The following is a 52,212-nucleotide window of genomic DNA, read 5'->3' as shown; positions in this document are numbered from 1 at the left end:
TGTTACTCATATCTTTCAGGAAATTATAATTAATTCATTTGGATTTTCAAGTATTAGAGGAAAATTTTGGTTCTATTTCTTAGACAAAATATTAATGATGCTAAATATAAACATAGATTTTGGTATAATTGTCACAATGATGGAAACTAAGAAGATGAATATATGTTTGAAATTAAGACCAATAGAAATTGTACACTACCCGTGAGATGTATATTAAAAATGATGCTGTACAATCTAAAATCCAAACAATTAAAACTAAATAAATGCTCCTAAATTCATAAAGTATAGGCAAAAATATTTCCAATAATAAAATAAACAGTTTACAGTTAAACAGAGGAGTGAAAATTATTATTTAATCATTATATTTGGCATGTGTTAGAATGTCCACATGTGTGCATGTGCATGTGATAACATGTAGATGGCACTAGGTGTCTTCTCCAGTTGCTCTCCCCTTCTTCTTTGAGGCAAGGTCTCTCAGTTGAACCTATGCTTGCCAACACTGCTATTCTAGCTGCCCACTTGTTCTGGAAATCAACTGTGTCTTCCTTCTGAGCACTGGAGTTACAGGTGGACGTCTATGTGTATCAGGCATTTATTAGGGTGCTGAGGATCCAGACTCTCATCCTGATATGTGAACTGCCAGCACTTTGTTGACTGGCAACTCCTTGTCTTGAAAGTGTGGTTTTATTTTGAATAGAACCATAACTGTAATCAAAGTATATTGAACTTTTGTTGTTACATTAGGCAAAAAAAGAAACTATTTTATTTTATTATTATTAGTATTAGTATTAGTATTTTCATTATTATGAAGAAGGCAATTCCATTTTGACTACCATTAAACTACAGGGAAGATTCATGTTCATATGTATTGATGAAAGTAAAAACCCGTTAAAAAAATCTTTAGATAGTTTTTAATATGAACTATTTAAAGTATAATTTACAACTCAACCCCAAAGGCAGTACTAACAATGTTCAAATTCTCAATAGAAAAGACTTCTCAGAGCTTAAGAAGATTCTGTAATAGTGTTTTGTGTGGAGAAATATTTCCAAAGTAAAATAGAGTCACACATTAGGACACTACAGTCTGAGGATTCCTTCCACATTTGAATTTTGCAGTATCTTTCTAATTATTCTGACATATCAAAGAAGAAAGTCCTGTTCATTATACTAGCCTCCTTACTTCATTCCATGAGCAAATCCTTGCAGTCTATATCCCCACTTTTCCAAAAGTGAACCTGGAGAAAAGTAGTTGTGCTCACAACTATGTATCTTATTTCTCTAACAAGGATGAATGCCTGAAGGAAGAAAGAGCTTTTATGCAGGAATTTTGATCATTTTCAATATAAGAGCCATTGATAGCAATTCTCATGAAGGGAAAGGTCATTTTTAATAAATGAACAAAGTTTCCAATTCTGGGTAAAGTCCTGTTGTGGCAGATACCATGTTCTCTACATTATACAGAAAGGTCAGCTGTCACTAGCAAATTAGAAGGAGGAAAACTTGGTTGTGGCATAAACAACACACTCACTGGCAAATTCTCACTTACCTCACCTTACACCATGGGGATTCCATCCTAAGGACATACTGTATTTGGCATCTCTGGGTATTGACCATAGTTTAGTTAAATAAGGATGAGATTGCTAATAAAAGGTGGGATTGAAACTTGTGTCACAGAAACTGCTGCTTTTGAGATGTGAGGAAGTAGATTAAGAAGAGAAAAAAAATGAAACAGACTTAAACAGCATTCATGTAATACAGAAGGTTGACTGTAAATGAGGAAGCAAATAATTTTAGGAAATGAAAATTCGTTACCAATTACATATTCTATATTTTTTTTTTGAGGATTTTTGGAATAGCATACATGGCTATAGATGATGGCAGTTTTCGCAGCGATCTAGCCAGAAAAATGAGTGAAGATCTGGTCCCTTCCACATCTGTCCAGCTGTGCTATGAGAACCTGAATGGATCCTGCATCAGGAACCCTTACTCTCCAGGCCCTCGCCTCATCCTCTATGCAGTCTTTGGCTTTGGGGCTGTGCTGGCTGTGTGTGGAAACCTCCTGGTGATGATGTCCATTCTTCATTTCAAACAGCTACACTCTCCTGCCAACTTTCTGGTGGCATCCCTGGCCTGTGCTGACTTCTTGGTGGGACTGACCGTGATGCCCTTCAGTACAGTGAGGTCTGTGGAGAGCTGCTGGTACTTTGGGGACAGTTACTGTAAATTTCATTCTTATTTTGATGGGTCATTCTGTTACTCTTCTATCTTTCACCTGTGTTTCATCTCTGTGGATAGATATATTGCTGTCAGTGACCCCCTGACCTACCCCACCAGGTTCACTGCATCTGTTTCTGGCAAGTGCATCGCCTTCTCCTGGCTCCTGTCCATCATCTACAGCTTTTCCCTCCTTTACACAGGGGCAAATAAAGCTGGACTGGAGGATCTAGTGACTGCCCTCACCTGTGTGGGAGGCTGTCAAGTCCCAGTGAATCAAAGTTGGGTCTTCATCAATTTTCTACTATTTTTCATCCCCACACTTGTCATGATAACTGTCTACACTAAGATTTTCCTCATTGCTAAGCAACAGGCTCAGAGGATTGAGAGAATGAGTGACCAGACGGCCAAGTCTTCAGACAGCTACAAGGACAGGGTGGCCAAGAGGGAGAGGAAAGCAGCCAAAACCCTGGGAATCGCAGTGGCAGCCTTCCTCCTTTCCTGGCTGCCATACTTCATTGACTCCATCATTGATGCCTTCCTGGGCTTCATCACACCCACGTATGTGTATGAAATACTAATTTGGATCGCCTACTACAACTCAGCCATGAACCCTCTGATTTATGCTTTCTTTTATCCTTGGTTTCGAAAAGCCATCAGATTGATTGTGACTGGCAGAATCTGAGGGGGAATTCCTCAGCCACCAACTTGTTTCTTGTGTAGATTCTGGGTTTAGTTGGTGTTTGAAAAGGTAATCAGAACAAAACATCAGCAGGGAACTGAGTGCTACATCTGACATTGAATAGTCATGGATTATGCTTCAGCTCTGAATGAAACACTTACTTCCAGCTTCTGTTTTCTTAAATAAATGTAAAATTAGTTTCTATCTGTAATGGAACTGGATTACCTTGGAACTAACCATTTTCCACTGTGTTTTATGCTGGTTAGTGTTGTTTGGTTCCCTGTCTCCCCTTTTCCCGCCTTTCTAAAATTCTAATTGTTGGCTTTTGTTAATCAGTTTCCAACACACAGTCATTAAATACTTATTAGTATTATTGTAACACAGTGTGAATGAAACAAAGAGACCCTCACGGGCTGTCTCTTCTTCAGAGAAGGATTTTTTGTGGTTCTCTATTCACTGAGGCCCAGATTTGCATTTTTAAAAATGTGATTTTTAAAATTATGAAAAATAAACCAAGAAGTTTATGTATTAACTAATATCTACTCAATTATATACAGAGGAAGGGCCAGGTGGTGGCGGCACATGCCTTTATTCCCAGCACTCAGGAGGCAGAGCCAGGCGGATCTCTGGGAGTTTGAGGCCAGCCTGGGCTACCAAGTGAATTCCAGGAAAGGCTCAAAGCTACACAGAGAAACCCTGTCTCGAAAAAACAAAACAACAACAACAAAAATACAGAGGAAGGAAAAATGCTGTCACAAATAGTCACATCTGTTCAGTCACCTTCTTTCTAGGAACAAGCACCCAGGGGAGAAGTCACAGTCCAAAGGCCTTACAAGTTGTCATTTGTAGAAATCAAGGATTTAAAGAAGGTTATTCTTTTTCAAGGTGATTTATAAATTAGCTGATTCTTCACTTATGTTGTAAAGTTTCTATAGATTTATAGAAGATTTAAAAGAACACACAAGAGTCAAATTAATAATGGGTTCGGAAGAAGAAAACACTAAAATAAAGGGCAAACTGTGCATCATCCTGAATCTGGAAAACACATTTTTATAAGGATCCCTGGATGTGTTTCTAAAGCCCGACAAAAGTCTGATTTAGTCATAAAAATTATCCCAGATAAAGTCAACTAGGTGTTTTACAGACAGTTCTCTCAATAGTAGACAAGAGAGCAGTATACAGTAGTAAAATAAACAAACTCCATACTCTAATCTAGATTACTTTTGTGCAGATAAGACGTTATAAAATTCTAAGCCTTGGGCCTGGAGCGGCAGCTCTGCAGTTAGGAGCACTGGCTGCTCGTTCAGAGGACACTCCGTGGCAGCTCACAGCCCTTTGTAACTCTAGTCCTGTCTATAACTTTGGCTTTTGCAGGCACTGCAAGCTCGTGGTGCACAGACATACATGAAACAAAACACCCTCGCATATAATAGAAAAATAAAGGAAAAATCTGAGCCTTCTGTATTTGCCAGTTACGGATATATACTGAGATGTTCTTGCTTACTATTTTTTCTAATTTCTATGTTGATATACTCCGTGAATATTTATTATTAATGACTGTTACATTTTATTATCAAATCTGTTTTAAACTGGTTAAGTTTTTCCTTAGAGATGATACTATATCTGATTTTTATTTGAGACAGTTTCTCTATTGGTCAGACTAATGTATATTGGATTGTAAATCTAGGCAATCCCCCTGCCTCTGCTTCATGAACATTGTGATTAGAGGCTTAAGCTACCACTCTTGGTAGCCTTATTTCTTATATTAATGTGTTTGAAGAAGTCTGTCTTTGTGATTGGCAGGTGACTAAAGGCTCCTCAGACTCCTTGAAGTCCTCTGCCCGTAGCTCTTCAGTTCAGATATTAAACATCATCAGTTTCTTCTGACTTCAGCTGTTTCAATGAGAGTGACTTATCCTGCAGCCATAGAACAGTGTCCCATCTTCACTTGAGTGACAGCGTACATAAACAAGAGCTTTACAGTAATTGATGCATACTGTAAATGTCTACATTCAAAAGTAACTCTAATATTTACTTCAGTACATTCGAAGAAGCAATTCCTCTTATTTATTTATTACTTTTTTGATTTTAGTAAACCTTTGTGCTATCTACTTTTTACGTCTAGAGTTATCTGTGAGGATGGAACCTCATTGGATAAAATGCTTCTATATGTGCTAGCTGTAGGGCATTTTCTCAATCAGTAATTGCTGGGGGATGGCCCAGCCCATTGTGAGTGGTGCCATCCCTGGGCTGGTGGTCTTGGGTTCTATAAGATAGCAGGCTGAGCAAGCTATGTTGAGCTAGACAGTAAGTATCACTCCTCCATGACTTCTTCATCAGCTGCTGCCTGCAGGTTCCTGGCCTGTTTGAATCCTTGGCCTCACTTCCCTCAGGGATGGGTTGTTGCCTGGTAGTGTAATAAAGGCTGAAATAAACCATTTCCTCCAAATGTTGCTTTGGTCATGGTGTTTTATCACAGCAGAAGGAATCCATGCAGATGTCATAGCAGACAGGAAAATGAAGAGGTAAAATAAAAACTCAGTTCAGACTGACTTTGTCAACCTGGATCAAACTTCAGGAAGTCTAATGCAAGGTGGTTTATTGTAAGCATATTTAAACACAATAGAATTTGGAAACAGTTTTCCAAGCAACAACCATTCCAATTCCACACACACAGTAAAGTTTAAAATTGGACTACATGGAGACTCCTTTGCAAACTCCATGTGACCCTGTAGGTGTATTCAGTGGCTAAAAGGCCTAGAATCTATTGTGATTTCTAAACAAGGTAGCCAGTGAATCCAGCAGCAAACTCACTGATCTGGAACTGGGAGCATGCAACAAGGGGAAACTTAAACCTTCTGAAGCTGGCATGTGAATTCATGGGATGTTTATTCTGTGCTGTGGACCGCCTTAATCACAAGAGTTCAATTCTTCTTCAGCACAATCTGGTAGAACAGGTAAGACTTGGTTATTGAGTGCACTTAGGTCAGAAGAGGTCAAGTCTCATGGCTGTTGTCATCATAGACAGATGTGAACACGCCCCACCTGGACTCAGAGAGTAAGTGCTGCTGCTCCTAATGTGCCTCCCTCCCGTCACGAAGTGGAACTCAGCCAAGTTGCTTAGAGCCTGAATAATGGAACACACAAATTTCACATAATTTTTTCAAGGGAAAATATGATTTCCATCAAGAAAATTCTAATTAAAGATTTGTATTATATGTATGCATGTGTTTCTATGTATATATGTGTATACATATTTGTATATGTTCATGTGTGTGCATTTATATATGTGTGTGGGACATATATGTGCCTATATATGTGTTTGTGTGTGTATGCATGTGCTTTTTTGTTTTTTTCCATCAATTTGACCACCTCTGCTTTTTTTTTTTTAAATGTACTCATTTGTTTTACATCCTGACCAGTTTCCTCTTCCTCCTCTTTTCTAGTTCTCTTCACCTACCTTGCCTCTGCACCCTCTCCAATCAAGTCCCACTGTTTCTGTTCAGAAAAGGGCAGACATCACTTGGGTATGAACAAAGCTTGATCTATCAAGTTGAAGGAGGACCTCAGTTTTAAGGCTGGGGAAGGTAACCCAGTGTGAGGAGTAGGTTCCCCAAAGCCAGCCAGAGCTTTAGAGATAGCCCCTGCTCCCACTGCTAGGCCTCTCACAAGTAGACCAACTACATAACTGTCACTCAAATGTAGACAGCCTATGTTGGTCCCATGCAGATTCCCTGGTTGTCAGTTATGGACTCTGTGAGCTCCTAATGGTCCCAGGTTAGTTGTTTCTGTGAGTTCCCTTGCGATGACATGACCCCCATGACTCTTACAATCCTTCCTCCCTCTCATCATCAGGATTCTCCGAGCTCAGGCAACCTCTGCTTTTCATCTTTCAGATCCATGTATTAAGTCATTTCAGTAAGAATTTGGGAATAATGTATGCAAAACTTTGTATTTAGTTGCTGTGATGTTAAGTGTGTACATTGAATTAACCACTCAATTATTAAAATGTGGAATTGCACCATTACTTATTAAAAAATATCCAGGCCCTGGGGCCCCATGTGATCTGATTCCTTCCTCCATACTTCTAATGCTGCCACATGGTCGAGAGCTGATTTCATCTCAAGGACTTACTCCACTCTCAGAATAACAGATTCTGGTTGGTCACTGCCTGTGTCTTGCTCATGTGGTTTTAGAATATGAAGTCTGAATATGAACTCAGGAATCAAGTGAGTACATCCTGTTGAACGTTTTTCACTACAATAAACTTAAATTTTGAAAATGCAAACCCAAATATAGAAATTTCAGATGTGTCCAAAAATATTAAATCGTCAATTGTTATTTATGTTCAATAACTAAATGAAATATGTCAAAACAAATGGTGTTATACTATGGAATATTGAAATTATTCAGAAAAGGAGCAAGGAACAGAGTTTAACCACCATATTTTTCCATATGTCTTCTTGTACCATGAAGCCTGACCAGTCAAATGTGTCTCTAGTTTTATTTTAATGTAATTTGGTCTACTCTAAACACAAAATAGCTTTATCATTCTCTCTTTCTGCTGTGTTTACTGTCCCTCCATCAATTCACCATGGTAGATAAATCCACTAGGTAGATTCCACAGCCTATTACATACTTTATGAATTTAAAGGTTTATTTAGAGTATAATTTAAAATAAAACTTCAAAATCATGTATAATTTAGCATATCATCTTTCCTGCTCAATCTGTCCAGTTCCAGACCATTGAATGATATCTCTTATTTCTCAGTCTTTCCACTCCCTCTTTATAAACCTACTCACTGGCCAGAATCAAGAAAGATGAAACCAAGAGTATATTGATATCGTATAATAACATTCTCTCTGTGTAGTAGTCATTTAGCCTTGATGGAGAAAGCCCATGAGATGGTCACCAAGTAAATGTAAGCTATGTGATATGGTACACACTGATTCCAGTGGGAGAATCATGCCCTACCAAAACATGTGGGTGAGATTTTTTTTCAATGGATCTCTCTAATCCCTGCTGGCAGTCTGTTCATGACAGGAAACTTTATGGGATTTTCAAAAGAGCATGTTATTTAAGGACTATGACTTTGAAGAAGGTATTGACAAAGGGGTTCAAGTTTTAGTGCCTTCTTAAGTCTCCTTATGTAGTAATATTCCTTAACTTGCCTTGAGTTTATTTAGAGCTGAAGGAAGGTATAATTGGGTAGGTAATTTGAGCAATTGGGAGAAATCTACTCTAGCCCTCTCTACCATGTAACAAAGAAGTGTGAGTTCTACATGACATAGAGCACTCATGGAAGATGATGAGCCTTGACAAAGCTTTCATGGATTCCATACAGGAGATTAATCTGTAGAAGAGGTCATCTTGGTGCAAGCCTTTTGCAACTGGGGATTATTATGATTTCCACAGAGTACTGAAGATGAGGCCATCATGATTAGAGGCCTGAAACACAAAGATGGAGCCCACCAAGTGAAGGCTAAGAGTGGACAAATTTGGTTATAAAATTATTTCATTCATTTTAATCCACCCTTTGCTCCTCCTTATGGGATAGAAACAGAAAAGTCTATAGTATAACGAATATGAAGAAAGATATTTATCTTCCTCCAACCAAACATTATTCACTATTGCTTTTCTACCACTGGAAGAAAAGGTGGCAATACTCAGATATGGACTGAGGTTTTGGAACTGAAGTTGAATGAAATCCAAATTTTCAGTGCTCATGGTGACTGACAATTGAGGGTTTAGCAAAAGAGGAAAAAGGAAGATTGGCTACAGAACACTTATATACTATGGTTGAAGCAAGCATAATTTCATACAGTTTTACACCCAATCTAAAAATTCCATAGGCAATTAACAGGATCTATAAGAAATGTTTGTGGTCAGGCGGTGGTGGTGCACGCTTTTAATCCCAGCACTCAGGAGAGAGAGGCATGTGGATCTCTGTGAGTTTGGAGCCAGACTGAGGTACAGAGTGAGTTCCAGGAAAGGCTCCAAAGGTACACAGAGAAACCCCGTCTCAAAAAGAAAAACAAAAACAAAACAAAAAAAAGAAATGTTTGTGAAATATATGTAGATTATGTAATGAATCAAACTGAACTGGTACAGTTATTCATGAGCTCAAAGTATTGCCTGGACCCCTTAGTAGACAATTTGCTGCATGTGTTCAGTGCTCACAGCTGTTCATATACACCTTAGTTCTTTGATTTTCCTTATGTTTGTTTGCCTCTTATACAGGGGTTCTCACCTGTGGGTCTTGACCCTTCCTTGTAGTTGAACTACTTTTTCACTGGAATCATATATCAGATATCCTGCATATAAGATGATTGCATTATGATTCATGACAGTAGCAAAATTACAATTATGAAGTAGCAATGAAATACTTTTATGGTTGAGGGTCTCAATAACAGGAAGAACTGAATTGAAGGGTCACTGCACTAGGAAGATTGAGAACCATTGTGTTAGAGTTCAACCCACAAAGATAAGGTATAAAACTTTTCTCCTGTTACCTCTCACTAAATGTCTTCTTAATTGTGGCTGTGTTATGACTGCAGACCCTCATTACTACATCCTTCTCTAATGGGGAGTGCTTCACACTCTCTATCACTTGGATGATTACAAGTTAGTGGAATTTTAGTAATGTGTTTCAGGAGCCAACAACCTGTAAACTAATGGTCAAGTGCAGAAATGAGAAGGAAAACTTATGTTCACCAAAGAACCAAAAGTTTGTCTGAGAATCATGCTCTCAGGGTTAGAATCTTAAACCCCAGGGAAGTAAAACTTCTGTCTAACTTTGATCTGACTTTTAGCAAACCAATTTACTAAAAATAAATTTGTAAACTGTGGAAGTAACATTTGTAAAAGCATGTCACAGGCGTTGGAAATATCTTCTAATTATATCTTACATCAGCATTAAGTTTTCATGGAGTTAGCCCAAAAGCAAAGGTCAAATTAACCTGGATGACACTGTTGAGTTTATATTGTCTGATGTAAGTGTAGAATAGTTACAATATAAAAACATTGAAGTGACGTTTTGCTTTACCTGTACCTGACCATCCTGTGTTTACTGCATTATAGGGCATTGCCTTTCCCTTTCTAGTGTTTATAGCAACTCTAGTCACTACCACATGATGCAGTTACATTATTTGTTACAGTGTACTCAAATAAATCAAAGTCAGTATTGTTATATCTATCTATATACTCCTGTTTATGGATGCAGTATTCACCATAGGCTAGTCTGGGATCTGTGGTGATATTGTGTTCCCCAAATATTGTGCACCCTAACAAACTAATCTGGGGTCAGAGAACAGAACAGCCACTAGATAGAGAGGCCAGAAAATGGTGGCACACACACCTTTAATCATAGCATTCCTAAGGCAGAGATCCATTGGATCTCTGTGAGTTTAAAGCCACACTGGAAACAGCCAGGCATGGTGACTCACACCTTTAATCCCAAGAAGTGATCCTTTAATCCCAAGAAGTGATGGCAGAAAGCAAAAAGGTATATAAGGCTGTGAAAACCAGAAACTAGAAGCTTTTGGCTGGTTAAGCTTTTAGGCTTTTGAGCAGCAGTTCAGCTGAGATTCATTTGGATGAAGACTCAGAAGCTTCGAGTCTGAGGAACCAGGATCAGCTGAGGAATTGGCAAGATGAGGTGGCTGTGAATTGTTTTGCTTCTCTGATTCACCCCAATACCTGGCTTCAGGTTTGATTTTACTAATAAGACCTGTTAAGATTCCTGCTACAGGAATCAGTCTGCTTCCCTAACAACAGTGGTGTGTTCTACATAGGGGTCAATGACCCTGGGCTCGAAGAATTATCCAGTGCTGTTAACTACATAGAAGGGTGTCAAGGATGTCAGCCTAAACTAAGGCTGAGTATTCACAGGTTTTCTGTTATTTTTCAGACCTGCCTCTATTATGGCAATACTATATAGTCATATTTTTATAGTGACTAGAAAACAAGCTAAAAAGAAAAGTTAAAAAACATCATTGACAAGGACAGTCATTTGGGGGGAGTGAGGACAGTGTGGCCAAAGGAGAGAGAAAAGCTGCCAAACCACGGGTCAAAGTGATAGCATTTGTGATCATCTATGACTATGTATGGCGATCACTTTCTTCACTGGTTCTTTTAAAGAATTTATAACACCTCCCTCCAGTTATAAGACATTTTGGTGTTTAGCTACTATAACTCAGCTCAAAATCCATTGATTTGTGCTTTTTATTTTTTCTTTCATTCATGAGAACATGAAAATATGCACTAACTCTACAAGTATCAATAATTTATCACCTTTAACTCAGTCCAAATCTGTAACTAAGGAATTTCTTTAGCATGCTAATTTTGTTATCATTATGAGAGTTATTATACTGCCCATAATACATTGCTTTAATTTGATGAGGAGAAATGATATTTATATATCATAGCGTAGCCTTTATTCTAGTAGGCTCTTGGTTTCATGATCATCTTAAATCAGTTGATAGAAATATGGTTTAGTAAATACTAGTTTATGCAATATTTCTTAGGTACCTTAACTCAAATCTGCCTGGATGCCTACTTTGTGGCTAATTATTGTCTTTGAAAAGCATCTCATCCATGTTTTACTAGAGTAACAAATGCAGTTTCTGCAATAGAGACTTCTTGTAAAGTTTTAAAATAATTTTATTAGATGTATTCATTTTATGTGTGAATGTTTTGTCTACCTGTATGTCTGTGTACCACTTGCATATTTGATGCCCATGGATATCAGAAGAAGGTACGAGATCCCCTGGAACTGGCAGTAATGACAGTTATGAACCACCATGTGGGTTATGGGAACTGAATCCAGGTCCTCTGCAAGATCACAAGTGTTCTTAACCACTGAACTATCTCTCCAGTCCCTAGAGATTGTCTTTTGTGGTATTCTTTTACTCTTTATCTGAAATTTTGTATGTTTAAAGTCACAATATACAGTAAGTTTTTCATGATTTTCTGTAAACACTCCTATTTGTATAGTTTTGATAACAAAAAACCCATAATGTAAAATAATACCTGAATAAAATAGATTATTTAAGAAATGGTAATGGAGGGTAGGACTCTTAAAAATGTTAAGTAACTTATTCTTATCCTCAGGAAATTATAATTAATTCATTTGGATTTTCAAGTATTAGAAGAAAACGTTGGTTTTATTTCTTGGACAAAATAATATTATTAAACATAAACATAGATTTTGGTATACTTGTTACAAAAATGGAAACTAAGAAGATGAGTAATTGTTTGAAATTATGACCAATAGAAATTGTACACCACCCTGAAATGTATATCAAAAGATGATTCTGTTCCATCTAAAATCCAAACAATTAAAACTAAATAAATGCTCCTAAATTCATAAAGTATAGGCAAAAAATCTCCAATAATAAAATGAACAGTTTGCAATTAAACAGAGGAGTTAAAAAACATTATCATTATATTTAGCATGTATAGGAATGTCCACATGTGTGCACAGGCATGTGATACCCTGTAGGTGACATTGGAGTCTTCTCCAGTTGCTCTCCCCTTCTTCTTTGAGGCAAGGTTTCTCGGTTGAATCCATACTTGCCAACACTACTATTCTAGCTGGCCCACTTGTTCTGGAATCAACTGTGTCTTCCTTCTGAGCACTGGAGTTACAGGTGGGCGTCTATGTCTATCAGGCATTTATTAGGGTGCTGAGGATCCAGACTCCCATCCCGACATGTGCACTGCCAGCACTTTGTTTACTGGCAACTCCTTGTCTTGAAAGTGTGGTTTTATTTTGAATAGAACCATAACTGTAATCAAAGTATATTGAACTTCTGTTGTTACATTAGGCAAAAAAGAAACTATTTTATTTATTATTATTATTAGTAGTAGTATTAGTATTAGTATTTTCGTTATTATGAAGAAGGAAATTCCATTTTGACTACCATTAAATTACAGGGAATATTCATGTTCATATATATTGATGAAAGTAAAAACCCATTAAAAAAATCTTTAGATAGTTTTTAATGTGACCTATTTAAAGTATAATTTACAACTCAACCACAAAACCAGTACTAACAATGCCCAGATTCTCAATAGAAAAGACTTCTCAGCGCTTAAGAAGATTCTGTAATAGTGTTTTGTGTGGAGAAATATATCCAAAGTAAAATAGAGTCACATATTAGGACACTACAGTCTGAGGATTCCTTCCACATTTGAATTTTGCAGTATCTTTCTAATAATTCTGTTAAATCAAAGAAGAAAGTCCTGTGTGTTATCGTAGCCTCCTTACTTTATTCCATGAGCTAATCCTTGCAGTCCACACCCCCACTTTTCCAAAAGTGAACCTGGAGAAAAGTAGTTGTGCTCACAACTATGTATCTTATTTCTCTAACAAGGATGAATGCCTGAAGGAAGAAAGAACTTTTATGCAGGAATTTTGATCACTTTTGTTATAAGAGCCATTGATAGCAATTCTCATGAAGAGGAAAGGTCATTTTAAATAAATGAACAAAGTTTCCAATTCTGGATAAAGTTCTGTTGTGGCAGATACCATGTTCACCTACATTATACAGAAAGGTCAGCTGTCACTAGCAAATTAGAAGGAGGAAAACTTGGTTGTGGCATAAACAACACACTCACTGGCAAATTCTCACTTACCTCACCTTACACCATGGGGATTCAGTCCTAGGGACACACTGTATTTGGCATCTCTGGGTATTACCATAGGTTAGTTAAATAAGGATGAAAATGCTAATAAAAGGTAGGATTGAAACTTGTGTCACAGAACTGCTACTTTTGAGATGTGAGGAAGTAGATTAAGCAGAGAAAAAAATTGAAACAGACTTAAACAGCATTCATGTAATAAGGAAGGTTGACTATAAATGAGGAAGCAAATAATTTTAGGAAATGAAAATCCATTAGCAATTACATATTCTGTATTTTTTTTGAGGATTTTTTGAATAGCATACATGGCTATAGATGATGGCAGTTTTCTCAGAGATCTAGCCAGAATCATGAGTGAAGATCTGGTCTCTTCCACATCTGTCCAGCTGTGCTATGAGAACCTGAATGGATCCTGCATCAGGAACCCTTACTCCCCAGGCCCTCGCCTCATCCTCTATGCAGTCTTTGGCTTTGGGGCTGTGCTGGCTGTGTGTGGAAACCTCCTAGTGATGATGTCCATTCTTCATTTCAAACATCTGCACTCTCCTGCCAACTTTCTGGTGGCATCCCTGGCCTGTGCTGACTTCTTGGTGGGACTGACCGTGATGCCCTTCAGCACAGTGAGGTCTGTGGAGAGCTGCTGGTACTTTGGGGACAGTTACTGTAAATTTCATTCTTGTTTTGAAGGGTCATTCTGTTTTTCTTCTATCTTTCACCTGTGTTTCATCTCTGTGGATAGATATATTGCTGTCAGTGACCCCCTGACTTACCCAACCAGGTTCACTGCATCTGTTTCTGGCAAGTGTATCGCCTTCTCCTGGCTCCTGTCCATCATCTACAGCTTTTCCCTCTTTTACACAGGGGAAAATAAAGCTGGACTGGAGGATCTAGTGACTGCCCTCACCTGTGTGGGAGGCTGTCAAGTCCCAGTAAATCAAAGCTGGGTCTTCATCAATTTTCTACTATTTTTTATCCCCACACTTGTCATGATAACTGTCTACACTAAGATTTTCCTCATTGCTAAGCAACAGGCTCAGAGGATTGAGAGAATGAGTGACCAGACAGCCAAGTCTTCAGACAGCTACAAGGACAGGGTGGCCAAGAGGGAGAGGAAAGCAGCCAAAACCCTGGGAATCGCAGTGGCAGCCTTCCTCCTTTCCTGGCTGCCATACTTCATTGACTCCATCATTGATGCCTTCCTGGGCTTCATCACACCCACGTATGTGTATGAAATACTAATTTGGATTGCCTACTACAACTCAGCCATGAACCCTCTGATTTATGCTTTTTTTTATCCTTGGTTTCGAAAAGCCATCAGACTGATTGTCACTGGCAGAATCTTGAGAGAGAATTCCTCAGCCACCAACTTGTTTCTTGTGTAGATTCTCAGGTTAGTAGGGATTGAAAAGGGGTCACAGCAGACCATCATCAAGGGAACTGAGTGCCACATCTTATCTTGTAGAGTCATGAATTATGCTTCAGTTCTAAATGAAACACTTAAATCCAGCCTCTGCTTTCTTCAAGAAATATAAAATTAGTTTCTATCTGTAATGGAACTAGATGACCTGCATCTAACCATCTTCCACTGTGTTTTGCACTGGTTAATGTTTGTTGGTTCTCTGTAGCCCCTTTTCCTGCCTTTCTAAAATTCTAATTGTTGGCCATTGTTAACGTTTTTAAGCCTCAATTTTCAATATGTAGTTCAGTGACCTGCTTTCTAGACAATAGGCACACACAGGAATGGTCACTGTCCAAAAGCTTTACAAGTTGTTATTTGTAGAAGTCAAGGATTTAAAGATGTTTATTCCTTATTCAATGGGATTTAAAAATCAGCTGATCTGTCACTAGTTTGTAAAGTTTCTAAAGATGTAAAACAGTTTTCAAAGGTATACACAAAAACCAAATTAATGATGTGTTCAGAAGAAGAAAACACTCAGAAAAAGGACAAAATAAGCAATCACTTCGAGTCTGGAAAATACATTTTTATTAGGGTCCATGATGTGTTTCTAAAGCTCCTCTCAGTAAAGGTCTGAATTTGTTGTACAATTTACCCTGGATAAGACAGCTGTGTGTTGGCCAGGCCCCAGGTGGAGCTCCAGGAGTCCAATTGGTGAGAAAGAGGAGTGTTTGTATGAGTGAGAATTGTTGAGACCAAGATTGGAAAAAGCACAGGGACAAATAGCCAAACGAATGGAAACACATAAACTAGGAACCAATAGCTGAGGAGCCCCCAACTGGATGAGGCTCTCTGGATAAGTGAGACAGTTGATTAGCTTGATCTGTTTGGGAGGCATCCAGGCATTGGGACCTGGACCTGTCCTCAGTGCATGAGCTGGCTGTTTGGAACCTGGGGCTTGTGCAGGGACACTTGGCTCAGTCTGAGAGGAGGGGATTGGACCTGCCTGGACTGAATCTACCAGATTGAACTCAATCCCCAGGGGAGTCTTTGCCCTGGAGGAGATGGGAATGGGGGTGGGCTGGGGGAAAGGCGGGGAGGGGCGAGAACAAGGGAATCTGTGACTGATATGTAAAATTAAATTAAATTATAAAAAAGGACAGCTGTGTGTTTTTAGATGACTAACTTAATAATAAACTAGAATGCATTGTACAGCAGAGGAATAAACAAACTGCATGTACTATTCTTGATTAACGTGTTTAAGACTAGAAACTATAAAACTTCAAGTCTTGGGGCTGGATCAACAGCTCTGCAGTTAAAAGCACTCACTGGCCACTCTTTCAGAGGACACGCCATTACAGTTCACAGCCCTTTGTAACTCCAGCTCCATCTGTAAACTCCAGGCTCTGCACGCACTGCAAGCACATGGGGCATAGACATACATGCAAGAAAAGCACCCATGCCTATAATAGAAAAATAAAGAAAAAAACTGAGCCTTTTTTTTATTTTCCTTTATCTTTATTTTTTTTTCCATCACAGGCAATTTATTTTGTTCTATTCATTCACAATTAATACAGAAAATACTTGGAAACATTTCCATATAATGTTTGACACAGAAATCATCAAATAGAAGTAGTATACAATGTTGACAGGAGACAGTACATTTATAATTTATAACCCCAAATGTATTTATAAATTAGAAATGGAAAGATCTACAAATGAAATTATGAAGGTTCACCAAAGTCATTTAATCTGTCAGTTTCTCATTCATTTTTATGTCTTAATAATATTCTATTGTATGAATAAGCCACATTTTATTTCTCTCCAGTATTTGATAGCTATTTGAGTTGTTTTAACTTTTTTACTATTAGCAACACACTGCTGTAAACCTTCATGTACATGTTTCATAGGTGCACATTTTCAGTAGTTTGAGGATATATTCCTAAGGGTAGAATTGTTGAGTAACAGAGTAACAATGTTTTGCATTTTGACCAACCACCAAACTGTTTTGCCAAAGTGGCACACCATTTTACAGTCTCACCAAATCCTTGTTTTTTAAGGCTCTGATTTTTGTACAAAAGCATTCAATCATTCTGTCAGACCAAACCAGGAAAAGTAAGCTATAGTTCAGAGCTGTTCTATTCCATTTACTATGCAAAGCCATTCTTGGTGTTTGCAACTCTCAGCCCTTTTGAGTATTCTTGCAGTGTTCACTTTTTCCTCCACCACTTTTTTTTTCTTCTTTTTTTCTGGTTTATTTCTATCTATTACAAATGTATAAAAAATCCTCCATCAACGCTGCTGACAGCAGCAGAACCTTGAGAAATATACCTTTGGTTTGCCTCAGAAAAGGAATACATATTGCACGGTAAAGTTTATAAAATTGGCGCAAAACATTGTGATAATGTTACAATACCAGTTTTAAGAGTTCAGTGACTAATGGGGAGCCGGTGTGATACATGCAGAACTGTGAAAGCGATCTCACTTAGCCAGCTGTACGCGTAGACTGTAAATCTACATTCAGATAATTTCTGAACTAAGACTATCATCTCAGTTTATCTGTTGAGGTCAACCAGGAAACCCTAGAATATACCTTGATTTTTGCAAAAAACAAAATAGGGGGAGGGGTTTCTTCAGCATTTCAGTCCACGAGTAACAGTATCCTAACAGGCAAAGTGTTCTCTCACTGTCAACATAGAATGAACTGCTGCTGGAGGTCAACTTGGACTTTAATTTGCATTAGCACTTACATGCATAGTAGTCCAAGTTATTGACCTCATGACTTTAAAAAGTAACTCTAAAAAAGTAAAATGGCCCTTCTTGGAAGACTAAATAAAGACATCCAGCCACAGTTGTAAAAAGTCTCATCAAAACAATATACCCTTTTATGAATTACGCCTCAATTAAAAAAAAAAAGTAGCCCCAAATAAGAAGCAGCTCTGAAAAAAAATATAACTTAAGATATTTTAAAAAACAAGGTGAATACAGGTTCAAAAATAATTAAGATACATTTTCCTAAGGCTACCTAGAATTAGGCTATAAAGAAAAGCACCCATGCCTATAATAGAAAAATAAAGAAAAAAACTGAGCCTTTTAAATGTGACAGAATTATTAAGACATGCTGAAATGTCCTTGCTTCTTATTTTTTCTAATTTCCGTGTGGACATACACCAAGGCTATTTATTATTAATGTATGCTGTCTTTTATTGTCAGATCTATTTAAACTGGTAAAGCTTCCCCCTTAGGTTCTATCCTAGTTCTGATTTTTATTCACGATAGAGCCTTTCTCTGTAGCTCAGACTCTATGTTGGTTTGGAACGTCAGGAAATCCCACCGGCCTGAATTTCTGATTAGAGGCTTAAGCTATCTCCTTTGCCTTATTTCTTAATTTAGTGTGTTTGAGGAAGTCTGTTTTTGTGATGGGCAGATGACTAAAGGCTCCTCAGACTCTTTAATGCCCTCTGCCCATAGCTTTTCAGTTCAAATATTAAACATCATCATTTCCTTTTGACTTCAGCTATTTCAATAAGAGTGACTTATCCTGAAGCCATAGAAGTGTCCCATCTCTAGAGTGACAGTGTTCATAAACAAAAGCTTTGCAGTATTTGATGCATACTGTAAATGTCTGCGTTCAAAAGCATTTACAGAGACGGTAACATCTCCGATGATAAATTAGGTAGGTGATTAACTGAATGACTGCTTTCATGAAACATTTCTAATATTTGCTTTCCTACTATTATTTTCTAATATTATTCCAATGAGTTTTTCTTAATATTTTTATCCTAGGTGGCAGGTTATTTTTCTATTTCAATCTTCAGCAAATTTCTGTGGAAAAAGATTAATATTTATTATCTTCCCCTTGGTAGTTGATTTATGAGCTTTTCTCAAACAGAAAATCCTCTCTGCCAGCTCTAGCTCTTCAGTTTCCTTCTTGAGTTCCCACACTCCTGATAAATTGTCAGTGCATGACTCTAGGTCAGAAAAGGTGCTGATGCTGTAGTGACCTGACTCTCACCTTTCACACCCCTCTGCCTGGCTGCCATGCCATAAAGCACAGTGTAAGTCATTCCTGGCTTCATCATTGAGTTGCTACTACTAAGATATAACAATACACAAAATGAAATAAGAACAGTTGATACGCAGGCTGGCCACCGGAGCAATATCAGAGCCTTGCAATTCAGCTTTGGTTTCTGAAACTGTTGTTTTGAATTTATTTAAAATTTTTTCTTAAAAATAATTTTTGTTCAATTTCCATTAACTGAAAGACTACTTCTGTCTTATATTGTATACAAGATAATACTCCTGTACCATACCCCATCCCCTCACTGCTGATAAGTTCAGTCACCCACCTCTATACTTCTCGAGTTTTTTCAAATTCCTTCTTCCACCATTGCTACCCAGCCACCTTCTTCCCACCTGCATGCATGGACAGAATTGTGTCATGTGTTTCCTTTCAGTCTCAGGACTTGGCATAAGCTGGTGTCAGGAAATTTTTGTTGTGGTATTTAGAAGGGCCGATTCTCCTACTCACTTACTCCCTCTCCAAATCACATTGCTTGTGCTGTAGACATTACAATCCCTTTGGAGTCACACACCTATCTTTGGTTGAACTGGAAGTCCCATGAGAAGGGGACATGTCTGGCTCTACTTCCTTGTTTCCGTCATGGGCATGACATATGGGCTCAACACTGACAGGAAGTGAATTTGGCAGTATCTCTGACACATGAATGCTGAGCTGCTGGGTAGAATGGCATCTCTGAGGCTCTTCATATGACCTGTAAAAACAAACCTCTATACCTAAATGATAGGTTAAGTGAGAATGGCACCCATGGGCTCATATGTTTGAATACATGGTCATCAGTTGGTGGAACTTTTTGGAATGGATTAGTAGACATGGCCTTGAGGTGAACTTTGATGTTCACAAGCCCATGCCAATCTCAGTAGCTCTCTCTCTCTCAGCTACTTCTCCAGGATCATGCTTGTCTGCTTGCTGCCAATGCTCCACACCATGATGGTCATGGGCTCTAACCCTCTGGAGGTGTGAGCCCAAATTAAATGCTTTCTTTATAAGCCTCTTTGGTCTTGGTATTTTGTCATGGCAATGGAAAAGTAACTGTGACACTAATAAAGGGAAGCATTGCAAACACCAAACTCCATGAGAGACCACAGAAGACACAAAAAAGTTGATGTTTTAGACCTTTCATATGCTGCTCCCAAACCCCATTTTTAAGTAAGTAGCCTTTCTTGTGTTCATTTTTGTTTTGTCCTAGGCCATATGAAATTTAAAGGCAGATGAATGAATAAAGAAGCATCATAAAGGAGTTAAATACTGGGCTGGGCTCTGTCAAGATTGTTGAACTGAGACAAACCCAAGGGTGGTGAAAATGAGAATCATCTCTACAAAGTGACACAACACAGAGACCATACTTCAGAGAAGAACTAGTGATTATAATTATCAAAGCTAAGTTCCCTTTATGATTCACACCTCATACCACAGGGACCATGTTAGAGGATTTTATAATGGTTGAAGTGGGTTGGCTGACTGCCTGAAAATTCTAAGAGGGAGAAACTCATTAAAAGGTCCCTTTTCTAATATTTACTTATATATATGTGTGTGTGTGTGTGTGTGTGATTATCTTTTACAGAGAAGAGCAGCACTGGGGTGAACAGGTATTTAAGTAAAAAATTATAAATTATTTAGATAATACGATTCTGGGCTGATGACAATTCATTGGACATCTGCTTAGGGTTATTGATAAAATTTAGAGATAATTATATAATTATTAAGTGATTATAAACTCAGCATAATTTTCAGAATTTTAAATGCCTTTTAATTTTTCATTATGTGTAAATGTTGCAAACTGGGAAAATACTTAAAGTAAGCAATCAAATATGCTGTATGATTTTTTTTAACTTCAGAACTCAAAATTTAATTAAGATTATTTTTTCAACTGTTCAGGTAATAATTTCTGGACTAAAGTAAGGTTTGTATCAGATATACCTAGAGTTAAGAATAAAGCTAAACATGATCACAAAAATGGTTTACTGAGTTTAAATTAGAAATAAAAATAATATTGAGAAGGAATATAATCCTGGGCAATATTTAAAGTCAGTTCTTCAGATATGGCATTCCATTTCTTTAATTTTTAGATCTCAAAATTACTGTTGTCTTCTACCAGGACAGGAATCCCTCAAGCACTGTAAAGCAGACTCATGACCAGCAACTTTTCCCAACCAGCCCTGCAGCTCTGTTATGAGAACATGAATGGATCCTGCATTAAAACTCCCTACTCGCCAGGGGTTAGGGTCATCCTGTACATGGTCTTTGGCTTTGGGGCTGTGCTGGCAGTGTGTGGGAACCTCCTGGTGGTGATTTCAGTTCTCCATTTCAAGCAGCTGCACTCTCCAGCCAATTTCCTCATCGCCTCTCTGGCCAGCGCTGACTTTATGGTGGGTATCTCTGTGATGCCCTTCAGCATGGTCAGGTCCATAGAGAGCTGCTGGTACTTTGGAGACACATTCTGTAGCCTTCACAGTTGCTGGGATGCGGCATTTTGTTACTCTTCTCTTTTCCACCTGTGCTTCATCTCCATCGACAGGTACATCGCTGTCACTGACCCTCTGGTCTATCCCACCAAGTTCACAGTGTCTGTGTCAGGAATTTGCATCAGCATCTCCTGGACTCTGCCCTTGGTGTACAGCAGTGCCGTGTTCTACACAGGCATCAGTGCCAAGGGGATGGAAAGCTTAGTGGGTGCTCTCAACTGTGTAGGGGGCTGCCAAGTTGTTGTCAATCAAGACTGGGTTCTGATAGATTTTCTTTTGTTCTTCATACCTACTCTTGTTATGATCATTCTCTACAGCAAAATTTTTTTGGTAGCTAAACAGCAAGCTGTAAAAATTGAAACTACTATTGGTAGCAACAAAGCAGAGTCATCCTCAGAGAATTACAAAGCCAGAGTAGCCAAGAGAGAGAGGAAGGCTGCAAAAACCTTGGGGGTCACTGTGGTGGCATTTATGTTCTCATGGTTACCATATACAATTGACACATTGATTGATGCTTATATGGGTTTCATCACTCCTGCCTACATCTATGAAATTTGTTGCTGGAGTGCATATTATAACTCAGCCCTGAACCCTTTGATTTATGCTTTGTTTTACCCTTGGTTTAGGAAAGCCATAAAGCTTATTTTAAGTGGGGGGGTGCTAAAGAGTCATTCATCTACCGTGAGTTTGTTTTCAGAATAATTATTAACACTGCGTTAATATGGTTAAAGATATTTTCACAATAGTAAGTGAGGGTGGAATTCAATGTAAGAAGTAAATATACTTTTTCTGAGTTGGGGAAACATAATATTTTTCAGTTGAGTGGGAAAGAAGTCATGGGCAGATTATACTATTGTGAAGATGTTTATTGTATTAAATAACGAATAATAAATGCTTGGTGTGTGTCATCTTCAGCCATGTTTTGTATGAATCCTTGGCATATGCATTTGTGTTTTCCATATTGGAAATCATTTTTGATGTGAAATTTCTAAGGTTATAGCTTATGCCGGACTGTCACACATTCTTATATGGTCATTCTTTTCTTTTGAAATTCTGTGTGCGTGGCTAGGGATGCCATAATGGTCCATGACTGGATAGTTTCTAGAGGCTGGAAGTGCAAGATCATGGGATGTCAGCATTGGTTTCTCTCGAGAGTGCCGGAGACGGCATATGAAAAGCCTGACGTGTTGCCAGTGGAATCTGTGCTGGAGGTCCCCGAGCATGAGGACATCGATCCCTCCGGGCCTGCCCCACTGGATATTCTACTAAGCCTGCCTTCTGTGGGCCAGGGAGAAAACAACCCTTGTGTCCTGAGGGCAGACTTTATGGAGTATTTATGTCATGTTCTCACCCATCCAACTGTTACTGGTTCTTGTAATCCTCCTACTCTATTTGCTCTTTATGATGTTCTCTCTCTCTCCTGCAGTGGTTTCCATGACATTAGAAATGATATTGAGGTTTTGACAATGGCAGGAGTTACAGCTGTGATGCAGGTCATGGGAAAAACCCAGAAGGCTGGTGGCAGAAAACTGTAGATGGAGTGACATTTAGATAGGTTAGAAGACAAGAGTTGTCCAGAACTAGTCAGAAGACAACTTGATGAATTACAAAGTGATGAAGAAGGACTTAAGCTGAGAGGAAGCTGGCAGTCTGGTACCTTAAACATTGCTTGTATGTCTGTGCTTTCTGAGAAACCGCCAGTAGATGGCCTCTGGGGTGATTACCTCAGATGTTCTGATAATTATTAACCTGCCAAATAAGCTGGTATGCTTTGGCTTTCTTCCTGGAAACTTCTATGTGCAATCAAGGGGCATGGGGTACACTTCGCTGATTTACAAAAAGAGCTTTTGAAACTATTGTGAAGAACCCAATCCCCTGTTGAATTTTTTCATTCCCTATTTCCTTGTATTATTTTTTTTACAATTTAATTTAATTTTACTTATCAGCTACAGATTCCCCTGTCCTCCCTCCTCCCCCCTCTCCCCCCAGCCCACTTCCCATTCCCATCTCCTTCAGGGCAATGACTCCCCTGGGGATTCAGCTCAGCCTGGTAGATTCAGTCCAGGTAGGGTCCAGTCCCCTCCTCCCTTAACCCAGGCTGAGCAAAGTGTCCCTGCATAGGCCCCAGGTTCCAAACACCCAGCTCATGCGCTGAGGACAGGTCCCAGTCCCACTGGGGGCCTCCCAAACAGGTCAAGCTAATCAACTGTCTCACTTATCCAGAGGGCCTGATCCAGTTGGGGGCTCCTGAGCTATTGGTTCATAGTTCATGTGTTTCCACTAGTTTGGCTATTTGTCCCTGTGCTTTTCCAATCACGGTCTCAACACCAATTCTCGCTCATATAAACACTCCTCTTTCTCCCGATTGGACTCCCGGAGCTCTACCTGGGGCCTGGCCATGGATCTCTGCATCCACTTCCATCAGTCATGGGATGGTGTTTGGCCATCCAATCACTAGATATAAAGATATCCTTGTATTATTATAACAAAAGAAAAGACTGGGGTTGAGTCAGATTGGGAGAAGGCAGAGAAAACGCACATCTTCAGATCTGACAAAACTCATCAGCTTGCACCAACTCCCGTGTCCCAGTCTTTTCTTGCACCTGCCACACATTCCTGCCCTTCGAGACCCTCAAAACTGCTGAGGCTGGTCCCCAGCACAAGAGTCTCTGTTAAGTCTTTCTGAGATGGTTTTTCTCCCACAGATTCATCATCTGTGTGTCTGTGTCCTTGTCTTCTCTTCTTGCCGGCAATCTGTCATATTGAATTTGATTAGGATGTTAATTATATAATGTAATTATTTCTTCACAACTGGAGTGTTGGGAATGAATACTTTAACATGTATCATTGAGGTGACACAATTCAGCTCATAATAGACCTATCCAAATTTGATGACACCGTGCAAGCAGCTGTCTACTTCTTGTTCCTCCATGACACTCCATTCCCTTTCTTCAGTTGTTTGCACCTAGCAGGAGATTGGGGGAGTGAAGGGAAGGGTCTTGTACTCAGTGTTGAGGAAGAATCTAGGAGCACCTATAATATTATGGAACCAGGAATTTGGCCCTGGGGGTCATATAATTAGTACAGAGATTTCCAGAAAACTGGTAAGGAGAACATCTGCCACATAGGCTTGTCACAATGAACAAGTGCAGTCACCTTAAGCATTGCATAATTCACTTCTGCATGATATCTATATAGTTTTTGTCACCCTAAAATGGTGTGTGTCACACATGTTTGTTCTCAAGACAAAGATACCCAATGGATGACTGAAATGATAGATGACACTATATCCTATTTATACAGTTTCCCCATCTATTTATCTGTCTGTCAGTCTGTCTCTCTATCTAGAGATATAGATGAAGTGTAACTTATAAATTAGGCTCATTAGGAAATTCAATTACTAGTGGCATTTAATGACTTTAAATGCCTTCTCCAACTTTTTTCATTTCTTTGCCTTTTAACTCAGGACCTGAAGGAGCAGGGAGTTTACACACAGGACCCAGTCACATTCTCCTAGCAGGGTTGCAGGGCCATTGGTGGAGATGAGTAACTGCTTATGCCACTGCAGTTATATAGGCACAATTTCTGCTATTATACCAATTAACTAAGACATGTTTTTATTCATTCTTTTAGTAAAATGTCATTTTTGTTTTTCTTTGAATTATATTTTTTTCCTTTTATTGAAGATAGATTTTTTTTTAAATCATCCTGAGTAAGGTAACCCAGACCCAGAAAGACAAACATGGTATGTACTCACTCATAAGTGGATATTAGCTGTAAAGTAAAGAATAACCAGGCTACAATCCATAGCCCCAGAAAAGCTAGGAAATAAGGAGAGCCTAAAGAGAGTCACTTGGATTTCCCTGGGAAGGAGAAATAGAAGAGATCTTCTAGGTAAACTGGGAGTGAGGAGGGGAGATACTGGGGATGGAGGTATGGGAACATGAGGGATTGGGTTGGGTGCATTGGGGGTAGGGTGGATGTGGAGAATAATAAAAGAGATATCTTGATGAGGGGCCATTTGGGGGTTAGGGAGAAACCTGAAGTCAGGGAAACTTCCAGTAGTCCACAAGGATGACGCCAGCTGAGACTCCTTGCAGTGGTGGAGAGAGTGCCTGAACTAGCCTTCTCCTGAAATCAGATTGGTGACTATTCTAATTGTCACTAGAGATATTCTATCCAGGAACTGATGGAAGTAGATGCAGAGATCCACAGCCAAACACTTGGCTGAGCTCCAAGAGTCTTGCTGAGGAAAGGGAGGAGATATTGTATGAGCTGGGGTGGGCATGGGGGTCATGACAGAGAACTCACAGATAGCTGATCTGAGTTCTTGGGAGCTCATGGATTCTGTACCAATAGTTAGGGAGCCTGCATGGGACCGACCTAGGCCCTCTGCATGTGTGTGACAGTTGTGTAGCTTGGTCTGTTTGTGGGGTCCCTAGCAGTGGGACCAGGACTTGTCCTTGGCACTTAGCTGGCTTTTGGGAACCCAATCACCATACTTGATTGCCTTGCCCAACCTTGATCCAGGGGGACTAGCTTGGTCCTGCCTCGAGTTGATATGTTATGCTTTGTTTACTGCAATGGGGCCTTCCCTTTCTGAATGGAAAGGATGAGGAGTGGATGGGTGGGTAGATGGAAGGTGGGGGGAGGGAACAGGAAAAATAGAGAGAGGGGAAACCGTGATTGATATGTAAAATAAATTTTAAAAAATTTAGTAAAAAAAAAAAAAAGATTTTTTTTCATATAATATATCCTGATCATGGTTTCCCAACTCCCTACTCCTCCCAGTTTCTCCCCATCTTCCTATCTGGATCTGCTCCCTTTCAGTCACTCATTAAAATACAAACAGGCTTCTATGGAATAATAATAAAATAAAATGTGATATAGTATGATAATATAACAAAAACTAACACATCGGAACTGAACAAAACAAATAAAAAGAAGGAAAATAACCTAAGAAAAGGTACAAAGAACAGAGTTTCTTGTTTTCAGGAATCATATAAAAACAACAAACTGGAAGCCATTATATATACATATGCAAAGGACCTGCATAATAAAAAATGAAAAGAAGAAAAAATACAAATAAAATAAAAATTTAAAAGAATAAGATAAAATTTTTAAAATTAAAAAAATAAATAAAGAGGGGAGCTCTGACAGGACATTATGAGACAAGGAACCTCCAAAGATGTCTTTGAGTTTGTTTTCTGTTGACTATCTAATACTGGGGCATGTAGCGTTTCCTTAAGAGTAGTTTGCTTCCCCGGTGAGACTCCCTGAGAGAAAACTAAATTTTTATTAGTGGTTATAAATTGGAGATAGCTTCTGGGTCAGGGATGGAGGTATGTGTCTTATTCTTCTTTCAGCTCTAGGACCCTATCTGGTACAGACCTGTATAGACCCTTTGCATACTACCTCAGACTCGGGGAGTTCATATATGTGATGTTGTGTTTAGAAGAACTTATTTCCTTAGTGTCCTACATCTCCTCTGGCTCTTACAATTTTTTTTTGTAATTTATTTTACATCCTGACCATAGTTTCCCCTTCCTTCTCTCCTCCCAGCCCAGTTTGCCATGACACAGAGGCCAATGCATTAGTCCCATGGAAATAGGAAATCCATCTCTTGATAAGAATGGATGTTGAAAATGTGTAGAAAGTGCCCACCATAGCTGTAGCAAACACAGCTCCTTCATCCTAGATGACTCCAGCTAGAGACTGCTCCCCACAGAGACCCCACCTTCAGAGACTGGCTAACCTGCCTACTGGGTCTTACAGTGTATAATAAACACGCTGAGTTTCCAGGCCACTGTTGCATCTCCATCGGAGAGTGTATGGTCCACCCAATCCCAGCCTTGACTGTGTTCCTTCTGTCTGTCTTTCTTAATCTCCTCTTGCCCCCAGTCAGGTTCACAAAGTCCAGCTGTATGGGCCACAGTACAGCTTATACCAACGAAGCTGTCTTAGCAGTTGGTGCAAATCTCCCAGAAAGTCTAGGCACTGCACATTCAAAACCACCTAAAAGTGGAGTCTCTGACTTGCAAGATGTAAACAATGAGAAGAATCTGTGCTTGATAACTTGTGCTTAAATCTTAATGTGCTGGGTTAAATAGCCTCAATGGGAGAATTCAACAGAGACAATGTGAGAAAGAAAACTAAAAGGACTTTCTCACTTATAAATGTTGTATAGAAATTCTACGTGGATATTGTGACACCCTTTAAGCAGCAGTGTGGAAGCTGAGGCAGTAAGTCAAAAATAGATTGGAGTAAACGAAAAGACTCTTAGGAAATGAGAGAAAAGGGCAAAGAAGGGGAGGGCAGGATGATCTGATGAATGGGCTCACATCAAATTAAAATGAATGCACAGCAAAATACATGAATGAGAAAACACTGTACACAATGGGAGACTAATTTTTGCTGCTATTCATCTGGTGAGTATTTAGTATCTAGAACATATAAGGACACAAAAGAGCTAACAACTGAAAAACCAAGGGAGTCAATCAGGAATGGACAATCCATCTGTTTATACAGAAGAGACATAATGGTCCATAAGACTAGGGGAAAGGGAAGTAGAATAGGTAGTTATAGATGGGGAGGGGGGGCTGGAATGGGAGCATCAAGCAAGGAATGGAAGGGAAGAGAGGGATGATAAGAACTATTGGGAGAGAAGCTAAAATTAAGGACCATTTGAGGGGTCATATGGAAGCATAATATAGTAGAAGCTTCTTAAAATATGTGCATCTATGAAGGTGATCTAAATGAAATTGTTAAACAATGGGGAGACAAAGCTCCAACTGGAAATTTCTTCTAAACAAATGGAGTTCCCAGTACTGGGAATCGGCTACATCTAATTGAGTTGTTGGCCAAAGGGGTCTTAGAGGAACCCCTAAACAACTCAAGTTGTTGCCAGGGCTGTAGGTTGTTCTCCACAAACTGATAGCATGGCCCTATTGCTGAAGACAACACCTACACAATTCACTGAACATGAGGAAGTCAAGCTGATGCCTAACTAGAGCCTCCACCCTTATAAACTAGTGTTCTTGATACTGGAAACGACTCTGCAGGGTACCAAAGGAGGAAAGTAAACATCAATCCAGCTACAAACCCTGCAATCTACAATGGTGACCTACGTGAAACACAGGCTAGTGCAATGTGTTAACAAGCTTGTGGGAGTAACCAACCAATATCTGATTTAACTTAAGGCCCGCTCCACAGATAGAACCTGTACCTAACACTACTTGGGTAAGTAAGGACCTGAGACTAGATAGCCCAGGGACCTAGGCAAAACCCAATTTCTCTTGTTCTACTAAAGGAACACAGCAATAAAATGACTCCTAATGACATTCTGTTATACTCATAGACCAGTGTCTTGCTCAGGCATCATCAGAGAAGCTTCCTCCTGCAGCAAATGGGAACCAATACAGAGACCCACAGTCAGATAATATACAGAGAGTAGAGAGTAAGAGACCACAGAACACTCAGTCCTAAATAGGCTGTCTCCATCAAATCTCTTCCCACAGGGTTCAGGAAACCCTAAGGAAGAAGAGAACGAAAGAGTGTAAGAGCTAGAGGAGATGGAGGGCACTAAGGAAATAAGGCCTTCTAAATACAACACCACACATATGAACTCCTCCCAGAGTCTGAGGCAGCATGCAAAAGGTCTGCATACCAGATAGGGTCCTAGAGCTGAAAGAAGAATAGGACACGTACCCCCATCCCTGACCCAGAAGCTATCTCAGGTTCATAATCACTTGCAAACAAAAATTTAGTTTTCTCTAAGGGCATCTCACTTGGGAAACAAACTACTCTTAAGGGTAGGCTGCATTCCCAGCAGTAGATGGCCACAGAAAACAATCTCAAAGACAACTTTGGAGAGTCCTTATCTAATACTGTCATGTCAGGGCTTTTTTCTTTTCTTTCTTTTTTTCCCTACATATATGTTATGGCTTCCAGATTTATGTTTTTATGGGATTCCTGAGTGTAAGAACAAGTGGGTCACTACATCTATATCTGTTTCTCATGCCTTTTCTTGGGCTCTTTTTCTTTCGTTTGTTTTGTCCTATTGTGATTTGGTTCTTTGTTTTGTCTTATAATTTTCTTATTTTATTTTAGTATTATCTCTTAGATGTCAATTTGCTTTCTAGTGAGAGACAGAAAGGGGGTGGATCTGGATGGGAGGGGAGGTGGGGAGGAACTGGGTGGAGTAGAGGGAGGGGAAACTGCAATCAGAATATATTGTATAAAAAAATCTATTTTCAATCAAAATAAAATAAAAACAGCTTATACTTCTCTTCTGAAATTTCCAAAATTGATGGTTATTTCATTCAATATTCTCAGCATAGTTGTATTAAAACTATCAATGGGATTCAACTTAGTTATTGTAAAGGAATAACATGAATTTCCATACATTTTAAATTATTCATTCTATCTGTTGATTTCCATAATATTGTCTCATATCATTTTGTTCCTGGTTATTTTTGTTGAAGTTGAACCTTTCCCTGTGAAATTTTTGTATATTTTGAGGGACGTGGATGTGATCTTTTTCCAGCAGATGCGCTTGCTCCTGGCATGTCACTATGAGACCCAACAGTCTCTTCCCAGCCTTCTCTCTGCTATAGACGCTGAGACAATTTGAGAGAAAGGTCAGCCCTCGTGTTCTGGAAATATGTGTGCTCCAAGGTTTTACTAGAAACTGTTGTGGCTGTGGGCATGATGTGGGCTCCTCTTTCTATTTGGGACATAAAAAAACTAATCTGTTCTCACTGCTCGATGAGCCTGGCAGAAATGGGCTGCACTCTTTCTTCTCTCAAGTATTTCTTCTGGAATTGGATAATGCCTGGAGAAAAGAAAACATCATTCTAAATTTTAAGTTCATTTCTTCTTTTTCCCCTGGTGAACCTTGACTAATTCTTACTGCCTTTGTACCTCCTCTGATGTATTTTGTTTATTGGTTTACTGAGTTTGTTCTTTGACAATTTCATTCATGTATAAAGTGCATTCTGATATTAAGGGTTTTTTTTAATGCTTTCCACAGATTTTCTAAATGTTCTCATTTGAAATAGTGGTGTGCATAACGTGTTCCACCATCACTGGAACAAGATGTCTTGGGGTGGAACTTTTAGCAAATGTATAAAGGAAATTACATTAAGTGTTACCTGTAACATAACCTAAAGTGGCTAAGCACTTTCATATCTCAGGGAAACCAAATAATTCTATGTGTGAGAGGGATCTGTCTGCTTCAGTGTCATGAAAAGATTGATTAGGGTGTAGAAATAGACCTCAATGGTAAGAAGTAAATTTAAACAAATTGATTTTCAGCCATCACTTCTCAAAATAATGATAGTTTAATTCCCTAATTAATTCCCTTATCTGTTTCCCCTCTGGTTTATTAATATCAACTAACATTTCCAAAGCAATATTTAAACAATGTGATAATATTGGATAATATTGGACCCTGCTGTCATCTTAGTCCTAAAGAGGATGCTTCTGTAGTTCTTCCTCTAAGTATGTGTTGAATATGACGAGAAGATATCTCATCATTCAATGAAGGAAAGAGTTGGGGATGGGAACGTAAAGACTAATGTTCCTTCCGATACAAACTCCCTCACGTTTTGCTTTCTTTAGTCCAGCTATTCAATATTAACTTTGGTCAAAGAATGCCACATGGGAAATTCCAGAAATAAAATAATCCTATTTTCCCAGACATGGTGGCACATGCCTTTAATTTTTCTTTCATTATTACCATCATCATCATTTGTGTTTATATGCTACATACAAATATGTGTGCACTTATGTGTGTGGATCCACACAGTTTGAGTGCATGTGTAGAGGACAAAGGTCAACACTGGATGGCTTTTTCTACTATCCATCAATTTATTGTTTAAGGCAAGATCTCTCACTGAAACTGGAGCTCAGTGACTTCCTAGAGTGTCTAATCAATCAACAAGTCCTTGAGACTCTCCCATCTCTGCCTCCTAGCACTGAGATTCCATGTTTGCATTCATGTGCCCTGCTTTTTACATGGCTGTTGGGGGTCTGAACCAGGGTACTTACACTTATATAGCAACCATTTACCTCAATAAACCATCTCTCCAACACCTCCAGTACCCAGGATTTGGGAGTAAATGATCACCTCAGAATAAGGCCAGTCTGAGCTCCACAGTGAGTGGATATTAAAAGTCCAATTTTAAATTGAACATGATTCTGAGTAATATAATCATCCTTTCTCCAGTATCTAGACATTGAAAGCTGACCGGCCCAGGGGCCGTTCAGCAACTGTCTTGGTCTGTGTTCACCATTGTGGGAGAACAGTGCTTGAGATCAGTGTCTCTCACGTTAGTTAATAACCTCAGTGCACAAAGGTAACAAAACTGTCAATTCAGGTTTGCCAAAGAGCAGCCAGACATTGCTTCCACTAAGCGTAAATGTAGCAATCCTATGTTTTGTTATGGAATTTTAAAAAAGTCATGTGCTGAGGCTGTCAAGATCTGCAGCAAGAACACGGTTTCATTTTATGAAATTTTTAAGAAAAAAAAAGAAGCACGATTTGTGTCATACTTCAAACTACCCAAGTTACGTCCCTAATGACTCATAAGTGCTTAGTCACTCATTTCACTACATGTCATCAACTAGACATCACATCATCTCACATTAGAGATGAAAAAGAGTGGCTGATGTAGTATCATTGGAGGATATTTTGAGACTACATTCACACAACTTTTATCGGAGTATTATAACTTTTATTTTCACATGTTGTTACTAATATCTTACTGTACATAGTTTACATTTTAGTATATAGTAACTAGGTTAATGTACAGTGAGGTATTAGTAACAATATGTAAAAATAAAGATATGTGAATTATATATGAAAAACTTAAATATAGACATCAGTACTGACAAAATTTGTGATATCTTCTTAGATTTTACCTTGCAAGGGTGAGAAAGAAATGCTCTATGCATTCTCTGTGAGAAAACTATTGAACAAAGATGCAGGAGTGAGTTTTACATGAATTCAAGTCAAATATGTTATTTAAATGGCATTTTCCAGTGATAATTGATACTTCATCCACAGTCTTCAAGTTGATTATAGTCACTAGTCCTGCTTTTCTTAAAGCTTTATATTATTTTGAAAAATATTTTTAATTGACAAGTAGCAAGTGCACATATTTATAGATACAATGTTTCAATAAGAAAATTTAAGTTGACATACAAAGCGACGGGTTTCATTATGGCAGCTTTGTTATTTCATTATCTGGCTATGGGCATACAACCCACTATACTTTAGTCTAATTCATGCCTTGTCTCTTGCTAATACTTTTCCTTCTCTGAAGTACCCCCATTTTGCCCATCTTCCATATCATATTGTCTTCCTTGGCTCTTCCTTTTGGTAGAAGATTTTCCCACTTTCTGGGCAGTGTATGTCTTTAAAACTAAAATACCTGTCCTACCACATTGGGGATGCTCCAAGATTCTGCCCTCTGTTGGACACAGGAGGATTCCACACGGCTTCATATCCTGAGAGGTGAACAATGATGGGAGGAGATGGAAGAACAGTCACAGAAAAGTAGTGAGAAAATTACTCCTGTACTGTGTTAGCATGGGTGGCTGTGTCTGTTATGGCTGCTTCATGTCACCCCAGATTCATTTGTAAGATGAAATCCTAAAGCTTTGCCAGATGAAGTCCTACCATTGAGTACTCCATCTTTAAGAGGCAATTGAGTTAAAATGGATAATTTAAGATACACCTTAATCTAATGTGTCTGATGACCCTGTAAAAGGACATAAGGGCACTGACAAAGAGTAAGTGGCTTCTGAAGCCTGAAGATAGACTCTTTCAAAAGAAATCAGTTCTGGCATGGCTTGATCGCAGACTTGCGGGCTCTCAGCTGTGATTAAGCCAGCGGGTTTATGGTATTTTTGTCCTAACAACAATAGGAACCTAATGTAGTGTTGCAAAAGGCAAAGGAAGAAAGATCACTTGATAAGAGGATTTCACACCCAAAATGAGATAAAAAACTCAATGCACTGAGAGACATATGTTCAAAAACATTGACACTGGTGACATATAGAGGCCATGTATTGGTTTGTCACATAGTATAATAGCTACCTGTATGACAGTTTAATGGTTTATCTTTACCATGGCTTTTTCTCCTAAGTTTTAAAAATGTTATATTTCCCTAATTGTCAAAGAGCCATTTCTGACATTTAGATCCATCACTGCTTCATAACTTTGTCCCTTGAGATACTTTTTGAATTTAGCATTAAAGCTTATTCTGAAAACAAAGTTGTGGTTGATGAATGTCCCTTTAAAATCTCCCCACTTAAAATAAGCCTTATGGCTTTCCTAAACCAAGGATAAAACAAAGCATATATAAAAGGATTCAGGGCTGAGTTATAATAGGCACCCCAGCAACAAATTTCATAGATGTAGGCAGGAGTGATGAAACCCATATAAGAATCAATCAGTGTATCCATTGTGTATGGCAACCATGAGATCACAAATGCCACCACAGTGATCCCCAAGGTTTTTGCAGCCTTCCTCTTTCTCTTGGCCACTCTGGGTTTGTAATTCTCTGAGGATGACTCTGCTTTGTTGCTACCTATGGTAGTTTCAATTTTTACAGCTTGTTGTTTAGCTACCAAAAAAATTTTACTGTAGAGAATGATTATAACAAGGGTAGGTGTGAAGAATAAAAGAAAACTCATCAGAACCCAGTCTTGATTGACAACAACTTGGCAGCCCCCTACACAGTTGAGAGCACCCACTAAGCTTTCCATCCCCTTGGCACTGATGCCTGTGTAGAACACGGCACTGCTGTACACCAAGGGCAGAGTCCAGGAGATGCTGATGCAAATTCCTGACACAGACACTGTGAACTTGGTGGGATAGACCAGAGGGTCATTGACAGTGATGCACCTGTCGATGGAGATGAAGCACAGGTGGAGGACAGAAGAGTAACAAAATGCCACATCACAGCAGCTGTGAAGACTACAAAATTTGTCTCCAAAGTACCAGCAGCTCTCTATGGACCTGACCATGCTGAAGGGCATCACAGAGATACCCACCAAAAAGTCAGCACTGGCCAGAGAGGCGATGAGGAAATTGGCTGGAGAGTGCAGCTGCTTGAAATGGAGAACTGAAATCACCACCAGGGGGTTCCCACACACTGCCATCACAGCCCCAAAGCCAAAGACCATGTACAGGATGACCCTGACCCCTGGCGAGTAGGGAGTTTTAATACAGGATCCATTCATGTTCTCATAACAGAGCTGTAGGGCTGGTTCGGAAAAGTTGCTGGTCATGAGTCTGCTTTACAGTGCTTGAGGGATTTCTGTCCTGGTAGAAGACAACAGTAATTTTGAGATCTAAAAATTAAAGAAATGGAATGCCATATCTGAAGAACTGATTTTAAATATTGCCCAGGATCATAACCCCTTTTACTATTTTCATTATAGAGAAATGAGGAAATTTAAAAACTCAGAAAATCAATTTCCCCATCTTCAGCCACAGAATTTTTCCTATAACTATGTTAAACTCCACTGATAAACCCAGACAAACAACACTAATTTTCACCTGTCCAGAAAACAATTACCTGTGTAATTGAGTATAGATTTCTTTCTTGCAAAAGAAGATGGCTTGTAATATAATTTCATATTCAAAAAGTCACCTTTAATAGTATTCCAAGCCCTAAGATGTTTGGAGAAGCCAGCCAATCCACTTCATCTTTGGTGAACTTCATTCACATGAGGAATCCCTACAGTGCAAGGTGTAAATCTTGAAAATACACTCACTGTTGTTAATTATAATTAGTAAGTTCTACAAGTTACGTTTCTCTGAACACTGTTAATTTGTGAGAATACTGCTGATAGTCACAACCAAGCATTTATCTGACTGCCCTGAAATGGCATAGTTCAGTATTTGGCAATGATATTATCCATTTAATATTCTTAGGCTGAGACATAGTTCTTATCTGATGAAGCAATTATCAGTTCAGGTGTTTCAAAGACTTCCCTTCACCCTGCCTCTAGAACAGTAGATTCAACCCTTTGAAAGACAAATATAGTCTACTATTCATGGCAAAGATACTAGAAATGTTTTGGAATTAATTTATAGCAACACACATAAATTGTGTGGCATGAATAGATAATTCAGTTGCTCATTCACCAAAGTCTCATTGGTCATGCTTTCTTACACATGCTCTACCATTCACCTGGGCTGAAACACATAGTCTCTAACTCCTTGATCAATGACATTTCCACATTATTCTGAGTGGGAATTCACAGCATCTTTTAGAGTAGGACTGTCATGTGGGGACTTTCACAACTGGATGGAGACAATTAAAACCACCAGGCACCAAATGCATGCTTTTAGTGGCATGGGAATAAAGTTAAAACAATAACTGAATAATTTTTTCATTTCAAATAATAAATCATACAAAAACTCAAAGCACATGATAAAATGTAATTCTAAAACAGAACCAATAAAGACGGAAATAGGAAATGGGTATCTTACTGAAGATCATGTGTATCCATTTTATTGATGATACGTGGGAGGAATGAGCAAATGGTACCTTGAATGCTGAAAGCCTTAGTCAGGTAAAGGTTTCCTGTAAATTTATAGACAGTCCCTATAAGGATTCAGGCTTTTATACTTCATTAGCCAAAGATATTCCACTTAAAGGAAAAGTCAAATGGCTGCATCTTGTATCTGTATACATCAAGAGAAGCATAGTGACTGGTACATCTCTTCATGATCTCAAGTGACATGTCTCACACTTAGGAATATCATTCTGGCCAGTTCTATCTGGAGCTGAGAGCAGGAGAATGTCCTGTGTTTGGATGGGACTGTGGTAAAACATCAGAGTAGTTGGTGACCTTGTGGTGCTGGTTGGAGGTATCAATTGTAGAGAAGTTGTGCAGATGATGTGCACTGGGATAAACAGGGAGCCCTTGGTAGCTCAAAGCAAGGCCATGCTGCTGTGGGATGTTAATGTATGTCCTGTGGGAGCCCTTCTTGGGTTCCTTGTGGCGTTACCCAGCAGGTCCGTATAGAGGATGATTAGGACCATGGGCCTGAGTGCAGGTGTTTGAGATGGTCTGCACTTGGCTGTGCTGGGGGATGGTCTGTATGTCAAGTTGTTCTGATTGGTTAATAAATAAAACCTGATCGGCTGTGGCTAGGCAGGAAGAATAGGCGGGACTAACAGAGAGGAGAAATAAAAGGACAGGAAGGCAGAAGGACTGGCTGCAGCTGCCGCCATGACCAGAGACACTGCAGCCGCCGCCATGACCAGAGACGCTGCAGCCGCCGCCATGACCAGCAGCATGTGAAGACGCTGGTGGGCCACGAGCCACGTGGCAAGATATAGATTTCTGGAAATGGGTTACTTGGAGATATAAGAAAAGTTAGCAAGAATGGGTGACTTAAAGATATAAGAAAAGTTAGCAAGAATGGGTTACTTAAAGATATAAGAAAAGTTAGCAAGAAGCCTGCCACGGCCATACAGTTTGTAAGCAATATAAGTCTCTGTGTTTACTTGATTGGGTCTGAGCGGCTGTGGGACTGGCGGGTGACAGGGATTTGTCCTGACTGTGGGCAAGGCGGAAAAACTCAAACTACACCATGCTAAAGGTAGTGGTGGGCTACAACACCATTTTGAAAGACAGTTCTTTGTATCTATTGAACTGAAATGGTGATAGAGCCTTTGACCCGTGACATCAAGTGATCTCATGGTGTCTGACACTGTCCACTGTAAGCTATGTCTTAGTGGATCATTCTGTGGAGATGAACCATCTGAGGTCAGGCATAGGCAGGCTGATGGGCCCATAGGAGCTTCATGAGGTCAGAGTTCCTGTTACTAACCTCCACTGTTCCACCTCTACCTCCTACTTCAGAGAACTTGAGTAAAAGCTCAAGGTGGGTTTGTCAAGAGCTTCTTCGTTCTGTTGGTGTGCACCAAAATGAACAGTTTTGTTTTAAACTTGCTCAGCATGGTCTTAGGTGAACCCAGAGAAGGCCATTCTTCGTATTAGATAAAGTATTGGTTTTGATCAATTGATGTCAACACCAGGACTTGTCCCTTTACCTAGTGAAACCTTCCCTTGCTAGAACTTCACTCAGGATTTTATTTACTGTCTAAACTAACTCTGAATGTTTTCTAAAATTTCTCTTGCTCTTGCATTCACTACCATCTCAGAAGGAAATCCCTCTGGAAATTGTGGGTTTTAAAAAATATATATTTTATATGAACAATTCTTAGCAAATAATTATTGTTTAGAAGTTCATATTGATGAGAGGAAAGGACACAAATATGTTCACAGCAGCCTGGAATGTGGGGGTCCCTTAAGAGAAAGAACAAAAACAGGAGGAGAAATGAGTCAGCTCAGGGGGTTTCAAGTGGGTTTTGCTGTTTTTACAAATTTACTCCATCATGAGTCCCTCCAGAGAGCCTACACATTTACGATTTTTTTTAAATATGGTGCTCAGTGCTTACTTAGTACTGTCTTACAAAATGATGCAATGTTGCCCTCTGGCATTAGTATCATATATATATATATATATATATATATATATATATATATATATATGTATATATATGTATGGAATAAAATATCTAAATCAGTTCCTATGCAATTCCTGAGATGATAGTCCCTGTCTTGTACTTCTGGAAATGTTAGAGTGTTCTTTTTAATTCTATCTATCTATCTACCCCTGACCTCTTCACAATGGGAGCATTGACTTTGAAAACAGATATGGCTGTAACTTTAGAATTTAGTGCGTAAAATATACTATAGCTTCAGGATTTAGTATGTAAAATCTCTCCAAAATATGTTTCTTAATTAATGCTTTTAAAGCAATATTAACAATAAAAAAGCAAAATACTAATTCTGAAAACCCACATAATAGGAATGGACTGCAAGCTATTCATATAAGTATCATGTTATTTTGTAATTACATTGTCTTTATTCTGTACATTTGGATTCCTGATCTCTCTATAGACGTTTGAATTCAATAATTCTTTATGCAAGACTTGTTTTTCGACTTATTTTATTGGGCATGCATTAAAAGTCTCTTGAATAAAACATCTTAATGATTTTTTTCTTAGAGAGAACATTTATAAGATATGAAACACAGATTATGGTGTGGTGGTTTATGACCTCTTTGGTTTCAGAATCTGTATGTCCATTTTGCTTTGCAGTCAGTACTTCATGGAGAACACTTTTTTTTTTTTTTTTTTTTTTTTGCGCATTTTACAGGTGATAACTCTTCCACACAAATGGCAAGAACTCTAACCCAAGTGAAGCCAGTGAATGATGTGGACAAATCGAGCATTTCAAACACAGGCAGCCTGGCCTGAAGAGCTCTCTCTGGGCCTTTGCCTTGTGCACAGCCTTTTCAGACAAAAGAAAGTAAATGCTGTCAGAAACAAACCTGCCATGTGCAGTTTCCTAAGATATTGGCTTGTATGTTCTTAGTTCGTGTAAGTAGAGAGAAACTAATGCTGGGCTTTCCTCAACTACTAATCATCAGACATTTTACAAAACCAAAGAAAGATGAAAAGTGACATAAATTTTTAATTTTCATAAATTTTTAAATTTCATCAGTAGGCAGGTGAAAATTTAAAAACTGATAACTCCTTTGTTTTAAAATATTTCTAGAGGTTTAAAAATTGCAAAGCAATATTCAAAACATTCAAATAGTATAGACAAGATTTTACTAGCAAGCAAAGGGTGCAGCAATTTAGTATTTTCTGTAGACATCCAATGTTTTGATTTGTAAAGGACAGAAATGTATCTACCCAAAGTGGAAAGTGTCTTCACCCTATTGCCTAAGTATTACAAGTAGTCTTTACAGCACAGCAAAAGACATCTGGAGATGTGGCTCAGCAGGAAGAGTCCCTGTTGCTCTGCCAGAGAACCTGATTTGCATTCCTAACACACACATCAGGCAGTTCACAACCTCCAGAGGACCCAAAGACTTTTTTTGACCTCCACAGGCACCTACACACAGAGGATACATTAATACAGTAGGCAGACACATACACACACAGACACACAGACATACAATTATATATATATATATATTTATATGGTAATCAGAGGCAGAAGAAACAGGAAAACTTGGGAAGAAGGAACAATGCAACAGTTCTAGACTAGGATCAGATCTAGAAGGTTAATGTACGAAACAAGTATTATCTTTTGTTATACTTCATTGGAGACTTTATTAAATAAGCAGACATTAGGCATTCTTTTAACAATAATAAGAGAGATGATAGATACATTTATTGATATCATGTTAGCATTGTGGTATATTAACCTCAAAAATACATTTACTTTTTAATTTAAACAAATTCTAAAGATAAAGTATTATTAATGGACTAAATTTTCAGAGTATCTAGGGGCATGTATGTTGTCTTTAATGCTTATTTAAAAAATAATGTTGAAATTAGTATTTCTAGTATTGTTCTGTTCTTGATTTTTTTTTTTAAATACAAATGTTGTGAGAAATGTAATTCTTTAAGGTTGACCTTCAATGTGTAGGAGTAAAACTGAGTCAAGGGCATTAGAGGGAAATAAAAACAAATATGGCATATCAACAGCCTGTAAAAAATAAAGAGGTCATGAAACCCAGCCAGTTAAGCTTTTATTATGGCTTCCTGAACAAGTGTAAAACTCCATTATAGCAATGTTCAGTCACATTGGTAGTTCTTAGAGGTCTAGGTGGATGATGGTAAGCTGTCATTCCTTCCTTCCTGCATTCATTCTTGGCTGTGCTGGGAAGGAAATCCATGGCCACACACATGCTAGGCAAGCACTCTGTTACTGTTCCACACCCCCAGTCCACTACTGCTGTGTCTATATTTTGTTACTGATGAACTATTGATGGCATTACCACTAAATGATTGGAAAAAAGTTACTGTAATTTTGATCAGCACGGAGGGAAATTGTCCTTTTGCTGATATTTTCTATACTATGTCTGAGCACTTCTTTTAAATATGATTTTTTAAAAATACACAGAGCTTTACACAATTTAGTTGTCATTTTCAGTGTCAACCTGAGAAAACACATGTGAATTCAAGTAACACTTTAAAACAGATTTACATTTGATCAATACAATTAAACTTGTATTTTCATAATAATCTTTATATGTGAGAGGCGTATTATTTTCATAGCTACACCGTGGTTTAAGTGGACAAATTATCCTTTGTAATAGTCTGGAATCTCTTTTTACTGGATAAAGCCAGTAATTCAGGCCCTATAGCTCACCAAGGTTGAAAGACCAAGTTGAGGCACATGTCCCAGATATAGTGAGTATCAGAGAGTGAGCTTACTTCCCTATTCCATGGGTCTGGCTCTGAACACAGCCATGGTTCTGCAGGGTCTTGATCTGCAGCTGGCTAAGAGGTTTGTGGTTGATTTCTAACCGTCAGTGTGTCATTGGCAAGAGGATGGAGTCATGCTAACAGGCTGGTTGGTCTTGAGGAAACAGACACAGATTGTTTTACCAGAAGGCTTCCTTTATGGAAGGACATAGAGTGCAGAAATAAGCAAGACAGATGATTGGGAGTACATTCCCCACTTAGAGATGTCGGGATAAATTTGAAAGCATCACTCATTAGGATTTATTACTTTTGTAGTCTGTTCCTCTAAGAATATGCTCTATGAAGTAATAATAATAAAAAAAGAGCTAAAACCAAACAGTAAAGGATGTACTTTTCAATTGTGTCAGGTGGTTTTCTTTATTACTTACAAATGTAAGTACATAGCTTACATTTGCAGTGGAAAGAAAGAACAGGCATTGGTCTAAAGACATCTTGATGCAGCATCCAAGGGACACAAGCTTTGAGTTGCTTCTGAAGAAGTTAGGAGCTTAACAGTGATCCCTTGAAAGGTGGTCAGCAGAACCATGGCTGTGGTTGCTTTCTGAACCACAACCAGGTGCCCTGCTGGGGACAGTTCATGTTCTTGCCATCGTCTTTCTGCTAAACACTCTCAGCTCAACTTAAAAATCTATCAGCTTAGCTTTTCTGTGAAGTGCTTCCAAACTAGTTCATCTATAAGGAATACAGCAGGTATTCCTGTGGAATGTTTATGGAACTGTTCGCTTAGAACCCTTTGACTCTGTGACACATGCTTATTTCAAAATTGTTTGTGTAATCAGCTAACTAAATGAAGATTTAAGGCCATCGTTCAAGGACATGAGAAGTGGGATTTCCTTATCATTAGTTGTTTTCAGGTTCTCACTGTACCTTGAAACATACAACATATATTTTAATCGAAATGAATTTGATTCATGTTGATTGAGAAAAGTATAACTGACTAGAAAGTGGAAGCTGATCCTGGAGTAAATGTCTGCTTGAGACTTTGTTGTGTTAAAACAGCCCTTGGTTCACCCTGTTTTTATGTGTTTCAGCACCAAATGTGCTTTCTTTGCCTCAAAGGATGACCTCCAAGGTCAAAACACACTCATTTGAATTAACGTTTAAAAAAACAAAATTCACATTTTACTTCAAATTCTAAACAAGTAGAGAAGAGGCAGGCAGATCTCTTTGAGTCCAAGGCCAGCCTGGTCTACATAGCAAATCCCCTGCCAGCCTAGGCTACATAGTGAGATCATGTAACAAAAACAAAAACAAAACTAGACAAACAACTGCCCCCAAAACAAATAGACAGACCATCTGTTTATTCATACACAAATCCTTCAATAATAAAATATGTTCTCTAAAAGTCATATTGTGTGGCACACACACACAAAAAAAAACCATTAAAGAACATACAACACTGGAAGGAATTAACAGATCTGATCACATGTCACTCAGTCCTAAAATGCACAGACACACTAAGAAAAAAAAAATTCTTCAGAGCAACCCTTGAATGTCGGACCTCCAATTTGGTGAATGATTCTGGGGCCTCCCTAGATTGGAGTGTTTCTTTTACCTCTGACCTTCAACCCAAGCCAACTTTCAAATCTCTGTAATGACCTTTTTAACCTACATCTACCTCTTCCGAGAATAAATTAGTTGTGCATGAATCACCCCTGAAGACTTTGCCACTGACGATAAATTTTATTGCCTTCCGAAACCAAGGATAAAAAAAGGCATATATCAAGGGGTTCATGGCTGAATTGTAATAGACACACCACACTAAGATCTCATAGACGTACGGGGGTGTTATGAAGTTCATGTAGGCATCAATCACAGCATCGATAATATACGGCAGCCAAGACACCAGGAAGGCTGCCATGGCGATCCCCAAGGTTTTGGCAGCCTTCCTCTCTCTTTTAGCTACTCTTTCTTTGTAGCTCTCTGAGGAGGCCTGCGCTTGATTGGCTGTACTCTCTATCTTCCTAGCCTGGTGCTTTGCCACCAAAAATATCCTACCGTATAGAAACACCATGACAACAGTGGGCAGGAAGAATAAAAGGAAACAAAGTAAAACCCAATTTCGGTTCAGCGGAGCCTGGCAGCCTCCCACGCAGGTCAGAGCAACCACCAGTTCCTCGATCCCTTCTTCATTGGCTCCCGTGTAAAAGATAGAAAAGCTGTACGTGACAGAAAAGAACCAAGAGAGAGCGATGCATATCCCAGAAACCGACACCGTGAACTTGGTTGGGTAACTCAGCGGGTCTGTCACAGCGATGTACCTGTCAATGGATATACAGCACAGATGAAAAAGAGACGCGAAGCAGAAGGAGGTGTCGAAGCAAGTGTGGAACTTGCAGTAACTCTCCCCAAAGTACCAGCAGCTCTCCACAGACCGCACGGTGCTGAAGGGCATCACGGTCACCCCCACCAAGAAGTCAGCACAGGCCAGGGATGCCACCAGAAAGTTCGTAGGTGTGTGTAACTGTTTAAAGTGGAGGATGGCTATAATGACCAGCAAGTTCCCAAACACTGCCAGCACGGCTCCCAAACCAAGGACCACGTAGAGGATGGCTCGGGGACCCGGGGAGTAGGCACTTTTGATGCAGGATCCGTTCACATTCTCGTAGCAGAGCTCTAAAGATTCCGAAGGGGAGAAGCTGCTTGCCATTGCCTTCAGCCTTGATAGTTTTAAACTTCCCAGACTTCCGTTCTAGCAACCTAGATCAGAAGCAGAGTGACAACGTCAAAGGTTTTTGTAAAGAATAAACAAACAAACAACAACAACAACAACAAAAACCTTCTAGGTACAATGAAGGTAATCTTTATATTCAATCTTTCCATGTGCTGTCAATAACGATTTTAGACTTTCCAAAGTACTCCAAAATTAGAACATGATCCAGAAAGCCACTCTAAAAGTCAAATGTATTACTAAATAAATTACCAGCTATTTATTTTATATTATTATTTATTATTTTATATTATTATTACTATAATACTATTAATATAGAATTTATTAATCATTTAAAAAGCCATTTTGTGTGTGTGTGTGTGTGAGTGTCATCTTACCTTTTCAAAATCTTATCTGTGACCCCCTGGATTGAGAAAACAGCTCGGCCACCAACGGTTGAGTTTTATTAACTGCTTAGCTGTCTCCCCAGGGTCACCACCTCAGCAGCCATCAGCAACTCCACTTTGCTTTTTGTTTTTCCTTTTCAAAATGGAAAAACTAAATTACGTATCCTTCGAATCATAATTTCAAAATCCCCATAGTATAGAGTGTGAAGGCTGGGAGAGCTCACTCACAGTTGCATTACGCACACTTAAAGAATGTACTTCTCCTGTGACTTATGTTTTCATTTTTTCTTTTTCTTTTTTACCTTGATGGTTTGAGCATCTGGAAGTAACCTGGAAACCTATTACCAAACAGTTAATGGGATAATCAGTACGAAAGTATTTCCCAGGCAAATAGCTTGTTTGAGTTGTCTAAAATCACCAAGAATTTATTAAAATAAGCCCGAACTCCCCTAGCACCTCATGTTTCAATCAGGAAATAGGAAATTTAGGTCTAAACCCACCACAAAGGAGTGTTAGTAGCTGAGGTGGGCTGGAGTGTGTTTGTGCATTCACTGTGTCCTGTAAGTGTATATACATGCTGCCATCCAAGGCACAAATAGTTTCTGTGGGTGTTTGAATTAGTTCTTAGAGTGGGCATATCGTCTAAAGAGGGTTTTCAAAGCGTACCTGACAAGCAACTGCTTAGTTTCTGCTTTGTGAATAAGAGAAGACTCACATTTGAATATTAATCTCTAAGCTAGAGAAGAGGCTGCTCTCATGACCATTTCTTCCATGACATGCATCTACTGGAAATTTAGGATTATATACAGATGTGTGCATTGTTGGCTTTTACTATTTTTAAGTAATGGGTTTCCATGTTCACAAGTTTTAAATGATGTATGTGCTATTTCAAGCTTCACAAATTCATTTTCTTGACTTTGAATTCCTATTTTTTTGTTTTTTTTTCTTTTAAAAATTCTTCTTTCATATATTACATCACAACCACAGTTTCCCCTCTCTCTCCTACCCCCATTCCTAACTCCACCTCCCTTCTCCCTCAGATCCATCACCAGTCTGTCTCCCCTCAGAAAAGAGCAGGCATCCCAGGGACATCAACCAAACATGGCCTAATATGCTGCAATAGCACATACCATCCTATCAAGACTGGACGAGGTGACCCTGTAGTAGAAAAAGGGTCCCACAAGCAGGCAAAAGAGTCAGAAACAGCCCTGCTCCCACTGTTAGGAATCTCACAAGAACACCAAGCTACACAGCCATAACATATATGCAGAGGACCTAAGTCAGACCCCTTCAGACTCCCTGAACTCTGTGAGCCTCCACAAGTCCCAGTTGGTTGATTTTGTGGGCTATGTTCTCTTGGTATCGCTGTCCTCTCTGGTTCCTCTGATCCTTCCTCCCCCTCCTCCACAGGGTTCTCTGAGCTCTGCCTGTTTCACTGTGGGACTCTGCATCTGCTCCCATCAGTTGCTGGATGAAGTCTCTCTGGTCTCTTTGTTGAGGATTCTGATAGGCTCTGATCCCAAAGCACTCTACAGGCAAAACACAATGTAGTTTGAAGGTTTTGTGCCTGGGTTGGTGCCCTGATCCCTCCACTTGAGGCCTTGCCTGGTTATAGAAGATGGCCTGTTGAGTCTCTATGTCCCCCGTTAGTAGGAGTCTTTGATAGGGTAACTCTAGTAGATTCTTTGGTTTTTCCATTGCAAAAATGGATAAGATCAAAAACACAAGTGGCAGCTCATGTGGCTGAGGATGTGGAGCAAGGGAACACTCTTCCACTGCCGATGGGAATGTAAACGTGTACAGCCACTTTGGAAATCAATATGGCAGTTTCTCAGAAAATTGGAAATATATCTACCTCTGGACTCAACTGTACCACACCCAAAGGATACCCAAAGGCATATACCCAAAGGATACCCCATCCTATCACAAAGACACTTGGTCAGCTTTGTTCATAGCCCTTTTACTTATAATAGCCAGAAGCTAGAAACAACCTAGATGTCCCTCAACTGAAGAATGGATAAAGAAATTGTGGTACATTTACACGATGGAGTATTACTCAGCTATTAAAAACAATGGCATCATGAAATTTGCAGGCAAATGGATGGAACTTTAAAAAACCATCCCGAGTAAGATAACCCAGTCCTAGAAAGACAAGCATGGTATGTACTCACTTATAAGTGGATGTTAGCTGTGCAGTAAAGGACAAACATGCTATAATCGACAAATCCAGAGAGGCTAAGTAACAAGGAGGCATTAAGGGTGTGTGTGTGGGGGAGGTGGCACGAGGATTTCCTCGGGAAGGGGTAATAGAATAGATTTTGTGGGTGGACTAGGGGCAGGTGGGGTTGGGAAAAGGAGGGACTAAGTGGGGGAAGGGATGGAGAAGATACTGGGAGAAACAACTGGAATTGGGGGGCATCTCAGGGGCGAGGTGATGGTCTGTTTACATTTGAGCTCTCCTTGGTTTTGGGTCTCAGAATTAACTACTCTTTTTTGTGCAGTGTCCCTGGTCAGTCGTGGGCTTCCCCAGATGGTAAATCTACATGTTCATAGATCAATGTGACCAATAAAGTTACACTGCTGACATATTCCCTGCTTCTATTCCCATTCTTTGAACAACGTCCACATATGTCTTGCTTTACTCTCAGGGAAGCTCAAGGCATTTCACTCCAGGTGGTACCCTGCCCCAGAGTTTAAATGTCTGTGTAAGGAATTCTTGTTTCTCAATCCTTGGCTACTCCCTCCACCTCACTGTGTGCAAGTAATGATGCTATTGTGCAAGAAGGAGTGATTGCCTTTCCCAGTTCTCTAGCCTTGAGCTCTGGAATGGCAGCCAGCAGTGTCAACAATATCTTAATCCTTGCCTTTACCTAGAAGCAAAGACACCAGAGCAACAAGAAACACCTCTAAGATCCACATTGCTGTTTAATGATGCTATTCATCAATAAGATGGATTAGAATTTCTTAAAGAAATGTTTGTCCCAACAGAAAATAGATGAGAACTTTTCAGGAGCAAATACCTCCAGTCTTCTAAACCATTCTTTGCTAGGATCAGAAAAGTAAAGGCCTACAATGACTCTAAGCTTGCACTCTTCCAGAATTATCCTATGTGGGGCAATGCAAACTTGCATTTAATACTCCATATGGTTAGATGGGGTTAGATGAGCCGAGGCTAAATTCTGACTTTGCTCTCTGATTCATACTAACTATGTAAGTGTGTTTTTAAATAAATACAATGAAGAAAACAATGCCTGGTATTCGATATTATGTGCCATGGTTGATGTTAATAGCATATTGATATATGTAAATTAATCATTTAATTGAGAACTTGATGTATTATAAGTTTCTAGAAAAAATTTTGATATTATCTTGAAAGGTATTATGCTGGGGAAAAATCGTATTGTGGATATAAGCAAAAAACAACATAGTTATTAAGAAGTAATAGGCACTTTTGGTAGCTAGACATGTTATAGCACATGAATGTGCCATTTAAATAAAGTCTTAGGAGTTGTGGAAGTCTGGGGCATATCAAAAAATACCTCTTGCCGCACAGTGGTGGCATGCATCTTTAATCCCAGGACTCAGGAGGCAGAGGCAGGGGTATCTCTGTCCAGGCTGGTTTACAGAGTGAGTTCCAGGACAGCCAGAGCTGTTACACAGAGAAACCCTGTCTTGAAAAATAACAAAAAAACAGACAAAGAAAACATACCTCTTAATTCTAAAGGCAAGGTCCTTCAACGTGTGCCTGCCTTCTCTCTCATTGTCTTAGTTAGGGTTGTATCATAGTAAAGAGATATCTTGACCACTGCATCTCTTATAAAGGAAAACATTTAATTGGGGCTGGTTTACAGTTCAGAAATTTAGTTCATTATCATCCTAGTGGGAAGCATGGCAGCATGCAGGCAGACATGGTGCTAGAGGGGTATCTGAGAGTTCTACATCTGGATCCACAGGCAGCAGGAAGTGACTGGCTTGAGCTTCTGAGACCACAAAGCCCATCCCCTAGTGACACACTTCCTCTAGCAAAGCCACACCTAGTACAAGACCACACCTCCTAATAGTGCCACTCCCTATGGACCAAGTATTCAAACACATGATTCTATGGGGGCCATTCCTATTCAAACCACCACCCTCATACTTTGGCACTTACTTTGACAACCTTTTTGGATGTCCATAATGACTTGATTTTTTAAAAAAAGTAATGAAATCAAGCCTGGTTTTTGTGCACATAAAAATATGCACATACTTCTTGTAACACAAAACCTATTACATTATAGTCATACTGGAGATAACCATTATGGATCATGGCTAGGATAAATTCAGTAAACAAAATTTTTGGTACCATGGTACTTTTCAATGCACACTTAATTTAGAACAAGAGATGTCTTTAGATATTGAGTTACATGGATGACCTGTATTGATTTACCTGGATGATCAGAACCTTGGAAGAATCAATATGAAAGGAATGATAGCAAGGAGATTTATGCAAATGATATGAGGAAAAGACCTCTTCACAGGGGCTCCAAAAGGAAAGAACTATATTCCATGTGAACAGCTATCAAATGGCACACCTAAAGAGAAAACTATTCACAAGTTGGAATGAAGGTGATCCACTTAGAGATGCTTGCTAATCTCACTCCTCAATCAAAAGGCTGCTTGGTCAATAGCTTTATGAACTAATGGTTATAGCAGCAGAAATAGAGGCTAAGAAGGTTCGTAGCGTGGTGGACATCCCTCCTTACATTTTGTGTGTGTGTGTGTGTGTGTGTGTGTGTGTGTGTGTGTGTGTGTGTGTGTTTTGTCAAGACAGGGTTTCTCTGTGTAGTTTTGGTGCCTGTCCTGGATAACTCACAGACATCTGCCTGACTCTGTCTCCTGAGTGCTGGGATTAAAGGCATGTGCCACCACCGCCCGGCTCCTCCTTACTTTTCAATAGAAAAGCAGAACAGCCACACACCAGGAAACAAGTTAGAGAGAATGTTATCTATCTTAGGAAAGCCAGAATTTGTCACTGTGGTAACAATACTTATGTGAACCTAAATCCAGTTTCTCCACTTGCCTTGTTCTGATAACCCCACCACCTCTTACCTATGACATATCTCATATATGTTCATCAAGGCAGATTTATGTTGAAAGAAATGAAATAGCACACTGGTGTGCTGTAGGATTGTACCTATACATATAGGAATGAAGAAGCAGCTCATCTTCTCAGTAGTATGATAGACTATTAGATTCACAAGTGTTATTTAGTTGTATATTTTAGCCATAGATTTTTGACTATTCGTAGGGGACTTTAATAGAAATAGGAGAGGAATAGATGCCATCCAGAAGGCATAGACTTGGAATTGGAAGCAGTATCTAGGAGGACTGCTTGTTCCTATAATAAATTTTGGGTTATGTAAGGGGTGATTATATGATGAGGAACTTTTATACGTAAGTTTAGAGGAGGAAAGTGTATTGAATGTAAGTATATGTGTTATTTGAGTGTGCAATACTCAAATAGTCTACCTTAAAGTGAGAAATAAACAAGAAAGAGGCCATCAGGATCCATGAAATGCTGCTTGCCCTCCACCTGCATGCTCCTAATATGCAAAGATACATGTAGATACATGCTCAGAATCTGCAGGTGTGATACAAGCATAGACTTATATAGAGATCTTCACATCTACTGACACAAGTATGTCCCATGCCCACAGTCATAGAACAGACTTCAGGTTGAATGTTATTGTGTGGCTTTCCCAGTAGACTATGCAGTGGTAGAATCATTACTGATTCCTCTCAAAGTTAGGTTCTACTGCCCGAAAATATTTCCTAAGCCTTTCTACCTCAAAACAGCCTTGATGATATGGGTGAGAACTGATAAAATTCCAAGACAATATCTAACATTCTGTCCTAGGTGACCTGCTAGAGGAGTAAGTATGGATAATGAAAAAGGGACAGAAATTCCAGTAGAGACATACTGAATTATTGAATTAAAGATATCCAGCAAAGAAATGAAGATTCATGTTGTACTCCAAAAGCAAGAAAGATTTATTTAGAGGCCATCCTCTTCTCTCTGTCTCTGTCTCTATCTCTCTGTCTCTGTCTCTATCTCTCTGTCTCTGTCTCTCTGTCTCTGTCTCTATCTGTCTCTCTCTATCTGTCTCTGTCTCTGTCTCTCTCTCCTTCCCTCCCTCTGCCCCTCCTCTCTCTCTCTCTCTCTCTCTCTCTCTCTCTCTCTCTCTCTTTCTCTTTCTCCCCAAAGAAAGTAGATTTAATTGATATGGTGATGCTTAGAAGAAGCACAAATAAGCTGGTAAAATGATCACAAGTTTTTGCTCACAATATAGACATGGGCTTTAGGTTCAAATAGGGGAAAAACTAAAGATATCTCCACTCTAGTTCTTTAAGATGGTTCAAAAAAAAAAGTCTTTATTGCTGGGAGACACACCAGTTCCCATAAACTAGTGTTTCTACTTAGGCATAATCCCATCATGGGGTGATCTGTCTAGGAAGCTCTGCTGTTCCTGGAATCCAAGGTGACATCAGGTTTAGGATAATAGCTACCGTATTCTGGAAACCATTTGGGGAGATCTGGACATTTGCATTGCAATGGTTCTCAGTAAAATGTGGCGGCCATCATTTTTGCATGTCATAATTAATCACCCAGCATACTAAGAATGGGAATGGGATGATTCATAATAAAGCTTAACTTTCAGGCATCTCCTAAATGTCACTGTAAGATTATGAAAATGCTTTTCTCAGATCACATGGAAATAGATTAATGACTTTATAGTTCTACACTATGACCTAAGAAAAACATTGCCTGAGATTTTGTACCTATTTTGGCACATGGAATAAGTTAGGTATAGTAATAACATTGAGAAAGATTCAGCTGGTGAGGGTGTCCAGGAACCACGTGGTAAAAGCAGAGACCCAACTCTATTAGAGTGCCTTCTGACTTTTACAACTGTGCCCTGTCATGATAGCCTTTGCACACAAACTAATAGATGTACATTTTTTTAAAAGAATGAAGTGTTTAGATGCATTTCTTAGAGAAAACATAGAATTGGTTTTTGGTTTTATAATCTAGTCAGTTAATTGGGGTTGTTTTCTGTGGTGAGTTGAGGTCTTTATTAAGAGGAGTTTGTCATTTCCTACAAATGTATTAGGTGGTATTCTGATATTCCGGGTTATTGATATTTCTTTTCCTTCTCTCATATTAGTTTTGGGTGTTTGCTTATTTGCTGTATTAGATGTGGCTGTTTCTTTCTTGAGTGTACTCTGTTCCTTTCATGAAGCGTATACTTTCATCTGTTCTCACAGAAGAGGCTCCCTTTCTTCTCCCTGGCTGTAGAGTATTCCATTAAGAATTTTCTGCAGAATATCTTGGTTGTCGTGAACTGCTTTAATTTGTGTTTGTTTTGAAACTTTTTTTAATCTATCAAATTTATTTATTTATTTATTTATTTATTTATTTATTTATTTATGAACACCTGGTTTTTGACAAAGGAGCCAAAACTATACAATGGAACAAAGAAAGTATCTTCAACAAATGGTGCTGGCATAACTGGATGTTAATATGTAAAAGATTACAAATAGATCCATATCTGTCACCATGCACAAAACTCAAGTCCAAGTGGATCAAAGACCTAAACATAAATCCAGTTACACTAAACTTAATAGAAAAGAAAATAGGAAGCACTCTTGAACGCATTGGCACTGGAGACCATTTCCTAAATAAAACACCAACAGCACAGACCCTGAGCACAACAATTAATAAATGGGACCTCTCGAAACTGAGAAGCTTTTGCAGGGCAAAAGACACAGTCAATAAGACAAAAAGACAGCCAACAGATTGGGAAAAGATCTTCACCAACCCCACATGTGACAGAGGATTGATCTCCACAATATATAAAATACTCAAGAAACTAGACATCAAAGTACTGAACATTCCAATTAAAAAATGGGCTAAAGAGCTAAACAGAGAATTCACAAAACAAGAACTACAAATGGCTGAAAGACATTTAAAGAAATGCTCAACATCCTTAATCATCAGAGAAATGCAAATCAAAACGACTCTGAGATACCACCTTACACCTGTTAGAATGGCTACGATCAAAAATACCAATGACAACCAATGTTGGAGAGGATGTGGAGCAAAGGGAACACTCCTCCACTGTTGGTGGGAATGTAAACTTGTACAACCACTGTGGAAATCAGTATGGCGGTTTCTCAGAAAATTAGGAATCAAACTACCTCAAGACCCAGCCATCCCACTCTTGGCATATACCCAAGGAATGCTGATTCATAC

At 39.1% G+C, this 52,212-nt stretch overlaps 5 protein-coding genes across 5 annotated transcripts; 3 read left to right on the top strand and 2 right to left on the bottom strand.

Annotated features, from left to right (window-relative positions):
• The first annotated feature begins 1,906 nt into the window (after positions 1-1,906).
• Positions 1,907-2,899, top strand: LOC114698601 (trace amine-associated receptor 7a). The gene has a single exon (XM_028877341.1). The coding sequence runs from the start codon at positions 1,907-1,909 to the stop codon at positions 2,897-2,899; it is 993 nt and encodes a 330-aa protein (XP_028733174.1).
• A 10,947-nt stretch (positions 2,900-13,846) lies between these two features.
• Positions 13,847-14,923, top strand: LOC114698634 (trace amine-associated receptor 7a-like). Its single transcript, XM_028877414.1, has one exon. The coding sequence runs from the start codon at positions 13,847-13,849 to the stop codon at positions 14,921-14,923; it is 1,077 nt and encodes a 358-aa protein (XP_028733247.1).
• Positions 14,924-21,119: 6,196 nt separating this feature from the next.
• LOC114698600 (trace amine-associated receptor 8b) lies at positions 21,120-22,189 on the top strand. Its single transcript, XM_028877340.1, has one exon. It carries the CDS (start codon positions 21,151-21,153, stop codon positions 22,183-22,185), a length of 1,035 nt encoding a protein of 344 aa, XP_028733173.1. The 5' UTR covers positions 21,120-21,150; the 3' UTR covers positions 22,186-22,189.
• Positions 22,190-33,747: 11,558 nt separating this feature from the next.
• On the bottom strand, positions 33,748-34,937 carry LOC114698599 (trace amine-associated receptor 8c-like). Its single transcript, XM_028877338.1, has 2 exons — positions 34,922-34,937; positions 33,748-34,799 (listed from the first exon to the last, which is right to left on the bottom strand). The coding sequence occupies exon 2, from the start codon at positions 34,780-34,782 to the stop codon at positions 33,748-33,750; it is 1,035 nt and encodes a 344-aa protein (XP_028733171.1). The 5' UTR covers positions 34,783-34,799; positions 34,922-34,937.
• A 7,528-nt stretch (positions 34,938-42,465) lies between these two features.
• On the bottom strand, positions 42,466-43,512 carry Taar9 (trace amine associated receptor 9). The gene has a single exon (XM_028877337.1). The coding sequence runs from the start codon at positions 43,510-43,512 to the stop codon at positions 42,466-42,468; it is 1,047 nt and encodes a 348-aa protein (XP_028733170.1).
• Positions 43,513-52,212: the final 8,700 nt, after the last annotated feature.

Source organism: Peromyscus leucopus, chromosome 8a (genome assembly GCF_004664715.2).
Source record: "Peromyscus leucopus breed LL Stock chromosome 8a, UCI_PerLeu_2.1, whole genome shotgun sequence".
Taxonomy (NCBI): Eukaryota; Metazoa; Chordata; class Mammalia; order Rodentia; family Cricetidae; genus Peromyscus; species Peromyscus leucopus.
This window is presented reverse-complemented; position numbering and strand designations above follow the sequence as displayed.

Coding starts and splice junctions, on each gene's coding strand:
- LOC114698601 (XM_028877341.1), top strand. CDS start 1,907: ATGAGTGAAGATCTGGTCCCTTCCACATCTGTCCAGCTGTGCTATGAG.
- LOC114698634 (XM_028877414.1), top strand. CDS start 13,847: ATGGCTATAGATGATGGCAGTTTTCTCAGAGATCTAGCCAGAATCATG.
- LOC114698600 (XM_028877340.1), top strand. CDS start 21,151: ATGACCAGCAACTTTTCCCAACCAGCCCTGCAGCTCTGTTATGAGAAC.
- LOC114698599 (XM_028877338.1), bottom strand. CDS start 34,782: ATGACCAGCAACTTTTCCGAACCAGCCCTACAGCTCTGTTATGAGAAC.
- Taar9 (XM_028877337.1), bottom strand. CDS start 43,512: ATGGCAAGCAGCTTCTCCCCTTCGGAATCTTTAGAGCTCTGCTACGAG.